General features: G+C 36.5%; 3 protein-coding genes across 3 annotated transcripts; 2 read left to right on the forward strand and 1 right to left on the reverse strand.

Moving 5' to 3' along the window:
- The first annotated feature begins 8,681 nt into the window (after positions 1 to 8,681).
- On the forward strand, positions 8,682 to 9,434 carry LOC104222614 (large ribosomal subunit protein uL15x). The gene has a single exon (XM_009773858.2). The coding sequence runs from the start codon at positions 8,781 to 8,783 to the stop codon at positions 9,225 to 9,227; it is 447 nt and encodes a 148-aa protein (XP_009772160.1). The 5' UTR covers positions 8,682 to 8,780; the 3' UTR covers positions 9,228 to 9,434.
- Positions 9,435 to 26,534: 17,100 nt separating this feature from the next.
- LOC104222613 (uncharacterized) lies at positions 26,535 to 28,340 on the forward strand. The gene has a single exon (XM_009773857.2). The coding sequence runs from the start codon at positions 26,535 to 26,537 to the stop codon at positions 28,338 to 28,340; it is 1,806 nt and encodes a 601-aa protein (XP_009772159.1).
- Positions 28,341 to 30,616: 2,276 nt separating this feature from the next.
- On the reverse strand, positions 30,617 to 32,391 carry LOC104222612 (transcription factor MYB61-like). Its single transcript, XM_009773856.2, has 3 exons — positions 31,981 to 32,391; positions 31,544 to 31,673; positions 30,617 to 31,473 (listed from the first exon to the last, which is right to left on the reverse strand). Exons 1-3 carry the CDS (start codon positions 32,111 to 32,113, stop codon positions 30,663 to 30,665), a joined length of 1,074 nt encoding a protein of 357 aa, XP_009772158.1. The 5' UTR covers positions 32,114 to 32,391; the 3' UTR covers positions 30,617 to 30,662.
- Positions 32,392 to 72,089: the final 39,698 nt, after the last annotated feature.

The following is a 72,089-nucleotide window of genomic DNA, read 5'->3' on the forward strand; positions in this document are numbered from 1 at the left end:
TATTTGAAGTTACTTTTGGAAATTTTTGGTAAGCAAAAAGTGAGAAATAAATCTGTGTGAAATTTATAACACAATCATGCGTGTGTAGGTTAATCTTAAGTGTTAAAAATCATTACTAAAGGACTCTCCCTTCGGGGAAAAAACTTTCAAAATATTTTTTTTGAGGATACTAACGAGTAATTAATGATGCTCTAGACGTAATCTATATCTATATCTGTCTACCCATAATATTGACTAGTGTTCATTTTTTAGAAGAAAAAAGATTATCACTTCAAATGGATAATAAATCGTTTTCCATTTGATTTGGTATTATGGTAACTACTAACTAGAATACCTAAAACCTTTGTTTGTGAAATCCAATTAATCGAGATTTAATAGAAAACTGCAATTGCTACCAAACATTGGTTATGGCGCCTATATTTTTTATTTTTTATTTAAAAAATAAAAAATATCTACTTTTCTCATTTATCTATATATTATTAAAAGCAGAAGACAAAAACACTTCATGAAACCAAATGGCAGAACAATAGAATGACACATGGCATAATTAGTTAGTAAATTAGTTATTGGTTATTCTTTTTAATTTAAATATATCTAAAAAATGAAAAAAAAAAAACTATATATATGTATATATATATATATATATATATATATATATATATATATATATATATATATATATATATATATATATATATATATATAATTGGTTATATATATATATTAATTGGTTACTTTAATTTAATTAATAAATATAGATTTCTTATCTATATCTATATTAATAATTAACTATAATAAAAAAATAAAAAAATATATATATAAAAAAATAACTACCCATTCAAATTGGGTGGGAGCAGTTTCAAGTTGGAATTTTTAAATTATTTTAAAATCAAAAAGCAAAAAAAAAAGCTATAAAAAACGGAAAAAAACAGAAGAAAAACTAGCCATTCAAATCGGGGAATAGTTTCAAGTTGGAGTTTTCAAATAATTAAAATAAAAAAAGATATCTTATAATTAACTATAATAAAAAAACGAAAATATAAATATATAAGAAAATAACTACCCATTCACAATAGAATGACACATGGCATAATTAGTTATTAAATTAGTTATTGGTTATTCTTTTTAATTTAAATATATCTAAAAAATAAAAATAATTAAAAAAACTACCATATATATGTATATATGTATGTATGTATGTGTGTGTATCTATATATATATTGGTTACTTTAATTTAATTAATAAATATAGATTTCTTATCTATATCTATATTAATAGTTAACTATAATAAAAATAATAAAAATATATATATAAAAAAATAATTACCCATTCAAATTGGGTGGGAGCAGTTTCAAGTTGGAATTTTTAAATTATTTTAAAATCAAAAAGCAAAAAAAAAATAAAGCTATAAAAAACGGAAAAAAACAAAAGAAAAACTACCCATTCAAATCGGGGAACAGTTTCAAGTTGGAGTTTTAAAATAAAAAAAGATATCTTATAATTAACTATAATAAAAAAACGAAAATATAAATATATAAGAAAATAACTAGCCATTCACAATAGAATGACACATGGCATAATTAGTTATTAAATTAGTTATTGGTTTTTCTTTTTAATTTAAATATATCTAAAAAATGGAAATAATAAAAAAAACTACCATATATATGTGTGTATATATATATATATATATATATATATATATATATGTATATATATATATAATTGGTTATATATATATATATTAATTGGTTACTTTAATTTAATTAATAAATATAGATTTCTTATCTATATCTATATTAATAATTAACTATAATAAAAAAAATAAAAAAATATATATAAAAAAATAACTACCCATTCAAATTGGGCGGGAGTAGTTTCAAGTTGGAATTTTTAAATTATTTTAAAATCAAAAAGCAAAAAAAAACTAAAGCTATAAAAAAATGGAAAAAAAACAGAAGAAAAACTACCCATTCAAATCGGGGAATAGTTTCAAGTTGGAGTTTTAAAATAATTAAAATAAAAAAAAATATCTTATAATTAACTATAATAAAAAAACGAAAATATAAATATATAAGAAAATAACTACCCATTCAAATTGGTAGTTATTTTTAATTAATAATTAGTTATTGGTTATTATTTTTGAATTTAAATATATAAAAAAAGTGAAAATTAAAAAATACAAAACTACCATATATATATATATATATATATATATATATATATATATTGGTTACTTTAATTGAATTAATAAATATAGATATATTATAATTAACTATAATAAAAAAATAGAAATAAAAATAAAAATATATGTAAAAATAACTACTCATTCAAATTGGGTGGGATTAGTTTAAAGTTGGAGTTTTTAAATTATTTTAAAATAAAAAAACAAAAAAAAACTATAAAAAAACAAAAAAAGAGAGAAGAAAAACAACTCATTCAAATCATGGAGTAGTTTCAAGTTAGTGTTTTAAAATAATTTTAAAATAAAAATAGATATTTTATAATTAACTATAATAAAAAAACAAAAATATAAATATATAAGAAAATAACTACCCATTCAAATTGGTAGTTATTTTTAATTAATAATTAGTTATTGGTTATTATTTTTGAATTTAAATATATATAAAAAACGAAAATAAAAAAAATACAAAACTACCATATATATATATATGTGTGTGTGTGTGTGTGTGTGTGTGTGTGTGTGTATATATATATATATATATATATATATATATATATATTGGTTACTTTATTTAAATTAATAAATATAGATATCTTATAATTAACTATAATATAAAAACAAAAATATAAATATATAAATAAATAACTACCCATTCAAATTGGGTGGGAGTATTTTCAAGTTGGAGCTTTTAAATTATTATTTTTTAAAAAGCAAAAAAAAAAAGGCTATAAAAAACGAAAAAAGAGAAGAAAAACTACCCATCCAAATCGGGAGTAGTTTCAAATGTGAGATTTAAAATAAAAAACGAAATTAAAAAAATAATAAATTATCAATTCAAATTGGGGAGTAGTTTTAAGTTGGAATTTTAAAATTATTTGAAATAAAAAAACAAAAATAAAGAAATAAAAAAAACTTCAGAGAAAAATATTAAATAACGTAATATGCTAATGAAACTTTCTATTAACAATGTAGTAGCATTAAATATTTGAAAATATAATAAAGAAAAATATATAACAAAAAAGTTATTCGATGCGCTGCCTGTATAAGTCCTGTTAGTTTAACAAAGATTTTACAAAGATTTAACAAATATTTTATATAAATTATATCTGTTGTAGTTGAGGAAAAATCCCTTTCGTTAAGCCAAGTGGCAGCATAAAAAAAAGACACATGACATAATTAGTTACTAAATTTATTATTTAGTTAATAATTAATTATTGGTTATTCTTTTTGAATTTAAATATATATAAAAAATGAAAATAATAAAAAAATATAAAACTACCATATATATGAATATATATATATATATATATATATATATATATATATATATATATATATATATTAATTGATTACTTTATTTGAATTAATAAATATAGATATCTTATAATTAACTATATAAAAAACGAAAATATAAATATAAAATAAAACTACCCATTCAAATTGGGTGGGAGTATTTTCAAGTTGGAGTTTTTAAATTATTTTAAAATAAAAAAGCAAAAAAAAATCTATAAAAAAACAAAAAAAAAAGAGAAGAAAAAATACGCATTCAAATCGGGGAGTAGTTTCAAGTTGGAGTTTTAAAATAATTTTAAAATAAAAATAGATATCTTATAATTAACTATAATTAGAAAATGAAAATATAAATATATAAAAAATTAACTACCCGTTCAAATTGGGTGGGAGTAGTTTCAAGTTGGAGTTTTTAAATTATTTTAAAATAAAAAAGCTATAAAAAACGAAAAAGAGAAAAAAAAATTACCCATTCAAATTGGGGAGTAGTTCAAGTTGGAGTTTTAATATAATTTTAATATAAAAAACAAAATTAAAAAAATAATAATTACCAATTCAAATTGCGGAGTAATTTTAAGTTGGAGTTTTAAAATTATTTAAAAATAAAAAAACAAAAATAAAGTAATAAAAAAAACTTCAGAGAAAAATATTAAATAACGTAATATGCTAATGAAACTTTCTATTAACAAAGTAATAGTATTAAATATTGAAAGATATAATAAAGAAAAATACATAACAAAAACGTTATTCGATGCGCTGCCTGTATAAGTCCCGTTAGTTTAACATAGATTTTATTCACTAAAATTTAGATAATATTATTAAGAACAACAGAATAAAATTTAAAATAAAAAAAATCAATAGTAATAAATTATATATCTTCTCATATATTACAAAAAGAAAGCGAATACTAAATATTGTTTAATATAATAAAGAAAAATAGAACAAAAAAGTTATTCACTGACTATATAAGTACGTTTGATTTAATAGAGATTTCATTATTGGGTATATCGTATTGACAAACAAGATGATAATTGAATTTTATTAAAGCAATACGATCTAATAGGACCAAACAAGTGTGATCATAATTTAATTTAATTAATATTTTTTTAATATTAACCGCGCATCGCGCGGGTACGACTACTAGTTTTTATATTAAAAGGGGAAGCCTTAAATTAAAAGGTTAAATTACTAAAATACCCTTTTACATCATTTTAATGACTTAACTATAAAAAAAAAAAAAACTTATTCCTACAAAGAGTTGTCAAGTCAATGGTAAAAGTCACAACTATTCATTTTACCAAAGCCAACAATAACAATCATAACTATTCCTTTTAGGAGTCACTTTACATGTGCATTTGTGTGTGTGATATGTTTCTTCTTTGTCCTTTATTTCTTAGCTTTCGTGTTCCCATTTTGAGTTATATTGTTCTCATTGCTTAACTTTACTCAATTGGAGTATATTTTAATGTTTATTTTGATTTAGTGATCAGTATTTATATTTCCACTGATTATTTATATCCTTACAAATTTGTGTCTTTAATTATGAGTACACAGTAACATTTTCTTTTAATGAGTATAAATATATTGGTTACTTTCACGTCGATAGTTTATGGAGAATAATACCTTTTTTAGTCGGCGGTTTATCGTTGGACCCCTTACATATATTAAATTAGATATGTAATTAGAAAAAGCTAATTGTCCAACATTTTGATAGTCTTTTCTTCTTGGATTATCAATATAAATTTTATATTCTTAATTTTATCCTCTATGCATGTTTCTGGATTCATCCGTTAACAAATAGTACCAACGCAAATGTTTTAGTCTTTCTTTATGTGCTTAGGATCTGTTTTCGTTTGTGCATGTTCCTGTATATACAATGATTAGTTGGTAGAATAAGTTTAACTAAAAAAATTTAAAGGCACTGTATTATTAATTTGTTAAGTAGGATGATAAAACAGTTTAAGTTTGGTAAATAAAACAAATTGTTTATTTTGTTTTGATCATTTTTATCATAATATTTCCGATATTCATATCATCTACTCTTTGCATACATTTTTATTCAGTGAATGAAAAATGACTCATTATCCAATTCAATCATTCGTATCTACAAATGACATTATAATTCCAACACACGCGCGCACACACACACATAAGAATTTGTGCATGATGTGTTGGTTTTTTTAGGTAAAGTGTGAACAAAAAATGGAGGAAAAAGATATATTTCAAATGATTCCTTTTTACAACAGAACTTTGTCCCTCGCTGGAAAGGAAGAGAAAGATGGGTGTTCCTCAAGCAAACTTATATCGGCGTCATCATTAAGTCAATCCCCCCCCCCCTCCTTTTTTTTTATTTATCCTTTTCTTTCATAAACAATAATTCTCCTAATAGTTTGATCATACATATATTAAAGTTTTGAAAGTATCTTTTCATATTTAAACAAAATATAATGTTAACTAATAAAAAAGAAATTCATTTTATGATTGTTAACTGCAAATACTGATTACTTATTTATTTTAAATGATTATGTTTGGAAAATATTTGGTTGTAGTTTGAAAAATAACTATTTTGCGTTAAATTTGAAGTTGGAATTATTTGATATGAATTTCACTTAGAGAAGAAGTTAGAACTTTTGTGAGGGAAACATTACATCTTGAGATACTCAAATAAAAATTTTAGGTTCACAATGTTTTAATTTAAAAGTAAAATTAAAATAATAAATAAAATTATGAATTAAATATTTAATTGCAAATAATGTGTGTCCAAATATCCTTATAACTAAAGAAATTTTTAAAGTATGAATATGATAAAAGTTCAGAATATTGCAATACAAACTTTATAATAATGATATGAGATAAATGTGCAACACACGTTCAGAGAGATTAGTATACCTAAAATCAGCAAACAAGTAGATAGTATAACATGTATGGACATGTCAACTGGACAAAAATCTTCTGAGTAAAATCAAATAAACTGGAGTACTTTCTTAACTCGTTAAGTCGATCACAAGTAAATCATTACCAACACAAGATGAAACTTAAGAAAACGTGGATTTATTACTGTGCTGACATATTCGAATATTTTGCTTAATAGTTCTTTAAGGTTACATGCACTGTCTATTACTATATAAGTAGTATGAACCCCCAAGTATTTCATACACTACAATAATTAGCTTAGTTTAGTTTTCGACTAAAAAATGACCCTCAAGAAGTGTAATAGAAAATTCTAATTCGGAAAGAGCAGGGGTGTACATAGTTCGGATCTGTTGGGATTTTTCAATTATCAAACCAAATCAATAATATCGGATTAAATCTATAAATCAAACCAAACAAACAAAGTCGGATTATTGGTTTTTCGTTCTCCCCCCTGGATTTTCAGGTTTTTCTCCGGTAATGTCATCATAGCATAAAATATGTGACTTGTGCTCCAAATATTTCTTTAGTCCTAGTAAGATACAATTATATAATGTATTTTCCAAGAAAATAACACAATAATATGAGATGATTCATAGCATTGTACTAATATATTCAATAACAAAGATAATAAAATCGCATAAAGAAAATATTACTAATTAATAAGCCATAATAAAAATTAACATAAGCAAAAAGTACTATATAGGTCTTGCTAAAATAAGTACAACCATTAAGTAGTATTAATTACACAACTAACCACTAAAGAATAAGATAAACTTAGGCCTCATTTATTTTTTTAAGATTAAGACGATACACATCTGAATATCAAGATGTATATTAAGATCTGAATACTAAATGATTAAGGCTGTTTGATTTTTAACATCTGAATATATAAAATTTATCTTTAGTTAAAAATTAATAAACATAAAATTCATATGAAATATTAATTAATCTAATATTCTATCAATAAAATATATAGTATTTTAAAATATAATAGTTGGTGGTGGTGATGGGTAACAACAGCGCTTGCGAATGCCGACTAGAGGCGGTAGTTTTGGTTGATGGTGGTGGTTCAAGGTAGAAGCTACTGGTGATTGGTAGTGGTGGCGATTATGATTGAGGATGGTGGTGGCAAGTGGTGATAGTTAATAGTAGCGGGCGGTGATAGTTGTGATTGAGGAAGGTGATAATGGATAGTGATAGTTTATACTGATGAGTAGTGCTGACTATGGTTGTTGATGTTGATATGGTGGTTAGCTGTGGTAGTTAAAGTGGATGAGTGTTGGTTGTGGTTGAGAATGATGGTGGTGGAAGTGATAGGGATAGTGGGTGATGGTAGTCGATAATGGTGGCAGCTATGATTGAGGATGGTGGTGTTGGTGCTTGAGTATGATGGTGGAGGATGGTATCATGGTAGTTGATAATAGTACGCGGTGACGACAATTAATAATGAATATGGATGATAGCATCTTAATGAAATTAAGTCTCTGTTATATATATTAATCATACAGACCTATTCAGACCAATTAAGTGGTTGTGAAATAAAAAAAATAAATATACTTAATGATTAAGACCTGAATAATTAAGATTCACACTTTAAAAACAAACATACTTAAGATCTAAATGATTAAGATTCAAACCTCCATTAAGTGCAAACAAATGAGGCCTTAGTTATGCATTTTCATTATAAACAATACAAAACTAAAAAATAGATATCCAACACTATTGTCATTCCTAGTGTTGAATTGAAGTTTCTTTGTTACCATTAGTATTGATTTGAACTTTCTTTGAGTTACTACCTTTATGAGCTATAAAATTTATTGGACTATTTAAGAATGTTAAGTCCAAACTTAAAATAATACATTTAAAGATAAACCTGTAAAAAAAATTTAAGAAATATTTATAAAATATATTACAATGAATATTTATATGCATAAACTATTTATAAAAATTGTATAAATATAATGTTGGATTGGTTTGGTTTCGATTTGATTTTTTTTAGTTGAAACTAAACTAAACCAATTATGATCAGAATTTTTTTCTAATATCAAACCAAATCACAATTGAATGTTTTTATGGTTTGACTCTAATTATCGATTCGGCGTGATTTTATCGGTATTCTTGTACAAAGAGAAACTCAATTTCAGAAGAAGAAAACACAAAAAATTGGAAAACATAGCACGTCTGGGGACAGCAGGCCCAAGCCCAAAATATTCGTTTTCTCTCTATATACAGAACTGTCATAACCGAAAATAGCTAAATCTTTGACAGGCCCAAGCCCAGAAAATTTCTTCAATCTATAAATATCTGAAACCCTAAACTAGCCACACTCCTCTAGGGCTCTTTACCTAGTTCCCCATTCCCTATCCCTTTTCCCTCTTTCGTAGCCGACGCAGAAATGACGACCCGGTTCAAGAAGAACAGGAAGAAGCGCGGCCACGTCAGTGCCGGACACGGGCGTGTCGGTAAGCACAGGAAGCATCCAGGTGGTCGTGGTAACGCCGGAGGTATGCACCATCACCGTATCCTTTTCGACAAGTACCATCCTGGTTACTTCGGAAAGGTCGGTATGCGTTACTTCCACAAGCTTCGCAACAAGTTCCATTGCCCAACAATCAACATCGACAATCTCTGGTCACTTGTTCCTCAAGAGGTGAAGGACAAGGCTAAGAGCAGCAACGGCGCTGCTCCTTTGATTGATGTTACCCAGTACGGTTACTTTAAGGTTTTGGGTAAAGGTGTTTTGCCCGAAAACCAGGCTGTGGTGGTGAAGGCTAAGCTCATTTCAAAGAATGCTGAGAAGAAGATTAAGGAGGCTGGTGGTGCCGTTGTGCTCACTGCTTAGGTTTGCTTATTCTTAGTAGTTTTTGATGTTATTCATATGGCCGGATCTCGACTAGTTTGGGATTAAGGCGTAGTAGTTACTTTCAGTTTTGTTTTTGATTATTAATGGATGTTTAAACTTGATATTACTGGGTTTTTGTCTTGAAATACATTCGGATATTGCTATACTTTTTCTCTGGTTCAATTGGATGAGATATTACCTAATGAATCGCGTGCCATAGTGTGTAGTGTCATGTTATGCTCATTTTGTGGTTTTATGCCTATTGATAGCTTATTTATTTCGGATTGCCATGTTAATGTGGTTTGTGTGCTTTTTGTGACTATTGATTACTGATTGTTCATGTTAGATGCATAAAATAGCTTAATGAAGGTAGTGTCAATGTTGAATATTATTGATTATGCAAGTGGTTGGTTTGGAAATTGGTCGGTTTTATGACAAGTTTTTCCTTGGGCAAACAGAAATATGTGTGATACTTCAGGTCAGCTTACTTTAGTAGGGTTATAGTCAACTTTAATCTGGCCTGAGTGGTGTTGATTGAGAAGCATCAACAATGGTGCTTGCTCTAGTGAAGTGTCAGTTGGGAAAAAATATGTAGAGTTCATTTCGTTGGTTGAAGAAAGCAGAATTGGTATGAGCCTGTAACTGAGTTTTGTGGTAATGCAACTGAGTTTTGTGATAATGCTTTGCTGATAATCATTTTGTATGCTGTAAAAGCTTTGTTGGTTGCAACACAATTTCTGTTGCTCATTCTTCTCCTTATTTCCTGCGGCTAATTTTCTGCTGCTATTCGTTCTTGATATGGATGATACTAGAGTTCCGTTAGCTCCTTTGTTATACCAAGAGTACTTGTAGCAGTTGACTTTGGAAAATTAAATTACAATTTACAAAGCAGAGATCTATTTTGAATATTCTTTTCATTGATACCAAGTGCAATTGTTGCAGTTAATAACGTGTGATTTTGATTACTAAAGTTGAACTGCTGTTTTTTTTTTGTTGGTAAATGAGAACATAATATGCTAAGATTAGACATCATAACCTGATCAATCTGTTCCTCTTCCGTTCCCCCTTCTCCGGAAAAGGTCCAATGACCATTCAATCAATGTCTTAATTCCATGTCTTTAAACGTTTAATTTTGGCGTCTTGCCTACACTTATTAAAGGTCTGTATTTGTATGAATTGCGAAAGTAGCTGCATCTTGTAAGACATTGAAATCTATATATGAAATCTGATGTCTGATTGAATTGTAGGTTTTTAGAATATTAAGATTTTGCTGTATTAATTCACTCAGGATAAGTGGTCAAATAACTGTGAAAGGCTTTAAGAGATTAGTGTTCAAATGCAACAGAAATAAAAATGCCTGGTGATTTTTGTCTAGATGTGTTTCAATGTGAAGTATGTCTTGTTAAGTCATGCAAAATTTGTTATTTTCTAAAATTAGTATGATACATGATCTATGCTTTAAATTTAAGAATTTAGTTTATAAAAAGAGGGTGAACATCTTCTGTGATAATGTTGAAGAGGTCCTTACTAGTGCAAAATTTATCCGCACGCGGTGCGGAAAGAGGCAATTTTACCCATCATCTATTATATCTAACGTGTGAACGCAGTAGAATTTTTCTGTATAATAGAGCTTAGCTCTGGGTAAACTCAGCAAATGATGAACAGGCAACCATCTTCGAAGAGTAGATAGTGTTCGAGTGTCATCGTTTTTTTGGCCGCCGCTGCATTAATTCACCATTGCTCCATCAACATAGTTGCACCTTCAAACCCTCATTCCCAGCCACGGGGCTTGAAGATAGAGTTGTAACTTCGGCAGTAGTGATAGTGTGTGTGTGTGTGTGTATATATATATATATAATTCCTACTAACCCAAAGAAACTATGAAAGTGTTAAACATAATCAGATGACCTATTGAAGCTTGTAAATTTGAGACAAGCTGTTCCTCTTGATGGGAAGATTGATAATCCTAAAGACAACTGACTTTACCTGTATGAAATTACTGGTTGTTGGTCGTTCAGTAATTTGGTATTGATAGAAGGTAAGAATATTTAGAATCTATAGTTTGACACATTTTGCACGAAGTTGAAGGGAAGATATAAGTTTCATAAACTTGGCAAAGGACACAGAATCTATAGTTGACCCTTTATAGACGAAGTTGATAATTTTCATAAACTTGGCAAAGGACACGGACTGGCCACTTAACATTTAGGACCCTGATTCAGGGCTCGGTCTGGCCCGATGCTTCTAAGGGGTCAGTTCAAAGCAACTGGACCATTAACCTCTCAAAGTGGGCCGGTCCCTGAACGTGAGGCTAAATTTCCAGAAGAGCAGCATTTCTCAAACACAATCTATGCAAAAAAATTGCAGAAATCTGACACCATTTCGATTAGTCTTTAACTTTTGACCCCTGCTTAACCCATGGAAAAAACTTTAAGGTCAAAAGTTAAAATTGTTGTCCGTGAGGCAAGCGAGATGCAACACTTATTAAACTTGAAGTTCTGCCCATTGGGCAAGGAAGAAAGAAAATTCAAGACCATCTACTTAGAGGGCTATTTGTGTACTTACCCCAATCTATGGGTTGGTGAGGAATTAGCTACTGGTTAAAGCAAGACCAATCTCTGGAAGAAAGGGACATAGTTCTCTTGCGAGTTCTTTTATACCAGATCCCATATTTGTTGGACAAAACCAATTTCTGAAGTCCAAATGGTACAAATCGTGGGTTATTATTGTGATAGATAGTTCTTTTCGAAAATGCTAGATACGCTAGAGAATTGCCTGTTTAAAGTGACCTTATCCGTCTTCAATAACACATTGGACACTTACTGGGAAAACGTAAATTTAGCAGCATAACTTTTTGATTCATCTGTTCTGAAGATTCATATGTCTGCATTCGTATACGATGTTTGCTTTATAATAAAAAAACGCAAAACCAAAAAAAAAACACCCTTTCAATACTAGTTTTAAATAAATACTATTCAGTATTCGATTACATGGAACATTGTTTCCTGGATAGTTCCGGCAACGTTTACTGGCAACATGATTTCCCCTTTGGTGGTTTCACTTGCCATGTTGAAACCGTTGAGCACCCGAGCTGCAGGCACGATTTGATCCTGGAGGCCGAGTTGCTCCACGACCCTCGATCGGATGATATTTGTCGAGCTACCTGGATCAACTCACACACGTTTAACTTGAATTTTATTCATAAGGATAGATATTACCAGGCATCGTTGTGAGGCTGTTCAATTCCTTCTGCGCCTCATCGTTGAAAGACAAGGTATTCTCTGGTAAATGATCCCGGATACGCTTCTCCCTTGTGATTGTCACCTTGGTGCGTTTGAATATCGGGCCTTGAGGAACATCGACCCCTCCAGCGATCATATGAAACACATGCTACAGTTCTTCCTGTTCGTTTTTCTTGTTTGCGTCCCTGTCTTTGAAGTGATTTTAGCTCGGTCACTCAAGAACTCTCGAAGGTGACCCTCGTTGAATAAACAAGTTAATTCCTCCCTTAACTGTTTGCAGTCTTCGGTTCTGTGTCCATGGGTTCCATGTTACTTGCACATTTGATTTGGATTCCTTTGAGCTGGATCGGTCGGTAGGGGTCTGGGCCACCTAGTATCTTTGATTCGTCCAATGGCCGACACAATACCTGAAGCATCAACACTGAAGTTGCATTCCAATAACCGTGGCGCTTATTTAGGCTCGACATGTTTATCGAAGCCACTCTTACTCACGAGCCCTCGGGAATTTTGACCTCGATCATTCCGTTGATCATTTCGAACGGGATTACGTCCCGGTCCGTTGTTTCTACGATCTGTGCTATATGGTTGGTACCGATCTCTGTTCGATCGGGGCTCTCTATCGATGTCTCTTTGAATCCTGCCTTCATATCTATTTGGGTAGACTGAACCGGAAGGGGCTCCCAACTAATCATCCTCAACTCTGATCTTTGACGGGTATCGGTTATGCACATCGGCCCAAGTCATCGCTGGATATTCAATCAAATTTCGCTTTAGTTGACGTGATGCCACTGAACTTTGCTCATTCAAACCCTGAGTAAAGGCTTGAACTGCCCAATCGTCGGTAATCGGGGGTAGGTCCATGCGTTCCATCTGAAATCGAGATACAAATTCCCTTAGCATTTCGTTGTCCTTTTATCTCACTTTGAAGAGGTCCGACTTCCTAGTCACGACCTTTATTACTCCGGCATGTGCTTTTACGAACGAATCGGCAAGCATGGCAAAAGAATCAATGGAATTGGGCGGCAAATTGTAGTACCATATCATTACCCCCCTTCGATAAAGTTTCTCCAATTTTTTTCAACAAAACAGTTTCGATTTCATCGTCTTCTAAGTCATTTCCTTTTTTTGAGCATGTATAAGAAGTGAAATGTTCATTAGGATCAGTGGTTCCATTGTACTTGGGAATTTTTGGCATGCGGAATTTCTTCGGAATGGGCTCCGGAGCCGCACTTTGTGGGAAAGGCTTCTGTATGAACTTTTTCGAGTCTAACCCCTTTAGAATTGGGGGTGCCCCCGGTATTTGATTAACCCGTGTGTTGTACGTTTCTACCTTTTTATCATTAGCCTCAATTTTCTTTTCTCCTGATTCGATCCATTTAGTGAGCTCCTCGAGCATCTTCCTGATGGCGGGGTCAGCTCCTGATCCATTATCATCCAATTTCTCCTGTACAGGTTCGACCCTATGAACAACTTCCTGTGATGTATCGACTTCGATTCTGCTTGGTGCTCGATTCTGATTTTGGAGCTACGCTATCGCAGCCTGCTGAGTTTGTAGCATGTCAAATATCATTCGAAGGCTAATTTCGCCTTCTTCACCATACTAAACATTCTGATCGGCTGCCCGGGCGTCTCTACGGACGCTATTTTCAGGGTCGGCGCCTAAATTTGCACGAATGGCGACACGAGAATTGACATCAACTGGATCTACGACCTGTGGTGCGTCGGGATTGATTGGAGGCACTCCGTTTTTTGGGGCGACTATGTGCTCGTTCTCGCCATGAAGGCCAAGGCCGGTATCTGTATGAGTGGGTACTGCTTGAGAGTTCGACATATTGATTCCTGAAATCAAAGACACTTACGAGAACAAGCGTAAAAGCAGCATGTGTTATGAAGGTTAATATTAAGCAATCACTATTATCCTTAGCCCCACGATGGGCACCAAACTATTTACCCTAAAATTTGGATAATAATTAAACTTATAATGTGGTTTTAAGGATATGTGATTTCACCTAATACCAATTGATAAACGTAAAGATAAATGATGCTAATTGATAATAATATAAAGCAAACCAGCATTTAGACAGAGCCCCCGAGCTAGTTATGCAAGAATAGTTAAAGGCAAAATAAGCTGATGAACAAGAAAATAAGCTGAGAAATATTGTATTACTTTGATATTCGTGAATGTAAGATGTTTACAAGATGATTAGGGGCCTCTTTATATAGTAGAGGAGTCCTAGTTATGGTACAATTCTATTTACGGAAGTAAATCCCATGATTAACTAGATAACCACCCTTGATTTGATCTGTTCTGAGATTTACGCCATGATCTCCGGCCAATCACGGATATCTCGCTTTCCCGTTACTGTGCTTCGCTCGAAATCTGTTATATTTGGTCTCGATCGCTGCTGGCCTCGATTTCGACAAGCATCTCGATCTTCGAATTGGCTACATGTCTTCGTGATTTGGTCTGATTCATTACGAGGCTGACCCTCGATCCAATTCCGTGCTCTCGATCAAATAGCAAAATCAGGTAGGCCCGGTTTTAACCATATACAAAACATCCTTTCAAATTGTTTTACATAAATACTACTCCCTCAGTTTCATATTAGATGAAGTACTTTTCTTTTTAGTATGTTCCAAAACAAATGGCACATTTCTAAATTTGGAAATAATTCAACTTTAAACTCTTTTATATTACCCATTTACCCTTAATGAGATGTTTTTATAGTCACACAAATGTCATGACCCCACAAACCTTTTACCCCTTAAGCTTTTAAAATTACAAGTTTTAAAAGTCTTCTTCTTTTTTCTTAAACTCCGTGTCGAATCAAACTACCTCATCTAATATGAAACGGAGAGAGTATTCAGTACTAGTCTTTGTTTTCAGTAATGTCGTACCCTATCAGCATTTTCACAGGTCAAGTCCACTCTAGTAGTAATAATTTACACTTTATTTAATTCACTTATGGTCAATTACGTCCGGCTAACGTGATTAAGTTTGTGACCTTTTCGTAAAGGGGTTGACGAAGACTCGTTGTTTTCGACTTTCCGTGAACGTAGTTTGGTACAACAAGAATGAGGATTAAATTGAAAGAACAAAACATGTGGCGACGTAATAACAGAAGTTCCTTGATATTACTCGAGCATTTCAATGTAGGTTCATACTAGTATAATAAAAGCTTCGCAGAACCTACATTGAAATGCTCGAGTAATATAAAGGAACTTCTGTTATGATTATTTATATGATAATAAAAGCTCCCCAGAACTCTTCTACCTGGAAAAAAAAATCCCCAGCACGTAAGCTATACTTAATTAGTGTCAGCTTTAACAAAGAATATTTTGTACTCGGGGCGGACCCTTCCCTAAAGTGAGTAAAGCAACTGCTTTAGGCCCCAGATTTGAGAGAGGCCCATTTTTTGTTACACCTAATAGATTATATATAAGTTTAAAAAAAGTTATGTGAAGTGAAAAATGTTTGATTTCTTACTTTAACAAATATAGAGAAGAAGGATTTGCAATTGCTATAATTTCTGCCAAGGAAATTGCAAAATGAATATCGAATCCGAATTTCTAAGAAACGTTGATATATAGTAAGAACCATTTGATGAGAATATTGAAAATAAAATCTCAAATCTCTCGAAAAAGTCTTTTAGAGTTGATTACTTCTATACATAGTAGACAAAGCTATTTTTCACTTCATAATAGATTTGAACAATTCGAGGCATATGAAAATATTTTTGGTTCACTATTTAGCGATAAAAACCTAAGATCACTACATGATGAAAACTTAAAAAATATTGCCTTAATCTTGAATGTTCCTTAAAGAATGATAATCAATCCGATATTGATGGTTTAGATTTATTTTCTGAATTAAAAATGTTAAGAAAAAATAGTACAATTAGAAGATAACAATTTATTTGATATACTTAATCAAATAAGAAGATTTGATTCTTTTCTAAATGTCTATATTGCTTATAGAATAATGTTAATAACTCATGTTACCATTGCTTCAGCGGAAAGAAGTTTTTCAAAATTAAAATTGATAAAATCTTACATAAAATCAACAATGTCTCATGAAAGGTTAAATGAATTAGCTATATTGTCAATTGAGAAAGACTTATTAGGAGAAATTGATTATAAAAAAAATTATTAATAACTTTGCATCTAAAAAAAGCTTTTAAAAATAGACTTTAAATAAAAAATAATATTGTTTTTCTAAAAAAAAAAAATTAAGGCTCCCTCATAAAGTTTAGTTTTAGGCTACAAAATTCGTCGGGCCGCCCGGGTTTGTACGAGATTGAGTAATTCCTATTTTTCTTAATGCAATCCACTAGAGGATATAACGTAAAAGAACATTTAGATTAACGTCAACTTTTGCATATTTTTTTGGGGGTCATAGTGAAGTACGCTTTATGAATAGTAGGGGGAACAGTCCCATTTTTGACGTTGCGACGTTTTCTCTCAAAAGCTACCACACGATTTTTGCTTGCATTTTCTGAAGTAAACTAGATGTAACATATTAAATAACGTACTATTTATCATGGTATCTGTTTGACAAAAAGGTGTAAAACCCATCTGTAGAATTAATTATATTGATAATAAAGAAGGTAAATTTTAGCCAAACATAATTAATTCTAGATCCAAACATACAGAGTGTGAAATAGAAGAAGAATAAAAACGCGTAAGATTTCTTAATGTAATAATCATATATTGAACATGAGAAATGAGCTTACATCTAAGGCTGATATGCATCACAATCATGGGAACAAGGAAGGGGAAGAGAGGTCACTGTTGAAGATGAAGAGATCCCTCTTGTTTTCTCTATTGTCCCCCTTTATCTCCCAGAATCTGCTCCCCCCTCCCCATTTTCTGGGCTTTTCCCCCATATATATAGTTCTTTTCCCCTTTGTCCAACGGTCTTTGACCGACATACTTTCTTATGACTTTACCTTTCGTCGTCTGCTCGAGCACAACGTTCGTCCTGTAATGTACGTTTTCCGACGACTTGACCCTGGCGATGGCCGAGGTGCTCTTTGCTATCCCTCCCCGTGGGCATGATTACAGCTTGGTCGACCCCTTATCGTTCCTCTTAAGGACGACCATTCTAGTCAGATTTTGACGCATACAGTTAGTCCCTCTGTCCGTCGAGGTCGCTTCTTAGCGGGCTCAACGGGCGAACTCCGTCGATTCGAAAGTTAAGAGAAATCTGAATGTCACGCATTGAGCGAGATCCTTAGGTCGAGGTAGAAACGTGACGCTTCAATTGTACCATCAGACCGTTACGTCCGTTCGGGGTTGAATCGTTGTATTGATTCAATGCATCATGAATAGCCACTATCATTATGGCGCATGTTTCCCAAGTACCGTATCATTTCTTGTGCCCTATCAGTTTTGATTGGCGGCTCTTGGGTTTCCCATACAGGATATTTATGTTCCTATAAATAGGAAAAAATCACCATTCTATCGCTACATTTTTCGATTTATCTGAAGAATTTTGCAAACCTTCACCTTCTTCAATATTTCAAACTTCTGAGTTCATTCTCCTGTTAGTCAGAACCTGATGCTACCATCTTCTCTTTTCCTTCCTCATACTCATTTATTCCGATCAACCCAGATAAATGGCTGGTACTTCTTCCCATACTGACAAGCTCGTCGAAGCTCCGGTGCCGGAAAATGACTTGCCTGTTCTTGGAAAAAGAGCGGAGGCGACGGAAGATGAGGGAGTTCCGACAATGGCTGAAATATTGCCACGTTCGGGGAAATTATGGACCGATTTCAACAACCCTACCGGAGAAGAACTGGATCCTGCGGCCTCTACCATGGATGAGGCAGCGATTGCGGCGCTCAAGACCAAGTGGGGAATTCCAAACCACATTGAAATGGTGCCGGCGACTGCACATTCTACGCGTACCCTTTTGTTGTCGGGTATACGCTTCCTCTCCCCTCCCTAGTGATAGACTTCTGCCACTTCTACGAAGTGTGCCTAGCTTTTCTTTCGTCGTACGTGTACAAACTCTTCCTTATGCTGCTCAAGTACATAGAGCTCGCCGGTCGAGAGTTCACTTTGGGGCATATGCTTAATATTTTTTGCCTCAACTTATTCGAGGCACGATGATCCACAAGCGCCACCGAGGAACAAAGAGTTTCGTGGTGAAGATGGACGACAAGGCCAACCACTATTTCTGGGAAAGCTATTTCTACGTACGGACCGAGCACCTTGTGGCAGACTTGGCAGGGTTTCCCGAGACGTGGAATTTTGCCCGTAAGTTTACCTTTGTTTATTTTGTGACTCCTCTCGAGGTGGTGGCCGACCATTCCTCTTTAGGTGGCATTGCGAACTTGTTTTTTGCTTTCGCAGCTGAGAGATTGCCTCCCCTGCCAGTTGACGGCATCCGCGAGTGGGTGAATGCTATTCTTCCCCATACAGCGGGGGTCCGCGAGTGGGCGTCCTTCTATGAGAGATACAGGCGTAAGCCTCTCACTAGTAAGTCGGTCCGTTGTAGTTTCCTTGTTCTTTGCCTTGTAATTTGATCTTGTCACTTGTATGATCATCTTTCTCTATTGACAGGGAGAGTGCGAAGGGCGTGGGCTCCTCCGCTTGCACTCCATCAACCGGCGCCTTCTGCCCGGCCCGCACCGAGGTCTGCTGCTCGGCCTACATCGAGAGTTACTCAATCTATACCTGCGGCCGGGGTCGTGTGCATGGAAATTACTACTCAACCTGAGACTCCGACTCCTGCCGCCCGCTCAATGGGCGAATCTTCCCGTGCTGATAGCAAAGAGGGTCCGTCGAAGAGACGACGAGTGGAGTCTGAAATGGATCCTTCAGTCGAAGCATCTTTGGGGGACGACCTTCTCGTGGCGGTATCTGAAATTGGCAGTGGTGCTATCCCAGTCGCAGAGGCAAACCTGGTGGCAGAGGCTTCGATTATTGTGAACAATTGACAGGCTATTGCGACGGACAAACGGGGTCCTGTCACGCCCCCTTTTTCCCTCTTTGCATCGGAAAATCGAGTTTATGACATTTTTTGGGGTAGGATAACTCATTCCTTTTGGGGACTGGGTTTGCATTTTTGAAGAGTCACCACCTAATGATTTAAGGTGCATTAGGACACCTATAGGGTTCATTTCTAAGTTTGCTTGATAACCAGAGATAGGGTAAGGGCTAGAAATTATCCTAAGGGGAAAGTGTTAGGCACCCCTCAGGAACCACTAGTATGGTTCCCGATCAGACAGTTTTTGTGAATTTTGTACAATTAGCAAATAGACAAGTATATGCTCAAATAGTAGGGGATTTGAATCTAAACACATAAGAGTTTGAAAATAATTAAAAGGCGAATTTCTAAAAGGAGTTGCAATTTACACATACTTGAGAATATAAAAAAAAGAGGGGGGGGGGTCCTAGGTTTATTTATAATATGGATCACATTAATGTGATACCCTGTATGACACTCCTCAGAAGAGAGGATACACGTGATATTAGCGCACCGGTCATCATATCCATATGTACCCTTTCCCATCTCGTTAAGGTATTAAAGCACGGATTGGTCTCGACCTCTATTTCATGCTATTACCTATCCCATTCCTATCAACCCCGGAGGAATTTAGGACTACTATTCCTGTAAGAGGGAGGATTTTAGGCTGACTCTTGGGTTTTAAAGGTAAAAAGGCTAAGGCGACATACAAAACACGTAGGACTGCATATTAGGGGAAACATATAACAATTAAGAGGCTCATATATACCTCCGCAGACAATGCACATAAATAGCATGACTTAAACACAGGTAGGGTCAAAATTTAAAGTACTAAGGTAGGGTGTTTAAATTGTTGAAGCAAACCATATTTATTACATAACTCAGATAAGAAGTCCAAATTAGGCATGCCTGCTGGTTGTAGCAATTACTAATTAAACAAAGGCGGATTCAGTTTTATCATTACTACCTAAGGATTGCCTAAGTGTGATAATGATGAGGTCCTATGAGCATGATATCTATTACTGATTAGGAGTGTAGCAGAGTAGTGGTTAATTTTAAACATGCAATTTGGATCTTATAGGCATTCTTTCTAAACCGTATTAATTAACACAGAAAGAGTGAGTTGTTTAAACTAATTTAGACAGGCACGAGTCAAACTGATTTTAACTAAACTGGTTTAGACCCTATAGGTATGATCTCTAAGTATTAAAGGCCGATTTGGTCCTATAGGCATGGTATCTAATTGAACATGCAGTGAAGTAGACAAGATTTAATTGATCAAAGCGAAGTTCCTATATTCATGACTTCTATCAGAACCATTTAGATCCTATAGGCATGATCTCTAATAGAACCGTTTAGATCCTATAGGCATGGTTTCTATTCGTGTGAAAGCAAAACATGCAGAATTTAATTTAAACAGAGCAGATCGTGTAGGCATGTTCTCTAACAGATCATATCGAAATACATCCTATAGGCATGTCATCTACCATTCTAATAGCTAAAACATGCATAATCACCCCATACCTTTCACTAGCCAACCCCAATATTTGTTACAAATTATTACAGACCAAATACTGAATTACATTAGAAAAAGTGTAAAATAAGAAGTTACAACCATAGGAAGCCTGATTCTGACTTCCTCTCTGAGTTATTGAATAAACCACCCCAAATGCCATTTGTTTCAAAGCCTTTCTCATACCTGGGTGTGTCAAAGTTCCCTAAGGGTCTCAAGGGACCCCGGGTAGTGCTTACACCCAGGTTTGCATAACCAGATAGAAATGAGTGCAGTGTGGAAGGGTCAGCCCTTATGTGTCCAAGTTCAGATGGAGCTCAAGGATCCCAAGGCAAGGCTCACACAAGAGGGGCAGAACCTAGGTTCTAAGAATATAGTGGAAGTGCAGAACATAGTTGGAAGATATTTATTTAAAACTGGGTTGGAAATAGTAAGTAGTAAGGGTATTTTGAAAACAGTAGTAGTAAAACTCAAACTACACAGAATCAGTAGTTACACAAAGGGGTCAAGGGGGTTTTGGGAATACATTGCATGAAGCATATGACCCCAGAAAGGGTTAGGTTTGGTCATGCACAACAATAGATGATGCTGACATGCCCACAAACCAACCAGAGAACACAAACACATAGAGGGGATATGGGGTTTGGGATTCATAAGTCAGCAAACACATAACAAGTGACTGACATAGTACATACATAGGGAAACATTAATTTAAAAGGGGCGGGAGCATATTACAGCATGCTAATAATGTAACTCGACTGTATAAACATGAGCAGAAGTAGGCAAGAGTGAAAGAAACTAAAACAACTAAAGAAACATGTTGTTGTTGATGCTTAAAAATTAATTAGGACATACGAGTAAAGAAGCAAAGTGCAGAAAGAAAGAAATAAGCAAGATTCCACAGTCTAGCCTTGACTTTCACCCGGCTAAGCAAAGCAGTAGCACAAGTAGTAGTAGAGAAAAAAGAGAAAGTTTTGAGTGTAAGTGTGTGTTCTTGAACTCAAATTGTTTGTGTTTTTGAAAGAAGAAAGGGTGAGCATTTATAGTTTTGAAAATGAATGAAAAGTAAGGTAATAAATAAAGTCTTAACACAAACATGGAAACAATCACAAGTCAGAATCAATTAACACAAGTGATTCCCTTCAATTAAGGAATCACTGTTTAACGGGTAGTAGCAGGCTTAATTAAGGAAATTAATTAATTTGGGGATAGATTGATTATTGCCATTTAAGGGGGCAGTAAAAGTATGAAGTAAATAATCAAGTCGAAGTACAAAATAAGCTTATTTTGGGAAAGGATTCAGCAAGGTAAAACATCTAGTAAAGGGAAAGGAATCAATTAATTTTAAATAGGCGAGTGAAATTAGGGTTCATAAAAGAAAAGCTTTTGTAATCAGTCACCAGATCAAGATCAATCAAGGAAGAAACATGATTCTGCACTTCAGTATATAAATAGAGTGAACAGAAGCATCAGACATGCGAGGCCAAACACATTGGCAAAAGAGATAACACAAACAAGCAGTAGTAGCAGAAATAAGCTAGGATTCAATAGTGAGAAAAATATTCGAAGCTCAGTAGTCAAGTAGGTCAAGTAATAATATAGAATCAACGGTGAAAAAGAACATAGTATCAGGTAAGAGAAATCAGAAACAAGGAAAGGTCTCACAGTAATAATAAGTAAGAAAAACCCCTTTTACGAAATTAGAGCCTCAACGGTAGTCGAGCTTAAGAGATGAAAAGAACTCAAATCAGATAAGTCAAACAAGGAGAAGAAAGTCGAAACAAAGAACTTAATCAAACAAGCACACATTTAAACACACAGTTTCAGAATTCGGATAAGACAAAAAGGGAACTAGGGTTTTAACATGCTGAAATAAGCAAGTCGTTTTAAACATAGCAACATCACAAACAACATTAAAATCAGAGACAAGATCTTTAAAAAACTTAAAGGAAAACCCTAATCGTTGAAAAATGAAGAGTTGTTTTGAAAGAAAATCGAGAGACCTTCACGAAAATACTTCAGAAGTTCATAGTAAGCACAAATCTATGGTAGATCTGAAAGAAAATCAAAAGATCTTAAAGATTAGGATTTCGGAAAACCCAAAAAAGGTGAGAAAGACCTTGAAAGTTACCGATCTAACCAGGAAAGTCAAGGATCTGCTTTGAAAGGCCATGAATGGCCGGAGAAAGGTCATGGATGGCCAGCGAAAGGCCATGAACAGAAGTCGAGCAAGGACTGGATTAGATCCCTTCGAGGTCCAGCCATGAAACCACAGAAACAATCACCCAGGAGCCATAGGAGGCTGATACACATCTCAAATGACCATAAGAGGCCATGGATTAGGCAGGGGTTGAGGTGGATTAGGGTGGATTAGTGGCGGCGGCTAGGGTTCATGAGAGGTTTGAGAGAGAATTGAGAGAAGTGGGTTTCAAGGGCGGCATTTGGTGAAGAATGAGGTAGGGTAAGAGGTCATTTAAGGTTAAAAATGGAAAAGGAGGACGGTGGCCGTTGATCTAAATAATCAACGGCCAGGATTAAAATGGTTAGGTAGGGAATCCGAGTTGGGTCGTTTAAATTGGGTTAGGGGTCAGGTTTAAAATTGAATTGGGCCGGGAAATTGAGTTTTAATTTGGGGTCATATTTAGGCTACAATTGAAACGCAATTGGGCTATTATTTAAATAGCCAATTTTCCCCTTTTAAAATTATAAAAATAGTAAATTAATTTTTGGAAATAAATTAAAAGCACTAAAATGACTTATAACATATAATTAACAATTTAAAAATATAGGGCTTAATTTTATGAATATAAAACACAATTGAATCTTAAAAGGGCTAATATTGCAATTATGCGCAATTTAGCTTAAAAATACTAAATAAATTTGTAACAATATGCAAAATTACCTTAGCTATATTTAGCATAAATATAAAAGTACAACAAATTAATTATAAAAATAATAATTTTGGAAATAATTATTGGGTTTTTATGGATAAAAGGGGAAATAAATTGGTTTAAAAACCTTTAAAAATTATGAAAAAATAATAAAATACTTGGATATGATTACATATGCATATATATGCCATTTTGAAGTTATTTTGCATATTGAAAATATATAGATAAAAATAGGTGCCGAGGCTGCTATTGCCGTTTTGGGCGGCCCTTCGTCATCCGGATCGAATCACGCTTCTTCTTTAGCCGCAGAGAGGGGAAAGGGTGTCGTGGTCGATGACTACGAGTCTGACTCCGACCTTGATCCTGATGATGTCAGGATGCTCGAGGAGGGCTTTACCTGTATTGTGGTAAGAGCGGGAGGTCTTTCCGGTATAGATGAGATTCAATCGGAGCTCAATCTTCTGTGGGACACGGTGGGTTTGGTGCCGCAGTTCGACCTTTTATGCTCCGCCGCAGAGTGTGAGGCTCTTCGGGACATTAGCGACGTCAAGTTAATGCATGAAGTGGCCCCTATGGACCTGAGGGTAAGTTTCTCTTCTGTGTTTTTTTGTCCTCCTTCGTTTCATACATATATTGGAGAAGTTTCCATGTATCTAGTCCCTTCATTGCCCGGTATGGGAAAGTAGTCAATAGGTGGGGTGATGAATCACACTTGAACTTCGAGACGTTCCCCTCGTTAAAAGCCTCCCCAAGAAAACCCAACTGGGACGACACCCAGGCAAGGGAAAAAGAGTGCGACTTGAGGGTTGTCCTTTTCCGGAAGTTGAAGTATTTGAGATGGGCGATATTCCAATTGTTTTGTAGTGGTTTTCCTTCCATTGTTTCTAGTTGGAATGCTCCTTTGCTCGCTTGCCTGTGCGAGTGCTCGTGTTCTTGTTTAAACCAACAACAGAGGATAAACCAGAATGAAATTTTCCGTACCTCGATCCAACGGGTCAGCGAGAAGAGCGGCGTTGTAGCGTCACTCGCTTTTCCTGGTGTTTGAATTGTGGTTTTAGATTTGGTGGCCGTGTTCAGCTCCGTTTTTAACAGCGTCTAGGCTTCGCGCGGGTTGGGCCCACCTCACTTGTTGAAGTGTTGGAATCGAGTCCCGGTCCGATCTCGTTCGATTTGTACCAACAACAAGGGAAATATGTCATACTTTGTTCATGGACCATTCAATGCGTGTGGGAATGTGACAATAGGGCAGGATGTGCCCATTCTTTCAAAGGACTGTGCAACAAGCTGTCATCCCCTCATGAAGGGTGGGAATGCGGGTTATTATATATGGTAAATGCGTAAAATGGGGGTGTGGTCATGCTAGATGACCCTGATCCTATTTTGAATGTGCGTACATCGTGCTAACCCTATCGCTACTGGCGAGATGTGAGTTTTGCATAGATATTGGTTATAACTTCTACTTTTATGTAGCAGCCTGACCTAGATTAGTACGGTTGTCTCAAAGGTTTATTTACTGCTCTTTTGAGCGGGTGATGACATTTCGCCGGTTCTAGATCTGAAGAAAAGTAAGAAATTTGGCTAAGAAATTTCCACAGACGACGCCAAATTGTTTGACCAAAAAAGTGTAAAATTCATTTGCCGAACTAATTATTGATAATAAAGAAGGTAAATCTTAGCCAAACATAATTAATCCCAGATCCAAACATACAAAGTGCGAAATAGACGAAGAATAAAAACGTGTAAGATTTTTTAATGTAATAATCGTATATTGAACATGAGAGATGAGCTTACATCTAAGGCTGATATGCATCATAATCATGGCAGCAAGGAAGGGGAAGAGAGGTCACTGTTGAAGATGAAGAGATCCCTCTTGTTTTCTCTATTGTCCCCCTTTATCTCCTAGAATCTGCCCCTGTTTTCTGGGTTTCCCCCCCATATATATATAGTTCATTTCTCTTTTGTCCAACGGTCTTTAACCAGCGTACTTTTTTAAGAACTGTACCTTTCGTCGTCTGCTCGAGCACAACGTTCGTCCTGTGATGTACGTTTTCCGACGACTTGACCCCGGCGATGGCCGAGATGCTCTTTGCTATCCCGCCCCGTGAGCATGATCACAGCTTGATCGACCCCTTATTGTTCCTTTTAAGAACGACCATTCTAGTCAAATTTTGACACATACAGTATCTTTTTCTTTGAATTAGGAAAGTGTTCAACTCATTGTGGCGTGAATAAGCGGGTACGACAGGTTCAATTGTCAATTAGTAATACATAAATGTTCTAATTAGTGTGGTTTCAGCGTAAATACGTGTGTCGATAAGTTTTCTTTTGTTCTTGCCACAGGAATTTTTCCTAAAGCGATATACCCCATACCAAACTTTATCCGAATACCTATTTTATTCATTGACCCATTGACTTTTGTGGAAACATGATTCACCCACTGTTTTATACGGAATACTGTTATGCAGAGTACTATGAAATCGCTTAAACAACTCCGTCAAGATATGTTAATTAATCTCTTTTAAATTCTTAATATTCCTAGTTCCCATTAATTTTCTGTGTAAAAGAAGGTCTGTCAGCTGGTCTCCCAATTATTATACTACTGTAGTATAGAAATTCTGCTGCTAGTTTTTTTATCCTTCTCGTCCCCTCCCTCAAACCCCTTTACCAATTCGAAGAACTCAATTTTGATGGCGGAAGAAGAGAAATCAGTGCAAGAGGAGCTTTCACTTCCGATTTTACTTGCTGACAGAGTCATTAAATCAGCCCAAGAAGCTGAATCATCCAAAGTGGAATGTGCCGAACTGGCTCGTCACGCTACTCAGCTCAGCCAATTCCTCCGAGCCACTGTTCGTCTCACCAGTTCGTCCCAATCCCAGTCCCTCTACGACCGTCCCATCCGCCGTATAACTTCTGAAGTTACCAAAACTCTGGACCGGGCACTTACTCTTGTTCGCAAGTGTCGTCACAAGCCCAATCTCCTCCGCCATGTTCTCGCCATCACTTCTACTGCAGACTTCCGGAAAGTCTCTACCCTTCTAGAAAATTCCACGGCGGACGTCACGTGGCTGCTCTCCATTTTCGACCCGGATGCGGGCCCCACTCTTTCACTTCCCCCTATTGCCAGCAACGACCCTATTATGGCTTGGGTTTGGTCTTACATCGCTACTGTTCAAATGGGTAATCTCCAGTACCGAATTGACGCTGCTCAGGAATTAGCTAATTTAGCACGCGATAATAACCGCAATAAAAAAATGATTGTGGAAGAAAACGGAATTCCGCCTCTACTGAAGCTACTGAAGGAAAGCAGTTCAGCAGCAGCACAAATTGCTGCGGCAACTGCTTTGTACAACTTGGCTGACGATGAGGAAAGAGTGAGAGCAATAGCAAATGATCTTGGTGTTCAAATTGTTGTAAAGGTGCTCGCTGAAGCGCCCATGAGAGTTCAAATTCACATTGCGAATTTGGTCTCAAGAATGGCTGATTTGGACGCATACGCACAGGAAGAATTTGGAAGAGAGAATATAACTAGGCCGTTGGTAACCCTTTTAGGAATGGATGTAGTTTTGGATGATAACAGAGAATCACAGCCCCGTAAGACGCCTAGTTTACATTCTTTAGTTCAGATAAATAAAGAGATGGCTCGGAATAATTTTAGTTTTCATTCTAATTCAATGGATGGGAGTAGTAGAGGTGGACATTATGGTAATAAGAAAGAGAAAGATAGAGAATTGGAGCCCCCTGAGGTGAAAGCTAAGCTTAAGGTAAGCTGTGCAATGGCACTGTGGAAATTGGCTAAAGGTAGTTTGTTAAATACCAGGAAGATTACTGAGGCTAAGGGTTTGCTTTGTTTGGCAAAGATTATTGAGAAGGAGAAAGGGGATTTGCAGATTAACTGTCTGATGACAGTGATGGAATTGGCCGCAGTGGCAGAGTCTAATGTTGAACTTAGACGAGTGGCGTTCAAGCCTACTTCACCTGCTGGAAAGGCGGTTATTGATCAGCTATTAAGGGTGATAAATGAGGAAACCAGCGCCCCATTGGTGATTCCGGCTATTAAGGCAATTGGATGTTTGGCTAGGACATTTCCTGCAAAGGACACACGAATCATTGAGCTTATAGTGGTTAAACTTGGGCATAGAAATACTGATGTAGCTGTGGAAGCATGTATTGCTTTGGAGAAATTCACATGTCCGGACAATTTTAATCGCGTGGAGCATTCAAAGGCAATTGTTGAATTCGATGGAGTACCAAAGCTGATGAATTTGCTGAGGAGCAATGACCGAGGCCAGGTACACGAGCTTCTATTGCTCTGCTACCTTGCTTTACATGTTGGTAACAGTAAGGCCCTTGAGCAAGCAAGAGCATTAAGCTTCCTTGAGGGAGCTGCTCGTCATGTAGTTTCTCAGCGTCCTGATTTGAAGGAGTTGTTTGGCAAAGCGATCCACCATCTTACACTTTATCAAGCTGGAGGTCATACACATAGACAAGCTTAATGCTTCATCGTTGGGATTCCTATCAAACCAGAATGTCCATACTTCTCGAATAATCAGGTTTGAAGCAATGTCCTGACAAAAGTTCTACTTATTATTCCTGCAGAATTTTCAGCTTCAACATTTGAAGATAGCTATGTGAAACTGATGTGCATTGTACAGATCAGGAATTATCAAACCTACACAAATGTTACATTGTTTATCTGAAGGTTGTTACAGTCTCGAAGGTCACTTAGGTTAACTTGCTGATTCTGCTTTACTAAGATATTAGAAGAACCAAAATAAATCTTGATTGCTACACAAACAGTTCTTTTTTTCACTCTCCCACACCAATGTGACGGAGAGATGTATCATGGCAACTATTATCAGTTCCCTCCTAGAGATATTTAAGGGAATAAGGCAGTTCTCGAATAAATCTAAGCCGCTAATGGAGGTTCAATATCATCATTCTGGTGCTCTGATTATTTCCAGGCTAAATATGTAAAGTATCTGCAGATGTTAATATATTTTTGGCCATCAGCTTTCTTTTGCAACCACATTTTTAAGTTCGTATTGCAGAGTCCTGTTTTTACGTGAAATAACTTCTTGCTTGTATTATCTCAATACTTGGTAAGCTATCTTTAGAGGATGTAACGATGGACAATTCCATCGTAAGGGTGCAACCCATTCGCTTATAACATTTAGATTAGACATTCAGCAGCTTGATTTAGTATATGTATGAGTCAACACTATTTGTCTCTCCAGGGAAAATTCAGTGGGGGTAATGATAAACACCTAGCGAAAACATAATAACACAAGAACAGTTGTAGAATAAATGAAAAATTAGTTAACAATCAATGTTATACTAGGATTATTCGAGACCGGTTAGATCCGTTGTGAAATTTATTCGAGACCGGTTAGATCCATTGTGAAATTTTAACTTTATGCATCTATCCTGTTGTGAATCATTCTTTGGAAGGGGAATTGATTTGTCGCACGATGTATACCAGCAATGATTCCTAGGGTTGCATTGCTGCAGAGAGATCGTTGATTCTATGTGATAAATGATAGTAATTGACATCTATTTGGAAGAAGTGAATTATCAGAATAAGGGTGTCAATAGCATGCAGAATCGAAGCTATTTTGTGCGGCGTAATATGTTTTACCACTTTTTGAGGCAAGATTACATATGCAATAAAGCATACCTATTATTAATATTGTCAATTATGCAACAAAGGGTGTGACTTAGTGGTCAATGAAGTGGATGAGAACTATGAAGTCTCAGGTTCAAATCCCAACGGAGGCAAAAATACTAGGTGATTTCTTCCGATTTGTCCAAGCCTTGGTTGACAGAGTTACCTTGGTACCTGTTGCTAGTGGGAGGTAGCAGGTATTCCGTGGAATTAGACGAGGTGTGCGCAAGTTGGCCCGTACATAACGGTTATAAAAAAAAAATTGGTCAATTATTAGGAGGCCGAAAGAAAATAGATAATATGTGGTCTGGTGAACTTCTTAATCAGCAACATGCTTGTTTAATATGAAGGTGATCTCAACTTCCCGTCCTTGGCCAAATTCAAGGATCTCAACTTCATTTCTCGACTTGGCTTTAGGTTCCCTCTTGCTGGATAACAGTCTTGATCAGCATATCAGCACTTCTAGTTTTCCCTGAAACAGTCTTAAATTCCTTTTCTTCCAACCTATAATTCGTGTCCTTTTATTTTCTTCATAAAACAAACAATGTTTTACTCAAATAAACTAGTCAACTAAAAATACAAGATACAGGCCTTGTACAGCATCCATGTCGGAAATCTAATTTCCCAAAAGGCCCCTCGAATTAGAGAGAGAACTAACAAGAAGCAGGATAACTACTAGAAATAAACATTGTCATAGATGGGAAATGCAGCATGTGCCATACACATTTGAATTTGCCTTACTTGTGTGCATACAAGTCGATCTATCGACGAAATAAGGATTAAATATGGTCCATTGAGAGGATCCGCAGCAATCTCCTACTTTTGCACAAAACAAACTTGTGGCACGAAAATAGCCTATTTGGGCAAACCACCCATCCCATCACTTACCCCCCCCCCCACCCCATATAATGTGTTAAGGTCTATTCTAATTTCATTTGCAAATTGAACCTTTGGTCTGGTAAATTTTCTCTTCACTCTTTTATGATACTCTGTTACACTCCACACGACCGCAATCAATATTAAAACGGAGTAGAAAAGACTCACTACAGATCCGATGTGTATTAGCACCTTTGTATATTTATCTGATATATAGGAAAGATGAAAGTAGGAAAGCAAGAAGAGAAAAAAGATAATAACAAATCGAGTTTACAGTTTAAATTTGCTGGAAGACATTTACAGTCGCCCCATTTAACTCTTCAGTTAAGGAACTCAATGGATTACTCATGAAATCTCCTGAACTGTGACCATAGAACTCTCTTTCTTGCCTCGGACTTGACTTCAATTCTTCATTCTTGATCGAAATGTATGGATACTGAAACAAAGATTCAATTTTGTTCTCAACTTCCCACGTCAAGTCTTCACTATTTTCCAACATTCTTGGCATCTGAATTTCAGCTGTATTCTGATATCTACGTACATTTGAACTGTTACTTGAACTCATTCTTGAAGTTGAGCTACTAGCAAAATCAGTTTCTGTGATCTGTCCATGTTCTAATTTTGTTATACTTGTCTCTGAACAAAACCCATAGTTTGGATTCCTGTTGAATTCGCTCTGACGATGATCATTAGGTCTCATATTTTGCTGGTATTGAGCTAATATTTCTGAATTATACCCATTCGGATTTACATTGGCTTGGAATTCATGAATATACAGAAGATCAAATACCTGTTTGCTTACAAATTCGTCTTTTGAAGCTTCTGTTAATTGTCCATTTACCTCACTGTTAAAACTTCTACTATTAGTCAGGTGAAATGGTTGGTCCATTAATCCAGCTGACGGTATCTGCAACATTGAGGTCTTATTTGTACAATTCTCTTCATCCTTTACTTGATCCTCACTTAGTAGCTTGTGAGTATTTGGATCAATCCCCTGCTTTATTAGTTTCTTTTTCAAACTGGAATTCCAGAAATTCTTTATTTCATTATCTGTTCTTCCTGGTAATTGTGCAGCAATTTGTGCCCACCTGTCATATAGCTAAATAATTAATTAAGTACTAAGTAACCAAAAAGATGAAAAAGGAGAAGATGAATAACCTATTTCCGAGAACTTGATGGAGACTAATGATCCTATCTTCTTCATCCGGTGAGAACATTCCTCTTTTAAGATCAGGCCTTAAGTAATTTATCCATCTCAATCTGCAACTCTTTCCACATCTTTGCAGGCCTGCAACATTTCACAGCATAAGGAAAATGTCATTAATTGGCATAGAGCAGAAAAAGGAAACTAAAAATAATGGCAGCTGCGGTGCACAAAGCATCTCTCATTCACGCAGGTCCGGAGAAGGATCGCATCCCAAAGGGCCGGGTGTAATATAATCTAGGCAGCTTACTCTGATGCAAGCATCAATAACGGATTCCACGGCTTGAACCCGTGATCTATAGGTCACACAGACAACTTTACCGTTGCTTCAGAAAAAAGGAAATTGAACAGAGAATAGAGAATTAACAGTAAAAACGTTTTTAATAATTACCAGCTAGCTTAGGGACAGAACTCCAGGAGCCAACACCAAATTTGGTGATATAATTACTCAATTTCTCATCTTCTTCTGGGGACCATAATCCTTTCCTTAGCTTCTGCTTCACACAACAAGAATGGCGCCCCATTTATTTGACTGTTGCCGCCTTATAGTATTTCTGCACCTAGCTTTCAACAGTGACTGCTTGTCTTATAGCTAAAAATTTCAGGTATGGAAGCGAGATTATAAAGTCATCAGCATTAATATTTGAGAGGAAAACATCAAAGATAATCTGTCATTCAAAAGAAGTCTACAGAAAATTCATACTTAGACCTCAAGCTAGGAGAGAGAGAGAGAGAGAGGGGAAAGAAAGTGATTTTGAAGCAAATTTTGGTGCTGCTTTTGAATTGGAGTGGATTGATTTTTGAGATATCTCTAGATTCTAGGGCGCCGTTTGGCCATGAGTTTTGACAAAATAAATTTGGGATTTATTTTTAAAACTCATGTTTGCCACAAATCCCAAATCCCAAACCCCAAATCTCAAAATCATCCCAATTGCTGATTTTGGGTTAAAATTCCAAAACTTGGGAATTATATATATGTTTTTTCAAAATAAAGTTGGAAAATATGTTTTGAAAATGTATGTCCAAACATATTTTCATTTTCAAACCAAACTTCACCCAAATCAGATTTTTCAAAATAAATTTGAAATCTATGGCCAAACGCTAGCTAAGTATATATACAAACTTGCAGAAAAAAAAAAAATAATAAATATAAGATAGAAAGGAGAAGTCTATAAACGTGCTGTTAAGAGTAAGAATACAGTTAAGTGTACTCAATTTTAACTCTACAATCGCAATTATACAGTATGATTGAGTTTATGTAGTGTTAGTTGCATCATTTTCCTTCACAAATTATCGTTTAGACAGATGTTGCAATTTGATAAGAGGCTAATGGGACCCTTCATTTACTAATTAGCATGAGTTTAATTCGAATTAGCTATATGCAGGGAGCCTTGGTATAGTTGGTAAAGTTGCTGTCATGTGACCTGGAGGTCACGGGTTCAAGCCGTGGAAACAGCCTCTTGCAGAAATGTAGGGTAAGGTTGTGTACAATAGACCCTTGTGGTCCAGCCTTTACTCGGATCCCACGCATAACAGTGAAAGCTTAGTGCACCGGGCTGCTCTTTTCTTTTTTAATCTATACCTATATTTCTATCTTGTAACCTCAAATTCAGCACCAAAGTCATGAGAGATTGAGCCATTTTTTCTAGTTTTGTTTGTTAGTCACTGTCTTAAAAAGATTGAAAGTGTTAATTTCAAAATAACTGAACTAGTTTGAAAGCTATATTTTTGCACACTGTATCCAATTTCCTGGACCATTTCTTAGATAACCATAAAAGACCGCTACTTGGAAAAACAAGCAAGATGGTATAAAAGGAAAATTGAATACACCTGAGAAGACATTTTGGAATTTTTATATCCTGGGGTAAAATTTAAAAGAAATATTTTGAAGCTCGACCGACACAAAGATTTCAGAGAAGTGTAGGGTCTAACATACAAATTTGACTCTTACGAAAACTCAAAAAGGATTAAAACTTGGAAAGGGGTTACCTTTTAAAGATGTGAGATTTAGTTTTGGATTTTACTTATAAAATGAACATTTTCTTGAAGGGTAAAGAAGGAATATGAAAACTACGTATCAGAAATTTATTTGGAAATGTTCGTAGCGTATTGTTTTGCATGCAATGTCATTCTCCAACATATTATTTTTTCAAGATTCGTTATCAGTACTTCAATATACACGGCATACACATACCTTAAGAAATTTATGTCATTTTAATAAGATTTCTCTATATTTTAATGAGACAATACACAAGTCGCAGCTGTATACAAAATTTATGTAGTTTGTCCAGAATTGTCAATTACTTGTTTTTTTTCAAATAGTGAAACATAATTAAATTGCTTTCACGTCCAACTGTATACAATTCAAGGAACAGCTTCACCAAAATCATACGTGATAATAGTTTATAACATTATTGTTTTGGCCCTACCTTTGAAATAATCGTTAGTATATATAATTTGTAAGTCTTTTTATGTATAAAGATTAATCTTCCCCTTATCTTAGAGAAAAATATTAGTGCATCTAAGAATACAACTACTTAGTGTAATAAGCATTTTGTAATATAATCCATATCAGTTATCAGACTGTTACATTCAATTTAAGGTCTACATTATCTAAGAGCGAAGGAAGAAGAAGAGGATAAGTCCCCCTTTTTTTTTGTGGAAATGCTTTCAGAATTTGAATAAACATTAGAAATTTTTTAAAAGTCTATTTAAAGTATTGTTAGGAGAAAAACATTGAAGGATCGTATTGAGTAACAATATTAAAAAGTCCAAAAATCCTTTAATATTTTTTAACCTAGACTTCTAGTAAAAATGCACCTCAGAGTTTTGTGTGTTTGCGTCATGAATTTATCGAATTGAACCAATGCCATATATGGAATAGCTATAACTCATGGCAAGACTTTGAAAAATAAATATGGGGGAATAAATGGTTAGAAGGAGTAAACTAAACGATGAATTACTAAAGTTTGTTGATTGATGGAATACCTTTATCCTTAACTAAAAATTTTATATTCGTCCTTAGGAATGACTTCTTTTTTATTTTTTTATTTTTTATTTTTTTTATATATTGGAAGCGTTTGCCTTTTAATAGATTTTACGTTGCACAATTCAAATTAATTTGAGCTACAATATTGATAGTGAACACGGGTTAGAAACAGTGTTTTACAAGGCGTGGGCATAAAACGAGACGTTTTACATGCCTCAGTGAGGCATAAGCCCCGAGGCGTAAGCCTCCTGGGTATTTTTTAATATTTCATATAATAATATAATTACAATAAATATTTTTAAGCATGTAAAATTACATAAAAATTGAAGAAAACTATAAATAAGTTAAAAATATATGTAGATGTGCTCCATCCCCACAAAAAAATAGTTAAAATAATTCATTAGACGCTACTTACAAGCACAAGTAACTTGGGTTGAAAAGAATAAAGTTTTCTACGTGGAGAAACAAAAAGGATGACTAACCTCTAATTTGATCTTTGAACTTGCTGCTATGGAGGAGAATGAGTTTTCTTTATATGTGCAACCAAAAAAATAATTGTTTGCTGCTTTTGGGAGATAATAGCAGACTAGCAGACAAGATAAAGAATTAAGAAAGACCATAAATTAGGGTTCAAGTAATAAAAAAAGGTATTGACTTTTAAAATTAATATTTCAGTTCCTTTTTAATGTTTCCGAGTAATAAATGTATTTTAAAACATTGGTTAGAAACTGTTTGACCAAAAAAGTGTTACCCTTTAGTTAAACTAATTAATGGAGAGATAGAAGGTAAATCTTAGCCAAACATAATTAATTCTAGATCCAAACATATTGAGTACAAAAATCGAAAAGGAATAAGCTTCTATAATATTTCTTAAGATGATTATCATACAACAAATGTAAATGATGAGCTTACATATATGACAGGTTTGCACCATAATCATAAAAGCACAGAAAGAGAAGAGAGAAAGCTATTGATGACTAAGAGATCTTCCCTTGTCGATTCCATGACGATGACTATAAATATTCTAGCCAGATCTGGGCTCTGATCCCCTTTTAATGATCTCCCGCCTATCTATATATATTAACAATTTTCCCTTTTATCCAATGGTCTTTGACCGGCGTGCTTTCTCATAACTGTATCCTTCATTACTTGCTCAAATATTAGACTTGTTCTGCGATGTGAGTTTTCCGACGGCTTGATCTCGGCAGTGACCATGATACTCGTCGCCATCACGCCTCGTGGGCACGACCATGGCTGAGTCGACCTCTTACCGTTCCCTTTAATGATAACTATCTGGTAGTCAGATTTTGACCCATATAGTTAGCCCCTCAGCCCGTTGGGATCGTCTTTTGACGAGCTCAATGGGCGGACCCTGTGGATTCAAGAGTTAAGAGAAATCTGGTCATTGTGCGTGGATGGGGTCCTTATGGAGAGGTGGCGACGTGATGCTTTAAAGACTTTACCAGACCGTTATGTCAGTTCAGAGATGGATCCTTACATCGATTCAGGGTACCATGAATGCCCGCTATGCGTCATTATGGTGCACGTTTCCCAGGCACCGTATCATTTCCTATGCCCTTTTAGCTTTTAGATTGGCGGCTCTCGGGTTTCCCGCTCAAGACATTTATGTTCCTATAAATAGGGGGAACCCACCATTCGATTGTTACGCTTTTCGATTTACCTGAGGAATTTTGCAAACTTTCACCTTCTTTAGTATTTCACACTTCTGCTTTCGTCAGAATTTGACGTGACCATCCTCCCTATTCCTTCATCACTCTTGTTTATTTCGATCAAGCTAGACAAATGGCTGGTACTTCTTCCTAGACTGACGGATTCATCGAAGTTCCGGTGCCGGAAAATGACGTATCCCTTCTTGGAGAGGGAATTGAGGTGACGAAAGATGAGGGATTTCTGACAATGGCTGAGATATTGCCCCGTCCGGGGAAATTATGGACTGACTTTAACAGTCCTGCAGGATCTAAACCGGAACCTATCCCTTCCACCATGGATGAAGCGGCGATTACGGTGCTCAAGGCTAAGTGGGGAATTCTAAATCATATCGAAATGGTACCAGCAACAGGGACGGACATTGTACATTTGCATCGCTCGGGGTACTACACATTTTATACATATCCTTTTGTTGTCGGATATACGCTTCATCTCCCCTCTCTAGTGATAGACTTCTTCCGCTTCTACGAAGTGTGCCCGACTCAACTCTCACCGTACGCATACAAGCTCTTCCTCATGCTCATCAAGTATGCGAAACTCAACAGTCGAGGGATTACTTTTGGGCATATGCTTCATATTTTTGCCCCTCAATTTCTTCGGGGCACGATGATCCACATGTGCCATCGAGGAACCAAGAGTTTGGTGGTGAAGATGGACGATAAGGCTAATCACCGCTTCTGAGAAAGCTATTTTTATGAGCGGACAGAGCTCCTTGTGGCAGACTCGGTAGGGTTCCCTAAGACGTGGAACTTCGCTCGTAAGTTTTCCTTTTTTTATTTTGCGATTCCTCTCAAGGCGGTCGTCAATCGTTCTTCTTTAGATGATATTGCTAAGGACTTGTTTTCGTTTTTGCAGCCGAGAGACTACCTCCCCCGCTAGTTGACGACATCTACAAGCGAGTGAACGCAATTCTTCCCCATACAATGGGGATTCGTGAGTGGGCGTCCTTCTACGAGAAATATGGGCGTAAGTCTCTCACTGGTGAGTCGGCTCGCTGTAATTTTTCTTTGTTCTTTACCTCATGGTTTAATCTTGTCGTTGTATGATCGTTTTTCTTTGTTGACAGGGAGAGAATGAAGAACGAGGGCTCCTCGCTCGCATTCCGTCAACCAGTGTCCCCTGCCCGACCTGCGCCGAGGGACGCTATCCGGACTGCATCGAGAGCTACTACCTAATCTGCGCCTGCGGACGGAGCCATGTGCGCAGAGGCTACTTCTTAACCTGAGACTCTGGTGTCTACCGTCCGCTCAACGAGTGAATCTTCCCGTACTGGCAGTAGAGAGGCCCCGTCAAAGAGACGACGAGTGGCATTGGAAGTGGATCCTCAAGACGAAACATCTTTGAGGGGCGACTTTTCCCTAGCAGTGCCGAAAATTGACGGTGGTGCTAACCCGGCCGTAGAGGCTACGCCCATTGTGAGCGGTCAACAGACTGATGTGGCGGAGAGATGGAGTCCTGAGGCTTCCACTGCTATCTTGGGAGGCCCTTCATCATCCCGGTCGAACCACACTTCTTCTTTGGCCAAAGAGAGGGGAAAAGGCATCGTGGTTGATGATTACGAGTCTGAATCAGACCTTGATCCCGACGACGTAGGATGTTCTAGGAGGGATTTACTCGAACTGTGGTAACAACGGGAGGTCTTTCCCGAATACTTGAAATTCCTTCGGACCTCAATTTTCTGCGAGACACGAAGGATTTTGTGTCGCAATTTGACCTCCTATGCTCTGCCATAGAAAGCAGAGCTCTTCAGGACGTTAGCGATGCGCTGAATTGTCGCGTGGTATGGCCGCAATAGGCATAAGGGTAAGTTTCTCTTCCTTGTTTGTTTTTTTTCTGTTTTGTGGCCTTGGCCTTTATCGACCCTTTTCTTTGTTTTCAGTCTTACATGCTGGAGATTGAGAGTGCTCGCAAGGCCGAGACTCGGGCCAAGATTTTTTTGATGATGCTTGAAAAATATCGGCGGTATCATAACAAATGTTGTGAGATGCATGAACGGCTAAGGGCAGGTACTGGCACCCAGTCCATCGGAGAGGAGTTGGAGAAAAGGGATCAGAAGGTGATGCAGTCCATTCGCAGATGCAGTGAGCTCGAGGAGTTGCTCCGCGCCAAGGACGAAGAGCTTTAGTTGGGACAGGCGGTCGCTGCGGAGTGCGAGCATCTTCAAGCGTAGGTGTTGTGGTTGCAAGCTGAACTTGATCAGAATGCCACCAGAGTTGAAGCTTTGAGTGCAAAATGGATGGGGAAGTTAGCCGAGATAGAGAGAAAAGTGGCCGAGCTGGAAAATGCCGAGAATGCTCGGGCGCTGACTTTGGCAAGACAGGTGGTGCTGGAGGACACTATCCGCTTCCTCAAATCTAAGCAGGAGTCTGAGAGGGCAACAACCACGCTGAGGGAGGTGAGGCTCGAAGAGCGTATCGGCAAAATTGACCGGGAAGCTTCAAACTTTGTAGATCGAGCCGCGACCCTCGAGGCCGAAAAGGCGCAATTGCTGGCTCAAGTTGAATCTGCTTCCGCCGCTATTCCTCATCACTTGCATTAGTTGTGGGTCCATTCCGAGGCCCAACAAGACATATACAAGGGTTTGTGGGAGGCGGGCAGTGTTTCCGAGGCTGCTTTCAAAGAAGCTCGGGCGAAGGCACGTGAGGCTCGTGTCAATTGCGATTACGACCCCACGACACCATAGGTTGGCGAGGGCGCTGATGTTGAGGAGGGGTTTCCTGAAGACAACAATAGGGAGAACGGCGGTAATGACGACGAGTGAAAAGTTATTGTAGCTTTAGTACTCTTATTTTTGTTGTTCATTTTCGTCTTTTTTTTTGGCCCTGTTTCGGCCTTTTGTAAGGTGTGGCTGTTGCGCACGTATATTTAAATAAAACAGTTGCTTCGCCTTTGTGTATCTTTTGATTCTCTTTTTCTTTTCCTCATTCATTACATATCTTTTTGTTTTAGCGTAGACATTTGGATTCCCTTCCCCCTTTTTTGAGAAGAGTCCCTGATCTTTTCGATTGGGAGTCTGACCCTTCCCGAATCGAGTAGTATCTCATCGCATGAGTCCGAATGAAGTCACTTTGGATCTTCAGATCCGGGTGAGGTTAACTTCTGATTTGCCGACTTAGGTGGAATCATCCAACTTAGGCGAAGTCAACTTTTTTATACGTATTTGAGCGGGGTAAAACTTGGAATAGCCATCTCGGGCGAAGTTAGTTTCTGGTTTGCTTTTGAACGAGGTCTAATTGGAGTTTCCATCTTGGGCGAAGTCAGTTTCTAGCCCGTGTTCGAACGAGGTCAAACTTGGAGTTTCCGTCTTGGACGAAGTCAGTTTCTAGCTTGTGTTCGAACGAGTTTGAACTCTTTATTTTTTTTTACGATAGCTGGTGGCTGTAAAGGTGTTGTTCTGAGCGAGGTTGAATTGTATCCTTCTTGATTCGACAATAGCCAGTGGCCATAAAAGTGTCAATTCGAGCGAGATCGAATTGTGACCTATTTGATTTGACGATGGCCAGTGGCTGTAAAAGTGTTAATTCGAGCGAGATCGAACTATGACCTATTGTAAGTTTGAGCGAGGTCGAACCCTTCTTTTGGCGATGGTCGTTGGCCGTAGGAGTGTTACTTCGAGTAAGGTCGGAATGGTAACCCGTTGTAAGTTCGATCGAGGTTAAACCTTTCTTTTGGGGACGACCGTTAGCCGTAAGGGTGTTATTTCGAGCAAGGTCAAAATGGTAATCTATTGTAAGTTTGAGCGAGGTCAAACCATTCTTTTGGCGATGGCCGTTGGCCATAAGGGTGTTATTTCGAGCAAGGTCGAAATGGTAACCCATTGTAAGTTCGAGCGAGGTCAAACCCTTCTTTTGGCGACAACCATTGGCCATAAGGGTGTTATTTCGAGCAAGGTCAAAATGGTAACCCGTTGTATGTTCGAGCAAGGTTGAACCCTTCTTTTGGCGACTGCCGTTGACCGTAGGGGTGTTATTTCGAGCAAGGTCAAAAAGGTAACACGTTGTAAGCTCGAGCAAGGTTGAACCCTTCTTTTGGCGATGGTCGTTGGCCATAAATGTGTTATTTCGAGCAAGGTCGAAATGGTAACCCGTTATAAGTTCGAGCGAGGTCGAACCCTTTTTTTGGCAATGGCCGTTGGCCATAGGGGTGTTATTTCGAGCAAGGTCAATGGTAAACCGTTGTAAGTTTGAGCGAGGTCGAACCCTTCTTTTGGCGACGGCCGTTGGCCGTAGGGGTGTTATTTTGAGCAAGGTTGAAATGGTAACCCGTTGTAAGTTCGAGCGAGGTCGAATTGGCGACGGCCATTGGCCATAGGGGTGTTATTTCAAGCAAAGTCTACATGGTAACCCGTTGTAAGCTCGAGCGAGGCCGAACCCTTCTTTTGGCGATGGCCGTTGGCCGTAGGGGTGTTATTTCGAGCAAGGCCAAAATGATAACACATTGTATCATTGTTATGTATATTTTTTGGAGAACTTTACGCATTTCCGTACTGTTTATGCGTGCGTGGAGGTGAGCCTCGGTGTGCTCGGCTTTGTTTTTACTGGAGAATATCGGGCGTTTCCTAGGTGAGTCACGGTCTGCTTAGTTTTGCTTTCATTGGAGAGTATTGTGCGCTTCCTGGGTAAGCCCCAGTTTGCTTAATTTTGCTTTCATTGGAGAATACTGTGCGCTTCCTAAGTGAGTCCTAGTTCGCTTAACTTTTCTTTTATTGGAGTTTTTTTTATAGTTGTTCTATACCGAGCCATTTCTGTTATTCGTGATATGCTGCGGTTTAGGCGATTTTGCTCGGTCATTACTTGCAGGGCGGTTTGCTACGGAACTATCTCCGGGGGTGTTTTGGAGGCGTTGGTCCCTCGCTCGCTTACCCATGCGTTCCTGTTTGAACCAACAAAAGAGTGAAGATAAACCAAAATGAAATTGGTTGTTACCACGACCCAACAAGCCAGTGAAAGAAGGAGCGACATTGTAGGGTTACTCGCTCCGCCTAGTACTTGAATAGTGGTTTTAAATTTAGCGACCGTGTTCGGCTTCGTGGTTAACAACGTCTAGGCTTCTCACGGGTTGGGCCCACCTCACTTGCTGAAGTGTTGAAACTGAGTCTCGGTCCGATCTCGTCCGATTTGCACAAACAACAAGGGAAATATGTCACACTTCGTTCATAGATCATCCAGTGTGTGGGGGATGTGAAAATAGGGCAGGATGTGCCCGCTCTTTTAAAAGACTATACAGCAGGTTGTCGTCCCTTCCCATGGGATGGGAATACGGGTCAATATATAAGATGGATACGTCAAATGGGGTTGTGGTCATGCCAGACAACCGTGATCCTATTTTAAACATGCATATGTCGTGCCAAACCCATCGTTACAGGTGAGACGTGGGTTTTGCATAGACATTGATTATAACTTCTATTTTATGTAGCATCCTGACCTAGATTGGTACGGTCGTCTCGAAGTCTTACCTACCGCTCTTTCGAGTTGGTGTTTGTGCCGAGACGGTGAGGCCATGACAGCCTAGTGGTGTTATTTCGCTAGTTTTAGATCTAAAGGAAACTAAAAAATTTGTCTAAGAAATTCACAGACGACGCCAAATTGTTTGACCAAAAAAGTGTTAAACCCTTTAGTTAAACTAATTAATAGAGAGATAGAAGGTTAATCTTAGCCAAACATAATTAACTTTAGATCCAAACATTTTGATTGCAAAAATCGAAGACGAACAAGCTTGTATAATATTTCTTAAGATGATTATCATACATCGAATGTAAATGATGAGCTTACATCTATGACAGGTTTGCACCACAATCATAAAAGCACATAAGGAGAAGAGAGAAAGTTGTTGATGACTAAGAGATCTCCCCTTGTCGATTCCATGACGATGACTATAAATAGTCCAGCCAGATCTGGGCTCTGATCCCCTTTTAATGATCTCCCGCCTATCTATATATATTAACAATTTTTTCTTTTATCCAATGGTCTTTGAGCGACGTGCTTTCTCATGATTGTATCCTTTATTACTTGCTCAAACATTAGACTTGTTCTGCGATGTGAGCTTTCTGACGGCTTGATCTCGACAGTGACCGTGATACTTGTCGCCATCACGCTTCGTGGGCGCGACCACGATTGGGTCGACCTCTTACCTTTTCCTTTAATGATAACCATCTGGTGGTCAGATTTTGACCCATACAAAAATATAAAGAAGAATTAAAGGAAAAAAAGAAATAATGGAAGGGAGATAGTTGGAGGGCAGGCTGGAGTGGACAAGGGAGGCTATGCAGATAAATGAAGAATCAATGATTGGAGCGTCGATAGACGTTAACGTGTCCTCCGACAGTTACACGTCGGATTGACATAAATTCATTTGTCTTTGGAAATTACGTTCACTATTATTATTATTATTATGCAAATAAAAGTATGGCACTGACGTATACAAGAATACAATACTTTACTAGTTTTAGATCTAATACAACTAGAGTAGTGAACTTAACCATATTACAAGATACATGTGTATGGATCAGTCAAAATAAAATACTTAAATATGAATAAATAATTCCTTGTAACCAGATATGAAAACTCTTCACAATAAATATAAGGAAAAATATATTGATTTCTCTTTCCCTTCGAAGTAATTCCTACTCCGAGTGGCTCAAAATACTTCCTTTTGGAATACCTTGCAGATTCTGTTAGATTTATATATACTTATTTTAAAAGGAAAAAAAAAATGAGAAGTAAAAAGCAAGTATTGAAAAGATGTGATATTAACCTTTTATGTGGGGTCTAGAAACCATCTTGGATCACACGTGAAAAACAATGTGTCGGGATGTGAAAGATAAAAAATCATAACATTTCATATCTTATAAAAAGCGAGAAGAATCCAGCTTGTTCTGAGGAAGGTTTCTGTCGGGTCATGGTATTCTTTTGAGTCCAATATATAGATTAAAAAATCATGAAATTTTTTAGAGACGCTAGAAACTGTCAATTACGACGTTATTAATAGTTTTGGAAAATTAATTTATTCAAAATTATTTAACATTGTTTTGAAAAAACTAAAAATTAGTATGTCTTTTTTGCAAATTCACATAGTTTTAGTTGATGGAGTGCAAATTTAATGAGATGTTTAAACGAGACAAACGTATTTTAAACAATTGATGGCTAAGGCTATTAAATATTTTCTTAATTGAAAAAAATTAAATATTTTCTTAAGCGATGTAAAGAAACATATGTAATAGTAACCGGAGATAGTATTAATTTTACTTTTCATCAGTTCTTTTTGGTGCCACCCCCTTAATTATTTAAGGCAATTAGAATGGAAGTACCGTTTCTGAAAGACAGTTATTCTTGTTCATGTGAAAAGATAGCGTTGGGTTTTTTATGTATTTAATTAATATATTAAATACTTAAAAGAGGGTGAATGAGAAATGGAAGAAAATGAAATTTTGAGTGAAATTTTAAGTTTTCCCCCTTGGCAAATGGACATTGTCCCATATTGGAAGAGGAAGATGTTTTTATGGGTATATAAGCAATTGCTCTTCTTCTATCTCTTAAAGAGTTGAGAAGAAGGCAAGCCTCGCGTCGTCGTCGTCGCCGCTTGGCTCGGCCTCGGCTTCGGCTTCGGCCATTTTGCAGAAACAGTCGTTCTGAAGAGTTGCACCTCTTCAGATTTCAACCCAACTTTGGTTATAAATACAAGGCTATTCTGCTCAGAATTTCCATACGATTTTCTGAGTTTCTCCTCCTCCTTCTGCATAGTTTAAACATCAAACAAAGCAACAGTAAGTGTGATTTGCTACCGAACTTTGTGTTCGCTGAAATACTAGGGTTTGAAGTACCACTACACCAGTGTGTAATTCGTTCTATCCTGGGAAGAAATAATCCATAACCTTGGGTACTGGGAGGGGATTAAATTCCTTAAGGAAACACTGTGAATTTAGTGGGCTCGAATTGGTTTTCTGTTATTTCGTAGTTCATTCCTGTTTATGTTCATTTCTGTTTATGTTCATTTATATTTTCAGAATTATTTTATAAATACAGTATACTAACAAGCTTAAGGAATTTAATATATTTTCTGTATTTGTACTCACTATTTCTGGAGAGTAAAACCTTTGTGGTTTTGTACTCAATTAAAATCTTCGTGATTTTAACGTTTGTGTCATTCTTTTACAGAAATGACTAATGATAATGTGAACCAAGCTGTTCCAATGGTGACTGTCAATGCTTCAACAAGTCGAACGCCACCGACAACATTGGTACCAGTGGAGAAACCCGAAAAATTTTCCGGGATTGATTTCAAGCGCTGGCAGCAAAAGATGTTCTTCTACTTGACTACACTAAGTCTCCAGAAGTTCATCAAGGAAGATGTTCCTGTGCTGTCTGATGAAACTCCAGAAACTGAACGCTTCCTCGTGATTGAGGCGTGGAAGCATTCAGATTTTTTGTGCAAGAATTATATTCTAAGCGGTCTGGAGGATGCTTTGTATAACGTCTACAGTGGCGTGGAAACGTCAAAGGAACTGTGTACTACGCTTGAAAAGAAATACAAAACCGAAGATGCCGGGTTGAAAAAGTTTGTTGCTGCAAAGTTTTTGGACTACAAAATAGTAGATAGCAAGTCTGTTATTACCCAAGTCCAAGAATTGCAAGTGATTATTCACGATCTCCTTGCTGAAGGTATAAATCAAATTAATATTGATGTTAAAAGTAGTAATTTTAGTATTTTTACTAACAGAAATTTCATTGAAGGTCTTGTCATCAATGAAGCATTCCAAGTAGCAGCGATGACTGATAAGTTGCCTCCTTTGTGGAAGGACTTCAAAATATACTTGAAACACAAACGCAAGGAGATACTTGAAGATCTCATTGTTCGGTTGAGAATCAAAGAGGACAACAAAACTGTTGAAAAGAGAGGCCGTGGAAACTCAACAATAATGGGAGCAAATATTGTTGAAGAGAACAAAAAGAGGAAGAAGGCTTCTGGACCAAAATACAACCCAAGCAAGAAGCGGTTCAGTGTAAACTGCTACAACTGTGAAAAAATCGGACACAAATCTATGGAGTGTCGTGCTCCGAAGAAAGACAAGAAGAAGGGTCAAGCAAACATGGTTGAAATGCATGATGATGTTGATGACTTATGTGCCATTTTGGTGGGCAATCCTAAAGAGTGGTGGATTGATTCTGGAGCCACTCGCCATGTTTGTGCTGTTAAAGAAGCTTTTGCTACTTATGCTCATGTGGGACTCGATGAGACGATTTCTATGGGAAATGCTGCAAAGGCCAAGATTGAAGGATGTGAGAAGGTATTTCTCAAAATGACTTCCGGCAAAGTGGTGACTTTGAACAACGTCCTTCATGTTCCCGAGATTAGGAAGAATTTAGTCTCTACTGGACTTTTGGTTAAGAATGGTTTTAAATGTGTTTTTGTTTCCGATAAGGTTGCAATAAGTAAGAATGAAATATTTGTAGGAAAAGGTTACCTCACCGAGGGTCTTTTCAAGCTGAATATAATGGTTGTTGAAAATAATAATAAAATTTCAGCTTCGTCTTACTTACTTGAGTCAAATGAATTATAACATATACGTTTGGGTCATGTCAATTATAAAACCTTACGGAACATGATTAATTTGGAAGTATAGCCTAAGTTTGAATGTGACAAATCAAAATGTCAAGTATGTGTGGAATCTAAGTATGTTAAACATCCTTATAGGTCGGTTGAAAGGAATTCAAATCTTTTAGACTTAATTCACACAGATATTTGTGACATGAAGTCAATACCATCTCGCAGTGGAAAGAAGTATTTCATAACTTTTATTGACGATAGTACTCGATATCGTTATGTTTACTTATGTAATAGTAAAGATGAAGCAATAGATGTATTCAAGCAATACGAAAATGAAGTTGAAATGCAATTTAACAAGAAAATCAAAATGATAAGAAGTGATAGGGGTGGTGAATATGAATCTCCTTTTGAACAAATATGTTTAGAATATGGAATTATTCATCAAACAACGGCCCCTTACATGCCCCAATCCAATGGGATTGCAGAAAGAAAGAATCGTTCATTAAAGGAGATGATGAACGCATTATTGATAAATTCTGGTCTGCCACAGAACTTATGGGGGGAAGCCGTTCTTATGGCTAGCCGAATACTAAATCGAGTACCCCATAGCAAAACACAATCCGTTCCATATGAAAAATGAAAAGGAAGGAAGCCCGACTTGAATTATTTTAAAGTGTGGGGGTGTTTGGCAAAAGTGCAAGTTCCTAAACCCAAAAGGGTAAAAATAGGACCAAAAACTGTTGATTGTGTTTTCATAGGATATACGACTAATAGTAAAGCATATCAATTTCTGGTTCTTAAATCAGAAAATCCCGACATTCATAATAATACGGTTAAAGAATCAGATAATGCTGAGTTCTTTGAAAATATATATCCATATAAAAAGGAATGTGAGTTGATTGGTGAAGGATCTAAACGACCTCGGGAAGAAACAAAAGAAAGTATACTTAACCAGGATGATCCAAGACGTAGTAAACGTCAAAGAACGTCTACTTCATTTGGACCAGATTTTGTGACTTTCTTATTGGAAAATGAGCCTCAAACATTTAAAGAAGTTATGTCTTCTTCGGAATCATTGTTATGGAAAGAGGTAGTCAATAGTGAAATAGAATCCATATTGAACAACATACATGGGAATTGGTTGATCTTCCTCCTGGAAATAAACCGTTGGTTTCTAAATGGATCTTTAAGAGGAAAATGAAAGATGATGACACTATTGACAAATATAAGGCAAGACTTGTGGTCAAAAGGTATAGACAACGAGAAGGTCTTGACTATTTTGATACATACTCTCTAGTTATAAGAATTACGTCCATACAAACGTTAGTAGCATTAATTGCAGTTTATGGTCTTGAAATTTATTAAATGGACGTTAAGACGACATTCCTAAATGGAGAGTTGGAGGAAGAAATCTACATGGAACAACCTGAAGGGTTTGTGGTTTCAGATAAAGAAAAGAAGGTCTGTACACTTGTTAAGTCCCTTTACGGATTAAAACAAGCACCCAAACAATGACATGCGAAATTTGACCAAACAATGTTGTCAAATGGATTTAAGATAAATGAATGTGATAAATGTATGTATATTAAAAATGTTCCAAATCACATAGTCATTGTTTGCTTATATGTGGATGATATGCTCATAATGAGTAATAACATTGCCAACGTAAATGCTACTAAGCGTATGCTAACTAGCAAGTTTGATATGAAAGACTTGGGAGTTGCTGATTTAATTCTGGGAATTAAGATCCATAATACTTCTCAAGGTCTGGCATTGTCACAATCTCATTATATTAAGACAGTACTTGAAAAATTCAAGCACTTGGGCTTTAAAGTTGCAAAGAACCCAATTGACATGAATCTTACATTAGCAAAGAACAAAGGCCAAATCATATCACAATTGGATTATGCTCGTGTGTTAGGATGCTTAATGTACATCATGAATTGTACACGGCCAGATATAGCTTGTGCTATAAGTAAATTGAGTCGATATACGAGCAATCCAGGTCAATCTCATTGGATGACCATGAAACGAGTTTTGGGGTATTTAGTACATACCCAGGACTTTGCTTTTCACTACAGTAAATATCCTGCGGTCATTGAGGGATACTGTGATGCAAATTGGATAACCGGATCAACTGATTCCAAGTCCACAAGTGGATATGTATTCACTATTGGTGGATGAGCGGTATCTTGGAAGTCGTCCAAACAAACTTGTATTGCTTGCTCTACAATGGAGGCTGAGTTCATAGCCTTGGATAAAGCCGGTGAAGAAGCTGAATGGCTCCGGAATTTCTTGAAACATATTCCATTTTGGCCCAAACCGTTGGCACCAATATGCATACATTGTGATAGTCAAGCGACAATTGGAAGGGATGAGAGCGTTATGTATAACGGTAAATCTCGTCATATACGACGAAGACATAAAACCGTTAGGCAATTACTCTCTAGAGGAATTATCACGATTGATTATGTAAAGTCAAGTGATAATGTGTCGGATCCGCTCACAAAAGGCCTAACTAGAGAGGTAGTTAAAAAATCATCAAAGGGAATGGGACTGTGGCCGAGAACAAGTCATAGTGGCGGTAACTCTACCTAGAAGACTGGAGATCCCAAGATCTAGGTTCAAGGAGATCAAACAAAGTCTTTAATGACGGTTCAACATTGTCAAATAAACTTTTGGTCCATTCTCGTGATGAGACAATGTTCAGTACCAAGGATAAAACATAAAGGCTTTTTAATGATTTCTAAATTTGATACGGGATATATCAAATAGTGTATCTACAGGATGACACGTTTAAGAATCACCTATGTAAGTGTGAAGTGTTAGCCGCTTCAAGGAGAACTTTGTAGACCGGTTCTCTATGCACTAATGAAACCAGGCAGTGTTCATGACTGAAACAAACACAACAATGAGAATCAAAGACGGTTAAGAATTGGTTGTGTGACTTATGGTTGTCTAGGTATACACCAAAGTTCAACGGTTCAAAGATATCAAATCTATCGATTGATCGAGTATATCCGACATAAGTTCACTACGGAAAGTTCAAAGGAAAACCTACTTATCCAGATGCAATTAATCCTTACTTGCGAATCACACAATTTTTCATGCATGCTTCCGTGATATAGCCATTCCCCATTCATGTGGGGAGATTGTTGGGTTTTTTATGTATTTAATTAATATATTAAATACTTAAAAGAGGGTGAATGGGAAATAGAGGAAAATGAAATTTTTGAGTGAACTTTTAAGTTTCCCCCTTAGCAAATGGACATTGTCCCATATTGGAAGAGGATGAGGTTTTTTATGGGTATATAAGCAATTGCTCTTCTTCTAGCTCTTAAAGAGTTGAGAAGAAAACAAGCCTCGCACCGTCGCCGTTGTCGCTCGGCTCGGCTTCGGCTTCAGATTTGGATTTGAATTTAGTCAAATGATTGATTGATTAAATTTTTGGACCAAATTTATTTGTTAACAGTAAAATATTAAGAGAAATGTTATTAAATGTTTGTTTTAATAATAGAATATTAATATTAAAATAAATATTAATATTAAATCCTCTAATCCGTTTTTTCTGTTTTGGTAACAGAAAATTAACTACCCTCTTCAATTTTCCCTCTTTATTTTCCCTCTTTATTGTTGAGTACATAGTCATTTATGTAATGGCATTTATGTTGTGGCCGTTTTGCAGAAACAACCATTCTGAAGAGTTACACTTCTTCAGATTTCAGCCCAACTTTGGCTATAAATACAAGGCTATTATGCTAAGAATTTCCATATGATTTTCTGAGTTTCTCCTCCTCCTTCTGCATAGTTTAAACATCAAACAAAGCAACAATAAGTGTAATTTGCTACCGAACTTTGTGTTCGCTAAAACAGTGGGGTTTGAAGTACCACTACACAGTGTGTAATTCGTTCTATCCTGGGAGGAAATAATCTATAACCTTGGGTACTAGGAGAGGATTAAATTCCTTAAGGAAACACTGTGAATTCAGTGGGCTCGAATTTATTTTCTGTTATTTCGTAGTTCATTTCTGTTCATGTTCATTTATATTTTCAAAATTATTTTACAAATACAGTGTACTAACAAATAGTATATTCAATCGGCAAATTATTTGAATTTTCAGGCAAAAAATTACCTTTTTTCTTTTCTTAAGAGATACAAGGGCAAGTATTTAATTTGAAGAGTTATAAAGTTATATATTACAAATCAAGCAATATGGCACAGAACTCAAATTCTCTTATATTAGAAGCGGGAGTTGACGAGCATGTTTGCATGCCTGGAAACAACATTTGCCCACCCAAACTTTTTGTAAAGCCGCATTTCTACTAGATATAGTACCAATATGGCCCCACTCAATTTTTCCATTCCACAACTTATATGTACGAACTCCTCAAGACTTCCATAGGAGGTGGACCCCATGCAAATTCAGAAATAATTGGTCTTCAATTTTAAATCGTTTTTTAACACGTATCAATACGATATCTTATATACAAATGTACAATATAAAAGATACAAGTGTTTTCCTTATTTCCTTGAAGACATAGAACTCATATTCTTTTTAATGCCCTAATATTCACAGAATGAAGAATGACGTCGATCGAGATGAAGTCAGACCCAAAAAACAAAAAAAAAAACAAAGAAGAAGAATAAGTAAAAGAAAGAAATTGGAAAAATAAGGAGAAGGAAAGGGAGGAAGAAGGAGATAAGAATATGAGATGTGCAAAACTTAAAAAAAGAATGGAGATCAAATTCAAATACAAGCTCAAGAATATTCGATGAAATTTTGTGAATTTAATATATTATTGGTCCAGTGCGCATCAAGGGCTACCTAAATATTAAATAATAAAATTTTATGAAAGATTAATTAAGCATCTTAAACAAAGTTTCAACAAAAATTATTAAATAAAGCGTTAACGTATTTCAATAGACCAAATTAATATAAAAACTTCTTTATCAATTTAGCTTATGTATTCCGTAATTTGTTATTACACTTGAGGAATGGAATGAACTAATAAAATATCATCAATAATTAGTAATAATTAATCTCATATATTGCAAAGTCATATTTAATTATTATGATATATAGTAATTTTAATATAATTATATTTTAAAAAAGTTAAACTTTATGTCTGAATTCACGCTCAACGAAATAATTGCATCACATGAATTGCGATGAAGAAAATAACAACTTGACAAATATAAGTAACTTGGTTTAGAACATTAAGCCTTAAGCATCCAGCATTTAATGACCCATTTTAAAACTTAGGACATTTTGATGGTTCCGAATAACATATGTAGTTGAAGAAAGAAAAGAATTTTTTTAAAATTTATGTTCTAAATTGAACTATAGATATTTCTGTAACTGTAAATCAATTCACTAAAAATAACGTGGGAATTATAAAAAGTAAATAATTTTTAAATAAGAAAAAATGATATTCTTTTTTAGGATGACTAGAAAAAGTACTACAGTCAGACCTTTCTATAACAACATCCTTATATAATAATACTTCTTTATAAAAGCCAAGCTTTTTCGGAACCAATTTTTATGTTATATTATAATATATGTTCTCTATAACAACAATTCGTTATAACATCCACAAAATTTCGGAACAAACGATACTGTTATGGAGAAGTTTGACTGTACATATACATAAAATAGAACGAAAGTACATTACACAAAGGATATAGTATATTACACGTCCACACGTCGTACGCAAAACTTTCATTTTTTCCAAAAGCACATAAAGTGACTGATTTCCTAATAAAATTGCAAAAGATTAAAAAAAGAAAAAAAGAAAAGAGTTAAAAGAAATAAAACAGGAAGAAGAAACAAAAATGGACTAGGGTACCACTTTTATTTGACGTGATTGGACGACAAAAAATATTAAAAATAGTAGACTGAAGAATCTGAATTTGTTGGCAAAATGTTAATTTTTTTTTATTTTTTGGAAATTCAAATTAAGCCACAGTTAAATCATGTATAGGTTGAGCAAGTCATTTTCTTTTACAAATATTCTTCAGGTAACCTGATTTGCAGTCAAAAAAGAATATACCTTTCTCAATATTTACATCAACCCAATGATAATGATACATATTTTCACATATAGTTTTTTCACTAAATTACAGTTAATTAATGTACATTATCATCTTATTTTAGACTTAACCATAACGAATTAGTATGATATAATATAAAAAATAAATAATGAATAAGTTTTACCGTTTTAATGATGAGTGTAAATAATAAGATTTTTAATTAAAGTGGGAAAAAACAGACTAAGAAATCCTTGTAGCTGCAAAAAATAAAATTATAAATGCACGCGCACGGGCTTCACTTCACCTAGTAAAAATACATATAGGACTTTCATATTTCATCATTTGTGCGTCGTGATCAAATAAATTCATGCAATATAGTATCAATGCTATTATAATCATATTCATTGCTGTTACACAGCGAAGACGATCTTGATTTGCTTGGTGACAAGTTATGGAACCATGACTGCAAGAAAATATTACAAGTCAAAAGAATCCACTTTGAAAATACTTGTTGGATATCTTATTCAATGTTTTAATTTATCTTTTAAAGTAATTTCCATTTTGTCGTTTTCTACTAGTTCTTTAATTTCTTATACTAAGGTGCACTGGACCCAACTCTTTTACTAGGGTGAGATATATAATAAATTTCTATATTCAGTACTAATAACGTATGGCAAATATACAGTATATTTATTTTTTCCGTTAAAGTAAACAAGTGTTTTCCGCATCTGAATTTCAGAAACTTCTATTCCTGCAACCCGTTGTAATTTTAGTATAAGATGACAAAATTTAGAGCTCAAAATTACAAGTTATTATATTCAGGTACAATATAAAATAAAATGGAAATGAAATCATCAAGAGGACAGTAATATATTCACAAGCTATCTTATGTCCTTGTTAATGTCTTCTAGTATATTGTAAAGTAGGATGTCCGGACTCCAGATTGAGGAAAATAGTTTATATGGAAAAGTGTAGACACACCAAAACATGTTTATTGGAGTAATATAGTTTAGCAATCAATTGAGATAAAAATAATACATATTTAAATAGTCATGCTTTGTGACTGCTAAATTAATGTAAGAATATAATATTATTTGGTCAATGCTCAAGTGATAAAACTTATGTAACATACATATGGTATGCACATATTTGTTTGACGCATGCACCCAATTTGAGGGAGAAATATCAAAGATATATCAACTGTTTTTGTTTATAGATCTCCTATGTTAATTTTTTGTCGATCTATTGTGAAAGTGATCATATAATTAAAATAATATTTGTAATGGACGATTACAAAATTATATATCCCCCAAATTACTACCCCATATATAAGCTATAAGCATGAATAAAATGTTGGATTACAAAAATAACCTTTTAATATTAAGCATATTAACTTACAACAAAAGGACATAATCGAAATTTTAGACATTAGCTTTGTAATTCTATTAGTTTTAGAACATAATACTACACGTTAGAAATTCTATATGGTTACTTTTAGGAATCCTATTAGTATAATTATTTTCGGGCATAGATTTTAGCCTTGTAATCCTATTACTTTTAGGATATACTTCTTCAAAAATTTCTTTTACTAATATAATTTGAAAACGTATTATATTGTCCAAATCCATTTAGAAACAGGAAAGTATTATTATTATTATTATTATTATTATTATTATTATTATTATTATTATTATTATTATTATTATTATTATTATTATTATTATTATAAAAGCACGAATATAAAATTGATAGACCAAAATAACTCTAAAATATTAAACAGAAGATCTCATAGGGAAATGTCATATTTGTTATAACTTATTTTTTGGACTATAATAACTTCTATGTTAATTTTTTTCATATTTAAGATTTTAAAATTAATACAAGCTTGTATATTGAATTCTTATTAAAAATATGTAGGAAGATTTAATAAAATCAATTTCATAAGAATCATCCATATTGGTAATACATTACCAGTCTATAATATTCAATACAAAAGAAAAAGTAATGCTAAATGGGCTGCATAAAGCGTTGAAATTGTCACGACCTGAACTTTCCACATTCGGGACCATGATGGCGCCTAACATTGTACTTACTAGGCAAGCCAACGTTACAGAATATTACACCTTTATCTTTTTGTAATTAACATTTAACAAAACTAAATTAGCGGAAATAAAAGCGGAAGTGCATGATTTAACTAATTACTCTTATACTATTAACGAAAACAGAAGTAAATACCACCCAGAAATCGGTGTCACAACTCACGAACATTCTACAGATTTCTACAAATACTGCCCTGAAAGAAGAGAATACATCTATCTCAAAAGTAAATAAAACAAAGATATAGAAAGTAGAAGGGGACGCTAGGGCCTGCGGACGCCTGCAGGTCTACTTTGGGTCTCCTAAATGCAGTAACTGCAACCAACCTCTCGATCAACCACTAGCTCCAAAATCTGCACAGAAAGTGCAGAGTGCAGTATCAGTACAACCGACCCCATGTACTGGTAAGTGCCGAGCCTAACCTCGACGAGGTAGTGACGAGGCTACGGCGGGGCATAACAACATATATAACCTGCAATAGTTGATACTAAAATAGAAAGGAAATACAGAATGAAATATAACAGTAACTGTTATTAAATAAATACGGAACCCAGTCTTTTACCAATACTCAGCTATAACCAATCCTTAAGAGAGTTTCAACACCACAATATGAGCCTCAACAGAAATGAATACATAAACAACAATTGATGCAGTGCGCATCCCGATCCCAGCATATAATCAATAACGGTATAAATATTCACCCTTATTACTCCTTGTTGCGGAGTGTAACCCGACCCCACCAATCCACCCTTATTACTCCTCAATATATATCACCCTTATTCCTCCTGTTGCGGCGTGCAACCCGATCCCATATGTCCACCTTTATTACTCCTTGTTGCGGCGTGCAACCCGATCCCACTGGACAATCACATTCACCCTTATTCCTCCTGTTGCAGCGTGCAACCTCATCCCAATATATATATCCGCACCAATCACAAATTAAAGAGAAGTGTTTCACAAGTTAACTCAAATCCTCTACAACACTTATACCTCACTCTAACACAATGGAATATCATTACAATTATGAAGCTTCACCAGTTAAAACTACACAGCGAGACCAACCAAAGTGTACCATGAAGCACCAATAAACCAATATAACCCAACAATGAAATAAAATGAAACTACGAAGCAATTAATACTTCAATAGAGAAATCAATAGTTAACATGAAGCAATTAGACATGGAAACATTTATGAGCAAGTAGCAATTAAGACAGGAAACAATATAATAAAAAATGGGGAAGGGAACAAGCTAAATGATAATTTGGTGGTGCATAGGTACTCGTCACCACACCTATACGCCACACACATGGGAATTCACATAGCAATTAAGTCGGGGATCCCTAATCCCTCAAGTCAAAGTTAGACTAAATACTTACCTCAAGCCAACAGGTATTTCAAAGCTCAATCACCACTTTATCTCTCGATTCCACCACCAATTCACTCGTATCTAGTCATAATTCACTTAATAACATCAATAAACGCTAAAGAAATCAATTCCAATGCATTATTATAGGTTTCCCAACATTTTTCCCAAAAAGTCAAAATCCGATCTCGGGCCCGCTTGGTCCAAACTTGAAATTCAAACCAAAACCCGATTACCCATTCACCCCGAGCCTGAATATACGATTGGTTTTGGAATCAGACCTCAATTTCAGATCTAAATCCCCAAATTTTGAAATTCCTAAATTCTATCCAAAACAACCCAATTCCACCATGAACTACCCTAGACTTTGCGAGAAAATCTCGTAAAAAGATGAAATGGATTGAAAGAAATAAGTTATGAATCATTTACCTATGATTTAGGGAAGAAGTGGTCTTTGGAAAATCGCCTCTTGAAATTTAGGGTTTGAAAATTTGAGAAATGAATAAAAAATTTCGTCTAAAACTCGTTTTGAACAGTCGCAGTTATCGCATTTGCGATCACAGGTTCGCAATTGCGAACTCGCAAATGTGGACGATACTTCACAAATGCGAAGCTTGTCCTGGTCTGCTGGCATCGCAAATGCGAAGAAGTGTTCGCAAATGCCCCCCTGTTCCAGTTGCAATTGCGACGATGAGCTTCGCAAATGCGAAGGTCCCTTCCCAGCCTACTGATCGCAAATGCGAAGTTTATTCACAAATGCGATGCTCGCATTTGCGAGCCAGACTTCGTAAATGCGAAGTCTGCAGACCTGCAACATACCAGAAAATTTCCTTAAGTCCAAAATTATTCCGTAGCCTATCCAAAACTCACACGAGCCCTCGGGGCTCCAAAACAAACATGCACACAAGTCTTAAAACATCATATGAACTTGCTTGCGCGATCAAATCACCAAAATTACATCTAGAACTACGAATTCAACATCAAAACTCATGAAATTTTCAAGATAGTTCAAAATTTCTATTTTCTCGACCAAAGGTCCGAATTACATCAAATCACTTTCGTTTTTCAGCAAATTTTACAGATAAGGTCTAAATATCATAACGGACCTGTACCAGGCTTCGGAACCAAAATATGGACTCGATACCCACAAGATCAAATCTTATTCAATTTCCAAAAACTATTATATTTTCAGTTTACCAAATTTTCTTCAAAAATTCATTTCCCGGGCTTGGATCTCGAAATTTGATTCCGGACATACGCCTAAGTCTCATATTTTACTACGGACCCTCCGGGATTATCGGAACATGGGTGCGGGTCAGTTTACCCAAAACGTTGACCGAAGTCAACAAAAATCATCTTTTTAAGCCAAAAATCATCATTTCTATTATTTTTCATATAAGGGCTTTCTGGATACACGCACGGACTGCACACGCAAATCGAGAAGATATAAAATAAGGTTTATAAGGCCTCGAAACATGGATTCGACTTCTAAAACAAGAGACGACCTTTTGGGTCATCACAGAAATTGAGAAACAAATTCCCTCGATAATATATTATTATTTTATATTTGAACTGCTTTTCTACTCAAATAATATTTTTTATTATTAATTTTTCATGTAATATAGAATAATATATTAAATTATTAAATAACAACTAAGAAAATTTTTAAGAATATAAATGTGTGAGAAAAGAAAGAAAAAGGTTGGTAAGAATCAATACCACTAATCATTTTGCAAACAAAAAGATCTAAAAGTGGAATGCCATCGATCCTTTTACTCTTTGAAAATAAAATTTATGGTGGATAAAATTATAATCACGGTTAAATATAGATGAACTAATATTAAGAATCCAAATCAACAGAAAATAAACTGTATTTTATGTTAAAACCAAATAATCAAATCTTTAAATTAATTATTTAGCTAGAGAATCCAATTAAATTATTTTTTAAATTCATCATATAAGAAGTTATTTTTCAAGTTAAAATAAAAATGTTGGGTACATAAATTTATTCCATAAAAAGAGTGTTAGAGATTAAAAAAATATATCATAAAGTAAAAAATATTAGTATAATATTAAGAAGGCCATACAAGTATTTGAGGAAGCATAATCAAGGTTAAATCTTGAACAAGAATAAGCTTTCAAGATTATAGTATAAAAAAGCGACTCTGGTATAGCGGGATTATCCTTTATAGATGTCTCTAGAGGAATCGAAATAATATTCCTATGTCATGCATTACTTGCAAATGTCAGATCAAGAGGCATGATATTGTTAGCAATAAGAACAATTGGTGTACCAGCAACGATTTATTTTGACGTCGTATAACTCACTTTTATATTTGATATACTTCTTCAAAAACTGAAATAGCCATCATAAATAGATCAAATCAGAGCAATAATGCTAATTTATAAAGAAAGCAAAAGTGATAATATGGGATGAAGCACTTTTGGCTAAGCGTCAAACGATTGAAATAATCGCCTAGAGTTTTAGAGATATATTGGAGTCGATGAACCATTTGGTGGAAAAGTAATAGTTTAGAACACTTGGTTATCAACCTCAATGGTAATAGTAGTGCATTTCATAAGGAAAATATTTTCATCATTAGATTAAAATGCAATTTGTGCAAATTACAATAGAAATTAAAGAGCTATCTTAGCTAGCATAAATGAATATGTTGATCAACTAAATAAAGGATTTATTGCTAAGTTTTATGGTAAAAATAAAATATATTTCAGTTTTAACTCAGCAGAAGATGATACCAACAATAACTACCAAGAAGAATACTTTAATACTGAATGACCTTCTACCATATATGTTTGTTGTCAAGTTCATTATTTTTTACATATATTAGTGTCACCATGTATATAATAGACTAATTTAAAATTGATTTTCCATTGCATATAGGTTTGTTTTGAAGAAAATATGCATGTCCCGACCCGGATATCCCACTGTCGGGATCATGATGGCGCCTAACTTTTCAGAATGTTAAGCAAGCCAATAGATAAAGAATTAATATGCTAACCACTATCCAAATTAGTAAATAACAATAATTAAACCAAAATAGAGAAGTGCAAAAATTCATAATAATCCAAGTACTAATACACGACTACCCAAAATCTGGTGTCACAATCCACGAACTTCTAATAGTCACCACAAATACTGGTTGAAAGAAAATACAACTGTTCTCGAATTAAAAGGAAATAGGAAAACTAGGATAACTGCAAGGGGACTCCAGGGTCTGTGAATGCTGGCAGATCTACCTTGGGTCTCCTGTTGGACTGAAGACAGTAATCCAACTATGATCAACACGGTCCAGTACCAAAATCTGCACAAAAAGTGCAAAGTGCAGTATCAGCACAACCGACCTCATGTACTGGTAAGTGCCAAGCCTAACCTCGGTGAAGTAGTGACGAGGCTAGGACAAGACACATATATAAACCTGTGCAAATAAGCAATATACAAGCATAATAACAGATAATAGAAATTAAACACAAATTAACGGGATGGGGAAAAATATGCTGAGGGGAGTACGAGATCATGAGAATAGAACAGTAAAGAAATACAACAAAACAAGTGCACGTCGTCACCCTTTGTACTTTTACTCTCGTCCTCACCATAACAAAAGAAATGAATAATGATAATGAATATAAAATGGCACGGCATCACCCTTCGTGCTTTACACTCTTCCTCACATGAAAATAAATATGCAATGGCACGACATCTCCCTTCGTGCTTTACACTCTTCCTCACATGATAATAAATATGCAATGGCACGACATCACCCTTTGTGCTTTACACTCTTCCTCAACCCCAAACATCAAAAAAATAATAACCGAGCAATAGAATTATTAATAATAAGCCCCATATCAATATTTAGATTCCCAATGACAACCTCAACTTCAAGTAAATACTCAACAAATACCAATTCCAGTAAAACACGAGAAGAACTGTTCAACATGAAGAATAACCAATTTAAGCTTGAACAATACGAATAAAGAATACGACAATCATAAGAATAACACTCACTCACATGCTATGACCCGGCAACAACGTATAGGTACTCGTCATCTCACCTATACGTCGTACTCAATAACCAAACACATAGCAAATAGACAACAATACCTAATCCCTCAAGCTAAAGTTAGCCACGACACTTACCTCGATTCCACGACCAAACTCAAGCCTCAATCACCGTTTTTCCTCTAGTTTCTACCTCTTAACCACTCGTATCTAGTCATAATTAACTTAATAACATCAATTATTGCTAAAGAAATCAATTCCAATACACAATTATAGATTTTCCAACATTTTTTCCAAAAGTAAAAACCGACCCCGGGTCTAAATATGTAATTAGTTTCGGAATCCGACCCCAAATCGAGGTCTAAATTTCCAAATTTGCAAAATCCCCATTTTCCCCCAAAATTCCTAATTTTACCATGAAAGAACAAGATTTAGGGCTAAAAATCTAATGTGTGTTGATGAAAATGGAAGGAAATGAGTAAAAGAACGCAAACCTATGATTTGGTGAAGAAATCCCTCTTCAAAAATTGCCCTAAGCCGAGTTCTAGAGATAAAATATGAAATTTGGGAAGAAGTCCCGTTTTTGAAGTCTGATTTAAAACATAAGACAGGTCTTCATCGCGTTCGCGATGGACCACTTCCACTTCCATGATTCATTGAGTTCGCAAAGAGTAACTCAATGATTCCCAGCCCACTTCCATTTTACTCTACACGTTCTCGTGATACCGGTCGCGTTCGCCAAGAGCAGCCCCCAGTGCTCCGCGTTCGTGATGAACAAACCCCTCCCCAGCCGAGGTTACACTTCGCGTTCGCGAGAGTATCTTCGCGAACACGAAGAAGAAAAACCAGAAACACTGATTGCAAGAAAACACACCCGATTTCTAAGAGTAAATCACCCTATAGCCTATCTGAAACTCACCCGAGTCCTCGGGTGTCACGACCCGGACTTTCCACCCTCGGGAGTGGTGATGGCGCCTACTAGTGAAAACTAGGCCTGTCAACCATTTGAATTATTTACCTTTTTTCCATTTTAATCCCTTAACAATTATGAACTAACATTATATAAACAACGGAATTTAATAAGCGAAAGAACAAAATAGAACCATTTCAATATTACCAATATAGTTCCTTAAACAAAGACTACCCAGAACTGGTGTCACAATTTTGCAGACGGTCAAGAAATACTATAAATAAGCAAAATAAATACAATACTGTCTCAGAAATACATAAATAAAATAGGATGAAAGGAGAGAAGGAGACTCCAAGGCCTGTGGACGCCTACAGGACTACCTCGGATCTCTGAATGGACTGAAGGCAACAACCCAAAGCTAAGGTCCGTATGCTCCAGTACTGGGATCTGCATACAATGCAGAGTGTAGTATCAGCACAACCGACCCCATGTGTTGGTAAGTTCCTAGCATAACCTCGATGAACTAGTGACGAGGCTAGGACCAGACAACCAAATAAACATGTGCAGTTAAATCATATACACCAGAAAATAAAAGCAAAACTTTACAATTAAAGATAGAGAGGGGGAATCATGATGCGGGGAACAACAAGTAGCAACAAAAACCAACAATTAAATGTAAAGAACACCATAACTCAGTTATCAATAGAAAACAAGAAAATCAGAGACAAGTGCACGGTATCACCCTTCGTGCTTTTACTCTCGTCCTCACCATAAAATCAATATAATTGGCACAGAATCACCCTTCGTGCTTTTATCTCACATAATCATGGCACGAAATGATCCTTCGTGCATTATCACTCATATAAAGGCACGAAATTGTACATCGTGTGGCATGGCATCACCCTTCGTGCATTAACACTCTCTCACAAATATCATACACGACATCACCCTTCGTGCTTTAACACTCTCTCACAAAATCATACACGGCATCACCCTTCGTGCTTCAACATTGTTCCTTACCCAAACAACAATCACAAAGCAATAAGGGCAAGAAAATCAATAAAATCCCGGCAAGGGAACAATAGTACAACAATCATATCCCGGTAAGGGAAACAATATCAAAGCAACAACATCCCAGCAAGGGAGATAACATGTAAAACAACAAAATCCCGGCAAGGGAGACAATATCATAATCCTCTTTTCTTTTTCACATTTACTTCACAACTCAATTCATAATTTGAGCCAATAATCTATAATGTTCAATTGCCAATAATACTTCCACAAATCATATTACAACAAGAGTCAACGCTCTTCAATGTTCAATTACCAATATTACTTCCATAAGCCTTGTTCAATAATAGAAATCATCACATAAGGTATGAACAATACAAAACGGAGTCAAAATAATCATAGTATAAGACTCACGGGCATGCTTGACACCAACGTATAGATACTCGTCACCATGCCTCGTACTCAACAACTAGCACATAGCAAATAGGACACAACTCCTAATCCTTCAAGCTAAGGTTAGACCAAACACTTACCTCGATGCCACAAACACAATTCAAGCCTCAACTACCACTTTACCTCTCGATTCCACCACCAATTCGCTCGTATATAACTACAAGTTACTTAACTAGATCAATAAATGCTAAATGAATCAATTCTAATGCATGAAAATAGGTTTTCTAAAGTCTTACCCAAAAAGTCAAAAATCGACCTCGGGCCCACATGGTCAAAACCCGATTACCCACTAACTCAAATATATAATTTGCTATGAAATCGGACCTCAAATCGAGGTCCAAATCCCTAAAATTCCAAAAACCTAAGTTCTACCCAAAACACCCAATTTCCCCCATGAAAACCCTTGATTTTGAGTTGAAATCATGTGAAAAGATGTTAAAAATTAATGAAAACGAGTTAGAAATGACTTACAATCGATTTGGAAGAGTTCTTGTCTTTGAAAAATCGCTCAAAGGTGTTTAGGTTTTGAAAAGGGTTGAAAAATGGCTGAAAATACATCTAAGTTATGATTTAGCAGGTTGCAGATGTCGCAATTGCGACCAGAGTTCGCAATTGCGAACCCTTCAGAAGTCTGCTTTCTTTGCATTTGCTAAGATATTACTGCATTTGCGACCACCCAAAATTTCTGAGGGCTTCGCATTTGCGAGGCATACGTCGCATTTGCGACTATGGCCCCTCTGCATGTGCGATCAGATGGCCGTATTTGCGATTAGGGCTTGCCCAGGCCTTCTTCGCATTTGCGATCATTCTTCACATTTGCGAATCCTGCAGACCTGCAACATACCAGCAATTTCCTAAGTCCAAATTTCACTTCGTGGCCTATCCAAAACTCACCCAAGCCCTCGGGGCTCCAAACCAAACATGCACGCAAGTCCAAAACATCATACGGATTTGCTCGTGCGATCAAATCATCAAAATAACATCAATAACTATGAATTTAGCATCAAAATCAAAGAAAAATCTCATGAACTCGTAAGTTCAAATTTTAACAACCGAAGGTCCGATTCATGTCATTTCAAGTCCGTTTCTTACCAAATTTTACAGGCTCAACTTAAATCACATATAAGACCTGTACCGGGCTCCAGAACCAAAATACGGGCTCGATACCATCAAATTCAATTACATTCAAATTTCCAAAAACTCTAAAATTTTCAGTTAAACAATTTTCTTCAAAAATTCATTTCTCGGGCTTGGAACCTCGGAATTCGACTTTGGGCATACGTCCAAGTCCTGTATTTTCCTACGGACCCTCCGGGACCATCAAATCATAGATCCGGGTTTGTTTACCTAAAATATTGACGAAGTCAATCAAAATTCAATTTAAAAGCAAAATTCATTATTTTTCAGAGATTTTCACATAATGACTTTTCGGATACACGTCCAGACTGTGCACGCAAATTGAGGTAAGACAAAAGGAGGTTTTAAGGCCTCGGAACACAGAGTTTATTTCTAAAATAAGTGATGACCTTTTGGGTCATCACATTCTCCACCTCTAAAACAACCATTCGTCCTCGAACGAACGTAAGAAGGAAGTGCTTGAGTCAGAGAAAAGATGGGGATAACGGCTCCGCATATCAGACTCGGACTCCCAGGTCGACCCCTCAACATGCTGACCTCTCCGCTGAATACAAACATAAGGGAAACTCTTCGATCTCAACTGACGAACCTGCCGGTCTAAGATAGTTGTCGACTCCTCCTCATAGGACAAGTCCTTCCGAAGCATGGACACATGAAACACTGGATGCATGGCTGATAAGCTCGGTGGCAATGCAAGTCTGTAAGCCATATCTCTCACTCGATCAAAAATCTCAAATGGGCCAATGAATCTTGGGCTAAGCTTGCCCTTCTTCCCAAATGTCATCACACCCTTCATAGGCGACACCCGAAGCAAAACCCGCTCACCGACCATGAATGCCATAGCACGAACCTTACTGTCGACATAACTCTTTTGCCTGGACTAAGCTGTACGAAGCCTATCCTGAATGATCCTAACCTTGTCCAAGGCATCTTGTACTAGATCCATACCCAACAACCGAGCCTCTCTCGGCTCAAACCATCCAACCGGCGACCGACACCGCCTACCATATAAAACTTCATAAGGAGCCATCTGGATACTCGACTGGTAGTTGTTGTTGTAGGCAAACTCCGCTAAAGGCAAGAACTGATCTCACGAGCCTCCAAAGTCAATGACACAAGCTCGGAGCATATCCTCCAAAATCTGAATAGTACGCTTGGACTGCCCGTCCGTCTGAGGATGAAATGATGTGCTCAACTCGACCCGTGTGACCAACTCACACTGAACTGCTCCCCAGAAATGTGAGGTAAATTGCATACCTCGGTCCGAAATGATAGACACTGGTACACCGTAAAGAGGAACAATCTCCCGGATATAGATCTCAGCTAACCTCTCGGAAGAATAGGAGACTGCCACAGGAATGAAATGTGTTGACTTGGTTAGACTATCAACAATAACCCACACTGCGTCAAACTTCTTTTGAGTTCATGGGAGTCCAACAACGAAGTCCATGGTGATACACTCCCACTTCCACTCAGGAATCTCAATCTTCTGGAACAAACCACTAGGTCTCTGATGCTCGTACTTTACCTACTGACAATTCAAACACCGAGCCATATATGCAACCATATCCTTCTTCATCCTCCTCCACCAATAATATTGCCGCAAATACTGATACATCTTAGTGGCGCTCGGATGAATAGAGTACCGAAAACTATGAGCCTCTTCTAAAATTAACACTTGAAGCACATCCACATTAGGCCCACAAACTCGACCTTGTATCCTCAAAACTCCATCATCTCCTAATGTAACCTACTTGGAACCACCGTGCTGCACCGTCTCCCTAAGGACACACAAATGAGGATCATCATACTGCCGATCTCGGATATGCTCCAATAAAGAAGAACGAGCAACTGTGCAAGATAACACACGGCTGGGCTCAGAAACATCCAACCTCATAAACTGATTGGCCAAAGCCTGAACATCCAAAGCAAGTGGTCTCTCACCGACCAAAATATAAGCAAGACTGCCCATACTGGCTAACTTCCTACTCAAAGCATCGGCCACCACATTGGCCTTTCCCGGATGATCTAAGATGGTGATATCATAGTCCTTTAATAGCTCCAACCACCTTCTCTGCCTCAAATTTAGCTCCTTCTGCTTGAATAAGTATTGCAAACTCTTGTGATCCGTGAACACCTCACATGACACGCCATATAAATATTGCCTCCAAATCTTCAATGCATGAACAATGGCTGCTAACTCCAAATCATAAACTGAATAGTTCTTCTCATAAATCTTCAAATGACATGAAGCATAAGCAATGACCTTGCCATCCTGCATCAACACCGCACCAAGTCCAATACGAGATGAATCACAATAAACTGTATATGGCCCTGAACCTGTGGGCAAAACCAACACCAGCACTGTAGTCAAAGCTGTCTTGAGCTTCTGAAAGCTTGTCTCACACTTATCTAACCACCTGAACTAGGCACCCTTCTGGGTTAACCTGGTCATCGGGGCAGTAATAGATGAAAACCCTTCCACAAACTGACGGTAATAGCCTGCCAAACTCAAGAAACTCCGGATCTCTATAGTTGATGCGGGTCTAGGCCAGTTCTTGACTGCCTCTATCTTCTTCGGATCTACCTGAATACCCTCTGCTGATACAACATGACCCAAGAATGCAACTGAACTCAACCAGAACTCACACTTCAAAAACTTAGCATACAACTGACTATCTCCCAAAGTCTGAAGGACCACTCTTAGATGCTGCTCATGCTCCTCCCGGCTGCAGGAATAGATCAAAATATCATCAATGAAGACTATCACGAACAAATCCAAGTAAGGGTTGAACACCCGGTTCATCAAATCCATAAAAGTTGTTGGGACATTTGTCAACCCGAATGACATCACCAAGAACTCATAATGCTCGTACCGAGTGTGGAAAGCCATCTTAGGGACATCAGATGCCCTAATCCTTAACTGATGGTAGCTAGATCTCAAGTCAATCTTCGAAAATACTTGGGCACCCTGAAGTTGATCAAACAAATCATCAATCCTCAAAATGGATACTAATTTTTGATTGTAACCTTATTCAACTGCCAGTAATTGTCACACCTCCTTTTTGCGCGCCCCGCCCCGAAGGGTAAGATGCGCGAGGGAGTTTTTCCAATTTAAGAGACAATATTCGAAATGGGATTATTTAATTAATTCAGAGTCGCCACTTGGGAAAGGTTTGGCTTTTGGTATCCCAAGTCACCGGTTTATCTTGAATCCCAAATCGAGGAATTTTTTGACTTTTCCAAAATGAAGTCTGCGAACCAGAAATTCTAAGTAAGGAATTCTGTTGACCCGAGGGAAGGTGTTAGGCACCCTCGAATCCCGTGGTTCTAGCACGGTCGCTTAAATTATTATAATGGCTAAATATCTGATTTAAATACATGTTACAACTTACGTGCTTTTATTAAGTTTAAATCGCTTTATTATTATCGTTTATTTTTATAGAATTGCAACGTTGTGAAAATGCATCTCGAACCACGTCACAATCAATGCACTCGTGGTTATTAATACATTTCGACTCCGTTGAGATTTGAATTTTGGGTCACATAAATGCGCACCCGAAATTAAGAATGTAATTTCAATTGAGTCGCGCCTAAAGAGCCTAACGTGTTATTATCTTTGGGGAAGGCAGTGAAATTCACTAAACAATCCATCCCGAATTCTAAGTATTTATTATGGTTAATTATTGAGGGCCCCGCAATTTACATTTTTTGTTTGGCTAGGCTCGTCTCATTTTATGAAAGGATAAACCTAATGGCGACTACATTTATTGTTTATCTTTGAGAAAAATGAAAGAAGGAAAAGTACACACTAATTAAATTACATGCTTGACCAGCTTCAGACTCTTATTTGATTATCTGATTAGTTGTTTATGAGACGTGAATTGTTCCGTGCCTTATTTCATGGATGAACATGCCTTTTAATTTACTAGAGGATATTAATATACAAGATTAATAAAACTGCCAAAACCTACGTTAAAACGTTCTTCAATCCTGAATTTAAACTAACTTATTTAAGCTAAGTCAATAGAGTTGACTATCAGAAACTACTACTAATAGGGTTCGAACGTGGTCATGTAAACTGCCTAACGAGATCTGATAAAATTAGAACTTACAAGATTAAAGCTACATTGTATTCTGCAGGGTTAAAACGTTCTGCCCTATACATACAAAATATAGCTGACGGAAATCTAATTATCCGTATGCCAACCACTCACACATTCTTTATCATACAACCAACTAGATAACTGAAATCATAATTTTAAACACACTAAACTTCAATTAAGTACAGGCTAACCTATGTGTTCTTCAATAAGTTGCAAACTAAACAGGTTACACAAATCTAATAATGTTTATAAAACTGTAAATGCAGCAACGAACAATTAAACTCCTGCGTATCTTTTATTTCATGCTTTCATTGTTACATCAATGCGGAGTTCGAATGTGTACCTGGATGTTGAATGTAATAGAAGAAGCAGGGAAGTCAGTAGCAATAGGAGCAGTACCAAACAGCAGCAGTAACAGCAGGTAACAAACAAGGACAAATCCCAGTGCGAGATACAACTATAGCCGATGGAAAAATGACAAAATGACAGCAGCAAACAATGCAGTAGAAACAAAGCTCCAAGACAGACCAAATCTAGGAGAAACAACTAATGCAAACCAACCAATAAACTTAGCTGATACTTGAAAGAAAAACAGAATTGATTGAACAGGTGGAACAAACTGAGAACCAAACAAACAGTAGGAAGAAACAATTTCTGATTTTTTGTATGTTTTTCTCTCTTGTATGTGTGTCTGTATATGCCTCTCTGTTTTTCCTCAAAGATGTTTTCCTCTCCTTTTAAAATCCAGTGTCAATTTTCAGTCTCCAAAATCAGTCTGAGTTGCTCAAAAATCCAGTCCCCCGCTAATGGAAGTTCTTCTCCCTTTTTATATCCTAAATTCAAGCTATTCACAACTGTTAAGCAACCAGAAACCCCTCCCATGTGGTCTGTCCTCTTTTAGTTTCCACTTACTATTTAAATATAAACAAACTCCCATGATATTCCCCTGGCAGACTTACCTTTTAAGTGAGGTTTATTATTTCTAAACTAAAGCAGGATATGAGCAGCAGAATATAATCTGACAGCATATGCTGTCAAACTATTTTAATCTTAACAAAGGCCTTTATGCACATGTTGTGCACAAGTGCACATGCCCTCCAATTCAGACTGCAGTTACAGACCAGACTCTTAAATTTCTGATTCAAATACAACAACTATTAGTAGTTATACTCAATTCCTAATTTGATTTAAGTAGGACTTCAGCAGTGAAGCAGATCAAATTGTTATCATTCAAACAACTGAACTATTTGACGACACGTATCGAATCGACTATACTAATTACAACATATACAATCAAAGCTAAGGATTGGAATCAAACAGTATTGCACCAAAGGTTCAGATTGCACTGTCAAAACAGAGATTAACTTGGGGATTGATTACTCAAACAATTTCAATTCAGTCGATTATGCAGTTTACATACACACACATTATCGGTGAATGAGGAAACATTTGACCAAATACAGAGGTCCAGACATGGTGTGCAAAAACAGTTGGTAAAATTCAAAATACAAATTAAACAAGACGTTTGGCCATACGAACAGACCTTTAACAAATACACGAACTGAAATAAAGAAAAAAAAACAAACTTACCTTAAAATCTTTGAAAGAAAAAATCGAAAAAATCAGCTCGTGTTTGAACAGACCCTTCTTAGGGTTGAACAGACTTTAATCGAAGTGTTCTCAGCTGAGAACACTTCGATTAAGGTCCATTAGACCCTAATCACTTTAGCTCAAATGGACACAGACCAGGCTTGGGGTTTCTGGGGTTCAGAGATGGTAGATTTGGGATTTGGGTTTCCATGGTTAGATTCGGACCAAACCAAGCATGGTTTGGTCACGAGGAGGTTCGGGGACTGTCTGGTGTGAAGCTGGGGTACATCGGTGTAAGTCAAGGTTCTGCTCGAATCTTCAAATGAAGATTCGAGAAGATGGGGGAAGGTTCGAGATCAATGGTTTGCAGATCTATGTTCAGGGTGTCAAGGTGGTCCTAGGGTGTTAAGGTGGGGATCACCGGCATCCATGCCGCCGGGTTTTTGGTGAGGGGAAAGGGGGGCGGCTCTAGGGTTCCGGGGTTGGGTCTGTTGGAAGGGATGAGGACGAAGGAGGGGTATTTGGATAGGGGGTGGGGGTACGGGTGGAAAGCTTATATATGGGGTGGATGGCCTGATCTCAGCCGTTAGATCAATCGAGATCAACGGCCTGGATCTGGAGGTTTAAGTGAAGCGATTTCGTTTGCTTTCATACTGGGGTGGATTAGGCTGGGTTTCATTGGGCCGGGTCTGATAACGGGTAAAGGAGATGGAACGAGGGCTGTTAGATCAGCTCGGCTTGAACGGCTGAGATTAGACGGCCTTATACGGCATCGTTTGGGTAAAGGATTGGTCTGATCTGGGCCGTTCCCCTGAATCAATCAACGGCTCAAAAGGATGACGCCTATACAGCGTCGTTTGGGGCATCTCGCAGAAAGCCTGGTTGGACTGGGTCATTTGTATGAGTTTGGGCCTGATTTCATTTGAAATTATGGCCCAAATCCAATGTTTTCCTTCTTACAACTTAAAAAATAAAATTCCTAATAAAATCATACCAATATTAATTAATACTCAAAACAACAATTATCACTCACATTGACATTTAATTAAAATAAAATCACTTAATGACAACAAAAAATAGAATAAAAGACGCATATTTTTTACGATTTTCCTTTTAAAACCAATTACGGTTCAACTACACACGACACATTTTTTGTATTTTGTTTTAATAAAAATAAAATGGGCAAAAATCATAAATAATTAACAACATACCACGTAAAAATCCAAAAATTGTACAGCAAGACCGATTGCTATTATTTTTGTTTCTTTTGGAGTGATTGTCGCGTAAAACAAAAATCACGTGCTCACAGCCACCCCTCTTTTTTCGGAAAAAACGAAGAGTTTTTGTGCAAAGATAAAGTGAGCGGATATGAGCGATTTTTGCCTATTGGACTACTCCGTGTGAAGCATGTTTTGAAAGATCTGACCGAATCTTTGCTTCAAAGATTTCCTACATATCCTGGGCTAAACAGGAATCGGGTCAATGTAGTTCGGGAAGCTTTGGTAGCTGGGACTACCATGGGACTACAATTCTTGCCGTTACTGCTGTTGCCGCTGCTGTTGCTGCTTACCGACTCCCTTATTACAAACAAAGGAAAATTGAAACTGTACTAACTACGTATGCATGTCAACCTCTAGTTACAAGATTCCTATCTATGATCCTTTGGCGACTTGATCTTGGGTCTTAGCTGATTCTTCTTGTAGACTCCGATCTGAATCTTGATGCTTGCAAGTTGTAGGCGCCTATTTATTTCTGCGACACTGAGTAAGACGGGGTTGGTAGAACTCGGGACCTTGATCAAACCTTTGAACGATCCGCCCTTCGCCTTTCCGAATATCTCGGCACATCTTCTTTTTGTCTTTTTCTTCTTTTATTCTGAGTTGAGACTCATCTTGTGGGTCGTCTCCATCCATGTGTCTCGAGGTCAGACCTGCGGGGAAAAGCAAACGAATGAAATTTTCTGCCCCAGTTCTACTAGGAAAATTTCGTGAGTTAGTTGCTGGGAAGTTTACAAAGTTGATGAAGGGATCGGACCACAAAATGCAACTTCGGGATTGGATCCCTAATATTGCCATAAGGTAAAAATGCTCAGTTCAGGGTTGGAGCCCTAATACTGACTAGCTGGGGAGAAGTTCAGTTTAGAGTTGAAACCCTAATACTGACTAACTGGGGAAAAGTTCAGTTTAGGGTTGGGGCCCTAATACTGACTGAATGGAAAAGTTCAGTTTAGGGTTTAAAACCCTAATACTGACTGACTGGAAAAAGTTCAGTTTAGGATTTAAAACCCTAATGCTGACTAACTAGCAAAGTTCAGTTTAGGGTTTAAAACCCTAATGCTGACTAAATGGAAAAGTTCAGTTTAGGGTTTAAAACCCTAATGCTGACTGAATGGAAAAAGTTCAGTTTAGGGTTTAAAACCCTAATGCTGACTAAATGGAAAAAGTTCAGTTTAGGGTTTAAAACCCTAATGCTGACTAAAGGAAAGAGTTCAGTTTAGGGTTTAAAACCCTAATGCTGACTGAATGGAAAAAGTTCAGTTTAGGGTTTAAAACCCTAATGCTGACTAAAGGAAAGAGTTCAGTTTAGGGTTTAAAACCCTAATGCTGACTGAATGGAAAAAGTTCAGTTTAGGGTTTAAAACCCTAATGCTGACTAAAGGAAAGAGTTCAGTTTAGGGTTTAAAACCCTAATGCTGACTGAATGGAAAAAGTTCAGTTTAGGGTTTAAAACCCTAATGCTGACTAAAGGAAAGAGTTTAGTTTAGGGTTTAAAACCCTAATGTTGACTAAAGGTAAAGTTCAGTTTAGGGTTTAAAACCCTAATACCGACAGGCTGGAAAGAGTTCAGTTTAGCGTTTAAAACCCTAATGCTGACTGAATGGAAAAAGTTCAGTTTAGGGTTTAAAACCCTAATACTGACTGAATGGGAAAAAATTCAGTTTAGGGTTTAAAACCCTAATGCTGACTAAAGGGTAAGTTCAGTTTAGGGTTTAAAACCCTAATGCTGACTAAAGGGAAAGTTCAGTTTAGGGTTTAAAACCCTAATACTGACTGGCTGGAAAGAGTTCAGTTTAGGGTTTAAAACCCTAATGCTGACTGAATGGAAAAAGTTCAGTTTAGGGTTTAAAACCCTAATACTGACTGAATGGGAAAAAGTTCAGTTTAGGGTTTAAAACCCTAATGCTGACTAAAGGGAAAGTTCAGTTTAGGGTTTAAAACCCTAATACTGACTGGCTGGAAAGAGTTCAGTTTAGGGTTTAAAACCCTAATGCTGACTGAATGGAAAAAGTTCAGTTTAGGGTTTAAAACCCTAATACTGACTGAATGGGAAAAAGTTCAGTTTAGGGTTTAAAACCCTAATGCTGACTAAAGGGAAAGTTCAGTTTAGGGTTTAAAACCCTAATGCTGACTAAAGCAAAGTGTTCAGTTTAGGGTTTAAAACCCTAATGCTGACTAAAGGGAAAGTTCAGTTTAGGGTTTAAAACCCTAATACTGACTGGCTGGAAAGAGTTCATTTTAGGGTT

Source organism: Nicotiana sylvestris, chromosome 3 (genome assembly GCF_000393655.2).
Source record: "Nicotiana sylvestris chromosome 3, ASM39365v2, whole genome shotgun sequence".
Lineage (NCBI taxonomy): Eukaryota > Viridiplantae > Streptophyta > Magnoliopsida > Solanales > Solanaceae > Nicotiana > Nicotiana sylvestris.

Coding starts and splice junctions, on each gene's coding strand:
- LOC104222613 (XM_009773857.2), top strand. CDS start 26,535: ATGGCGGAAGAAGAGAAATCAGTGCAAGAGGAGCTTTCACTTCCGATT.
- LOC104222614 (XM_009773858.2), top strand. CDS start 8,781: ATGACGACCCGGTTCAAGAAGAACAGGAAGAAGCGCGGCCACGTCAGT.
- LOC104222612 (XM_009773856.2), bottom strand. CDS start 32,113: ATGGGGCGCCATTCTTGTTGTGTGAAGCAGAAGCTAAGGAAAGGATTA. Junction 31,674..31,980: donor TTCTGTCCCTAAGCTAGCTG/GTAATTATTAAA, acceptor GAAATGTTGCAG/GCCTGCAAAGATGTGGAAAG. Junction 31,474..31,543: donor CATCAAGTTCTCGGAAATAG/GTTATTCATCTT, acceptor GCTATATGACAG/GTGGGCACAAATTGCTGCAC.